Below are 72,089 nucleotides of genomic sequence, written 5' to 3'. Positions count from 1 at the left end.
CTCTTTCTGCATAAGAGAGCAAAGAATACCATGACTCTTTTCTCCTCCCCTCTCCTCTCCAAATACTAGAGTCTCTAACTTTAAAATGAGTGGTAGAGATTCAGACAGCTCTCATCTCATTAAATAAAACTATGTTGTTCTTTTTCCAGTTAAAAAAATCATCCTGCCTGATAATGATAGGGTCAGTTCCTAGGTAGGTTGATAACTCCAGGGCTCCCAAGGAGAAGAAAAGGGTCTGGGGCTCTCAAGGAGAAAAAAACTTTTTCTACATTGCTTTGTTTTAGTCAATATAACAATGTATCTTGCTCGAGGACATGTTTCTTCTTAACAAGAAGGTTTTCTGACTAATCTTGCTATCTTAAGAAGTATGTTGTGGGTGTGGGTCTGGTAAAACCTTTTTATTGCTAATTCTAATCTTGTTAATTAAGATGCATGTTGTAGGAGTGGGTCTGGTAAAAGAATATAAGCCCTTGATAAGACTAGTGAGTGGGGGCATTCTCAGCCCCCCTTCTGATGTCTATGTCAGAAGCTCTTCTTACTTTGATAAAACTCTGCTGCACAAAAGCTCTTGAATGATCAAGCCTGGTCCCTGGTCCTGAAGCTAAATCTTCTTTGGAGGTCATAAATCCGACATTCTTCAGCATAAGCTATCAATAATAGTGAATGCTTATAGAGTGCTTACTATGTTGGACTACGTTCCAAGCATTTAGTCTTTACAACAATGTTATGAGATTGGTCCTTGTATCATTTGCATTTTATTGAAGCACAGTGAGGTCAAATAAGTTGCCCATGGTAGATAGCCAGTGGGCAGTCAGGCTGATTTTCAAAACCAGTCTGTCTCCAAAGCCCTGTGCTTTTTCTACCATGCTAGACTGCTTCTCATTCATTTATCCAACAGAGCTTTATTGAATATCACCTATTATGGGCAGATCACTAGAGATATAACAATGCGTGCGAAAGACAAGGTCCCAGCTCTCCTGGACCTGTCGGGGGCAGAGACAGACAAGGAAAACTGGTAATAAACATATGAATATATAATTTAATATCAGCATGTAAAAGGTGCTCTGAAAAAAGTAGTTAAGTCTGGTTTCTTTGGTTGTGGTTGTCAGGGAAGAATTGTCTTAAGGAGGTAAAACTGAGCTAAAACTGAAGGATGATAAAGGCTCAGACACGCAAAAGGATAGAAGAGCACTCCGGATAGAAGGTGGAGACCCCCCAAATGAGAAATAGTAGGAATATTAGAGAACAGAGGACTTGTGACTAGCCCAGTAACCAAGACTGAGTATGGTATGAAGTGGGATAAGCAACGCAGGCCTGTATAGTTCAAGGTAAGGAGGTGGGTTTGTTCTAACATCCTTTGCTTTAAGCAGAGTGATAGCACATTTCGATGTACATTTGGAAATATTTTAGTTGCTATGTGTGAGAAATAAATTTTAATAAAGTCAAATGGGAACATGGAAAATAGTTATGCCTTATGACTCATTAAAATGAAAACTGTTAACTTTGTGGTTCTAGGAAATGATCAACCAATACAAGCAAGATGTCTTGCAAGCAAGTCTCCCTCAGTAGTGTAGAATATTATAAAGTCAAGGGCAAATATGGGACTGGTTTCTATTTTAACATCGTATTTTTCACTTTTATATTAATCTGATTATTTGTTAATTTACTTTTTCCTGCTGTCATATAGACATAGCCTCAGTTGATACTCAAAAGGTGCTTTGGACTTCTTCAGTCCATAAAATTCCTGAAAGTTCTACATAAATCTACGGCTGTAATCTTCCAGAAGAGATGCCTCTAAAAACTGAGATTGGCAGAGTCTTTGAGAGTTTAATTTTAAATAATCTGAATTTGATTTGAATCATTGACCAAATGTTTATGGTGCACATTTCACAAAGATACTTGGCTGGTTTTGCAGACAACATGCATATGTATTCCGCTATGTCATCTACTTTTAAGGAATTTAAAAGTTACGTCTTTGTTCAAGAAATGATTGAAAACCCATGATACGGAAAACCCTAGGGTAAGCATCAATGACTATGAAGATGAATTGCCAATAGTTTCCAATTTAAAGAATCTTACAGATGAGTACAGTGAAGTCACTCAGTCATGTCCGACTCTTTGTGACCCGATGGAGGAGCCTACCAGGCTCCTCCGTCCATGGGATTTTCCAGGCAAGAGTACTGGAGTGAGTTGCCATTTCCTTCTCCAGGGGATCTTCCTGACCCAGGGATAGAACCCAGGTCTTCCACATTGTAGGCAGATGCTTTACCATCCGAGCTACCAGGGAAGTCACAGATGAGTACAAGGAGGCATAAGAAGAGCAACATAAAGGCCTCCTCTGATAAAGAGGAAAGAAGTGACTGTTTTCCATCAATTGTCAGGAAGAATGTTGTACTCAAGGTATCCTCTTGAAACAAAGGCTGAAACTGTTACAAGTAGGCAGGTAGTTTATTTTCAGAAATAATCCCAGGGAAGAAGAGTGGCAGATATGGCAGATTGAAATGGTTAAGGAGGAAAAGCCAACTCCAGAGTACATTCTTGAATTAGTCACCACAGCAGAAAACTTGGCTAAAGTCTACCTGGACCATTTGTAGAGCCATGAAGGTTGTATTATTCCAGAACTACCTGTCTGAGGGACAAAAAAAAGATCAGAACTTAATAACAGCTATTTTCTCTCCATTGATCCATAGTTGCCCACTGGGACTTTAATTCCCTAATACTTGCCGGTTGCACATGAGTAAGTGGCCAGATTGGTTCCCATAGATATCTTGTGTCAGAGAAGCTTGGGACAGAAAGTAAAAGATAACTGTTACAGCTAAGGGAAGGTGCTATTAGGTTGTACCTGTGTGAAGCTGATTGCTAAGGAAATGGCTGCATTAAAAGGTATGCTAAGAGATTATAAGAGGATGAAAAAATTGGGCAAGATATTCTTAATACAGAAAACTTTTAACATGAGGTAAGTTTTGAGCTTCCCTTGTGGCTCAGATGGTAAAGAATCTGCTTGCAATGTAGGATGCCCAGGTTTGATCCCTCGGTTGGGAAGATCACCTGGAGAAGAGAATGGCTACCCAATCCTGTACTCTTGCCTGGAGAATTCCATGGACAGAGGAGCCTGACTGAGTCCATGGGGTCACGAAGAGTCAGACACGACTGAACAACTTAGCACTTTAACTTTTTTCAGGCTCTGAGCTAGAACTCAAAGATGTATTAGGATCTTATACAAAAAGATTAAGAAGATGTAATAAGATGGGAAAATTATTTAGAAATATATTTCACCCAGAGAAATCTGGTGAATAAACACAGATTCAGGAGAGCACAGAGTGTACCTATAAGGGGATTATGACAGATACAAGTGAATATACCTCTTGGGTTGAAGGGTAAGAGATCTTTAGTAGTTAACCCTGGAATTGACCACCACTGTCTGGTGGATGAAAATCATTGGCTTGGTTTGATCACACAGTAACCTCTGGGTTCAGGACAGCACTATAATAGTCAGGTATATTATTATGGGTAAAGAGTTGTTCCCTGTAGGAAAGTGCTGTATCCACAAACTATGTAATATTCTTCCTGTTAAGAGGCAGAGCTTACTCTCTCCCCCACTTAACTGTGGGGTGGACTTAATAACCTTCTGACAAATAGCATATGGTAAAGTGATAAAGCTGTTGATAACTAATACAGAAATGATACTGAAAGACTGAAAAACATGCATGACCAATAGAGGTTATAAAGGCCAAATTTAGTGTGAAGGTGATGGGTAAAGAAAATACAGACATGTGAGAGACTAACGGAGACTAGATTTCTGTAAGAACAGCATGAAATAAAGGTAGATAATTAATAGACTAGTGTTAACAGAATCTTACTGCACATTAAAAAACTGAGTATTAACATTTTGTTTTTTCATCGTACTGTTAGTGTATCGTCCATCTTGTTCTCCAGAACAACTCATTACATAGAGACTCAGTTCTAGATTTAGCCCAAGCAACGCATAGATAATAGGAGGTGACAACATGTGAACCTTGCTTGCTTGGTTTTCTTAATTCAAAAGAAGTTATTGAAAAGTCCAAAAGAAACCAGTAAATAACAGATTACAAATTCAAATCAACACTCTAATTCTAGAATTTCCTTATTCAGTGTAATGAAACTAATATTTTGAAATGTTTTAAGGCACCTTTTTTTTTCTTTTTCTGTAATGAATTCACGATTATCTTGCTAGTCTCTTAAAAGTAACCCTTTGAGTGTGTATGTGAAGACTAACAGTCAATACAGCAGGAATGCAAAGTGTTAACAGCTGTACTCTGTTTATGATGTTTAAAATAGTATTTTGATGAAAAACAATTATATAGATATCTAAGCTTTTTTAGACAGACACCAGTTTTCTTAATTTTTTTAGTACGCAAAGAAACAAATCTGAGAGACTCCAGCTACAGATTTCCTTTCACATGGTAGAGAAGACATTCCATCTGCCTATGATGATTAGGTCATATGTCTTAGTTCCCTAAGGTAGGTAAGATAAAGTAGTGTCAGGGTTAAAGTGCCTATCTTCTCTTCCCACTCAGCACCAAAACTTGAAGTTGAAAGTCTGAGAAACATTCATACTTGTAGGTTAGAGTTTGGAAACAGTGTGGCAAGTGGCATCATTCCGTGGGAACTGTGTCATGGAGGCCACAAACCCCTGGGAAAATTCTCTGGGTTCAGTGTGGCATAAATGTGGCTCAGAGGTGATGGCCAGAGGCAGGGAGATTGATCAACTTGAAGAGGTAAACATGTTTTTGAAGGCCTTTGCTTGTCTGAGGCTCTGGGAGTCTCTGAATCCCCTGTGAGGGGAGGCAGATGTGATCAGAGGAACAGCAGATGGTCTGTAAAATCTGCAGGTCCATGATAGAGCTATCGGAGCTATATACTTGAAGACCCAGCCCAAATGTCTGTAGCCAGTCTCCAGCAGTAGTTCCCGGTGCCTGAAAAACAGAGAGTGAAATGTGGTCACACCTTACCAGACCACAGAGTTGACCAGTCCAAGGCCCTCCGCAGGCAAGATCCTGGAGGACACAAAGGACTCCATGTGGGTCCCAGCCTGAGTGTCTTTGACAAGAGATTGTATAAGTCATGCTACCATCTCTCAAAAGGGAAGAGGTAGAAATCTGAAAGGCAATGTTTGTATTCCAAAGAGATGAATTACTTAAAGAGTGGTTTAACATGATTAACTCAGGCTAAGATTACTGGATTAGTTATATTTAGTTTTTCTTTCAGCTGCCTAGTGGAAGTAGTCTCTGAGGGAAAACAGATCAGAGAGAGAGGAAACAGGGTTGACACTTTCTTTATGCTTCTAAATGGCACTGGAAGTAAATATGTGTTTCTGTTGAATTTATCTCTTTGGGAGTGTGATTATGTATCAAATTTTTCTAATTCCAGGTAACTGCAGATAAAAATCTGTTCATCTGTTTTAGTTACATTATTTTATAATAGAATGAGAATAGGCAACATGGGCACAATATAAGTTTTGAACCTAGATCCTATTACTAGCATAATGTAGACATGACCTCGTGAGCTTTTCGACTTACTGACTGTGTTGTGATTTTCTGTCATTTAGCATGTCTATATTATAGTAACAAAGAGGCTATCTCTCTTAGTGGGAGATGTCCATAATTTTTTTCCAGTTTAAAATGTGTTATGAGTGAATAGCATTATTTACAACTTTCTGAATGCATATCCACTGAGATAATTCACTTTTATGACAACAATTTCCATGCATTGAGGCATTTTGTGTTTTCAGTTAGCTTGCATTTTCTGAGACAGATAAATCAGCCTTAATCTTTTTTTAGGTCTGTTTTTTCTTAGTTTTTGTAATAGCTATTAAAGAATTTCTTAGAAATAAATTAACTTTCCTAAGGCTATGTATGTTCAGCTAATTAAAATTTACATCAAAAGTTTATAAGGAAAACACTCAGATCATTCAAAGACGAGGTATCGGTATAGAATAACCCCTTAGCTCCTAATATGGTTTATTATGTGAGCAGGGCCATTAGAGAGACAGGAAAACAACAACAACAACAACAGGTGATTACTTCTATGAATGTCAGTTACTTGATATTAGTTCCTCTTTCTCTAACTTTTCAGTAAAATTAATCTGCTGCTGCTGCTAATCTACTTTCCTTTATTTACTAAATCTTTGAAATTCATAATGTTATTAACATTGTTTCTTCTGAAGCACGAGAACATTATATCCTTATTATTTCTCCAGCGTTCCACCAAACACAGCTCTGAATGCATTTTCCTGTTTTCAAACTCATTCATTCCCTCCTTTTAATCCTTCTCCATATCAGTGTTACTTTTAACTTCTTTTCTGTTCCTCCCATTACTCCTCTTCTCATTCATTTGCTTTATCACTAAGTTTCCCAAGTGGAGTAGTGAGTGGTAAAGAATCCACCTGCCAGCGCAGGAGATGCAACAGATGTGGGTTTGATCCCTGGGGTCAGGAAGATCCCCTGGAAGGAGGAAATGGCAACCCTCTCCAGTATTCTTGCCTGGAAAATCCCATGGACAGAGGAGTCTGGTGGGCAATAGTCCATATGGTTGTAAAGAGTCAGATGTGACTGAGCAACATACACACACAAACAACTGGAGGTGCACCACTTATTTTTGTGTGTAAGTACATTTAACACCAGAACTACCCTCTTAATAAATTTGTAACTGTATAATACACTGTTGTAACTAATGGCTTAGTGTTGTATAACAGATTTCTAGAACATAATTATCTCACAAAGCTGAAACTCCATTTTCCTCTCTCCCCAGGCAGTGACTATACCATTCTACTGGTTTCTCTGTGTTTGACCATTTTAGATGCCTCGTACAAGTTGATAAGTGAAAGAAATCAGTCACAGAAGAGCAAACACTTTTCAGTTTTTGAAAATGACCTAGTAGCCTACTTTACTATGAATGCTGAGACCCACTTTTTGTTGTTCAGTTTTTAAGTCATGTCCATATCTTTGCGACCCAGTGGACTGCAACATGCCATGCTGCCCTGTCCTTTATTATCTCCTTGAGTTTGCTCAAATTCATGTGCATTGAATCAGTGATGCCATCTAACCATTTCATCCTCTGTTGCCCCTTCTCCTCCCTCAATCTTTCTCAGCATCAGGGTCTTTTCCATTGAGTCCACTCTTTGCATCAAGTGGCCAAAGTATTGGAGCTTAAGCATCAGTCCTTCCAATGAATATTCAAGGTTGATTCCATTTAGGACTGACTAGTGTGAACTCCTTGCTGTACAAGGGACTCTCAAGCGTCTTCTCCAGCACCACAGTTCAAAAGCATCAACTCTTTGGCATTCAGTCTTCTTTATGGTCCAGCTCTCACATCTATATGTGACTATTGGAAAAACCATAGCTTTGACTAAACCGACCTTTGTTGGCAAAATGATGCCTCTGCTCTTTAATATGCTGTCTAGGTTTGTGATAGCTTTTCTTCCAAGGACTGTCTTTTAATTTTGTGGCTGCAGTCACTCTCCACAGTGATTTTGGAACCCAAGAAAATGAAATCTGTCACCACTTCCACTTTGTCCCCATCTACTTGCCATGAAATGATGGGACTGGATGAGCTGGATGGCATCACCCACTCAGTGGACATGGGGTGGGTGAACTCCAGGAGTTGGTGATGGACAGGGAGGCCTGGAGTGCTACGGTTCATGGAGTCGCAAAGAGTCAGACATGACTGAGCAACTGAAGTGAACTGAACTGAACTGAACTGAACTGATGGGACCAGATGCCATGATCTTAGGTTTTTGAATGTTGAGTTTTAAGCCAGCTTCTTCACTCTCCTATTTCACTTTCATCAAGAGGCTCTTTAATTCCTCTTCGCTTTCTGTCATTAAAGTGGTATCATCTGCATATCTGAGGTTGCTGATATTCCTCCCAGCAGTCTTGATTCTAGCTTGTGATTCATCCAGCCCAGCATTTCACATGACCTACTCTGCATGGAAGTTAAATAAGCAGGGTGACATATACAACCTTAACATACTCCTTTCCCAAGTTTGAACTAGTTCATTGTTCCATGTCTGGTTCTAACTCTTGTTTCTTGTCCTGCATACAGGTTTCTCAGGAGGCAGGTAAGGTACTCTGTTATTTCCATCTCTTTAAGAATTTTCCACAGTTTGTTGTGATCCATACAGTCAAAGGCTTTCTCATAGACAATGAAGCAGAAGTAGATGTTTTTCTAGAATTCCCTTGCTTTCTCTTTTTGATCCAACAGATGTTGGCAATTTGACCTCAGTTTCTCTGCCTTTTCTACATCCAGCTTGTACATCTGAAGTTCTCAGTTCACACACTGTTGAAGCCTAGCTTGAAGGATTTTGAGCATTATCTTGCTAGTGTGTGAAATAAGTGCAATTGTGTAGTATTTTGAATATTCTTTGGCATTGCCTTTCTTTGGGATTGGAATGAAAACTGACCAGCTGTCATGAACTTATTCAATTTCTCCTTCCCACACTTTTAAAAAATCCTGAAATTTAAGTCCCTTTTCTTCCTAAGCCTTTTCCTTAAAATGCCCTTTCCATCAGCCATATCTGTCTTTGCATATCAGCTTCTTCCACTCAGAACACTCTGACCTTCATATTCAAAAAGAAAAAAACTTGTCCTTTCAGTCTTGTAATACTCTCAAATGACCACATACATGTCTTCATTTCCCTTCACATCTAAAACCTTCACATTCAGTCTGGTATCTTTGTCACACTAATAAACCATTTTGATAATGAATTCCATAGCTTATGTTTTAAAATCCCTTTCTCCTTGATCTCTCCAAAATTAGTGGTAGATATGCTTCATTATGCTTTGCTTTAAATGCTTTTCTTTCTCTCCTGCCATTATGGGTCAAATTATGTCCCCTTAAAATTTATGTTGAACTCTAAACTTCAAGTGCCTCAAAATATGACTGTACTTGGACATAGGTACTTTAAAGATGTGATTCTGTTGAAATGAGACTTCTAGGGCTGCCATCTATGGGGTCGCACAGAGTCGGACACGACTGAAGTGACTTAGCAGTAGCAGCAGCGTGGTCCTAATATAATCTAATGTCCTTACAAGAAGATGATATGAGAACACAAAGGAACCTCAGAGATCCCTGTGCACAGAGAAAAGACTCCAAGGGACACAGTGAAAAGGTAGCCACCTGCCTTTAAATCAAGGAGAGAAGCCTCAGATGAATCCAGACCTACTGACTTCTTGATCTTGGACTTCCAGCTTCAAGAACAGTGAGAAAAAAAAACTACTGCTGTTTAAGCCACCCAGCCTAACTATTTTGCTATGGCATTTCTAAGAGTTCTGCACCCAACTTGCAATGTGGAAGTGTCTCCCCACACCACCACCAATTCTCTGACACAAGCAGGGTGTGCTACTCAACTCAATTCTGACACTCTCTACCCAGAAATCACATCATATTCACAGAGTAAAGGCTCAGTCTTATAAGATGGCTTCCCATCTCACTTCAGATGCCAAATGCAAATCCAGGTTGTTATTTCTGGTCCGGATTTCCAGGACCTCATCCTAGTGTTTGATTAATTTGTTAGAGTAGCTCAAGAACTCAGAGAAACATTTTACTTAGTAGAGCATCCGTTTATTAGGAAAGGATATCACTCACAATAAAGATCATGGCATCTGGTCCCATGACTTCATGGGAAATAGATGGGGAAACAGTGGAAACAGTGTCAGACCTTATTTTGGGGGGCTCCAAAATCACTGCAGATGGTGATTGCAGCCATGAAATTAAAAGACACTTACTCCTTGGAAGGAAAGTTTTGACCAACCTAGATAGTATATTAAAAAGCAGAGATATTACTTTGCCAACAAAGGTCCATCTAGTCAAGGCTATGGTTTTTCCAGTGGTCATGTATGGATGTGAGAGTTGGACTATGAAGAAAGCTGAGCACCAAAGAATTGATGCTTTGAACTGCGGTGTTGGAGAAGACTCTTGAGAGAGTCCCTTGGACTGCAAGAAGATCCAACCAGTTCATCCTAAAGGAGATCAGTCCTGGGTGTTCATTGGAAGGACTGATGCTGAAGCTGAACTCCAATACTTTGGCCACCTCACACGAAGAGTTGACTCATTGGAAAAGACCTTGATGCTGGGAGGGATTGGAGGCAGGAGGAGAAGGTGATGATAGAGAATGAGATGGCTGGATGATGTCACCAACTTGATGGACATGAGTTTGGGTAAACTCCAGGAGTTGGTGATGGACAGGGAGGCCTGGCGTGCTGCGATTCATGGGGGCGCGAAGAGTCAGACATGACTGAGCAACTGAACTAAACTGATAACTCACAATAGCCAGATGGGAGATATGCTTAGAGCAAGGTACAGGGAAAGGGCATGAAGCTTCAGACCCTGAGGGCACCACTGTCTGAATCCCCATGTGTTCACCAATGAGGAAGTTCTCCAAAATCTCTCCTTTTGGGGTTTTTATGGAGGATGGCTTCCCAGGTAGCACTAGCGGTAAAGAACCTGCCTGCCAATTCAGGAGACATAAGAGATGTGAGTTTGATCCCTAGGTCTGGAAGATCCTCTGGAGAAGGGAAAGGCAACCCACTCTAGTATTCTTGTCTAGAGAATCCCATGGACAGAGGAGCCTGGCAGGCTACAGTCCATAGTGTTGCAAAGAGCTGGACAAGACCGAAGTGCCTTAGCATTACGTAGAAGATATTGATTAAATCATTGACCACTGATGATTAGCAGCACCCCAACCCCCAGTCAGTCTCCAGGTCAGAGGGTGGAACAGAAATTTCCAACCCTCTAACCACTTGGTTAGTTTTTCTGGCAACCAACCCCTACCCTTAGGTTTATTCCCAAAGTCACCTCATTAATGTACCAAAAGATACTTTTATCTCTATCACCACTTAGGAAATACTAAGTTTTTGGAGTTCTGTGCCAGGAATGGGTCAAAAAATCAAATAAATATATTTCTTATTATAAATAACAATATCACATAACCCCAGCAAGCTACAAAACCCACTGAACCCTAGAAATCTCACTTCTCTCTTACCACTTTCTGTTTTTGCTGACCCTTCATCCATTTTATGCATTTGAAAGTCAGACTTGCCTTCAAATTTTATCCTAAGCCTTCTATTTCCTTTTTGTTGACCTCTTCACTAATTACTTCCTAAGGTATCTAAAGGTACCTCCGAGCAGATCACTTTAAAATCTATTTAGTTCCAACAGCTCATATTAAGCATATGTCTCTTTTTACTGTGATCAGCTGCATAGCTCCTCCTCAGTGCTATACTAGCACTTAGGTTCGGCAAAACCAAAATTAGACTTCTCTCAAAGTGTTCAAAAATTGCATACTTTTTGCATTCCTGTCTATTATACCCATGTCATATTAATGATGCTATCCTTTTCCTTCTTTTTAACCCTTGACTCTCTCCAGTCTCTATTTATTCCTCTGCATTATCAGTTCATTTCTTTCCTTTTCCATGTGGCATCACTGGAGCTTGGGTCATGGTTATTAATGGAAAACTTTGATCTCTCTAGTCGAATTCAAGTCCTTCATATTCTACTTCCAAGAAAAAGAAGCACTGATGGGGGTCACAGTTGAGAACATTAATAGACTATGGTGCTGAAGGGTAGAAGCTTTTGTAGGTTGAGTATGAAAGTGATTCAGAACTTTTGCTTTTATAAAATGTGTTCCTTTCCCTTTGTACGTGTGTGTGTGTCTCTGTGTGTGTGTGTATAAGGGTATATTCTTTCTGTGTTTATTCACTCTCTCTTTTTCCTCATATAAAAGAAGGGTGACACCACCCCCCTTGACTTTTAGAAAAGTTGCCCCCATCCATATCCAACTTCAGAAAAAAATTGGAATAAGACAGGGTCTTGAGAAAGGATGGATATGGCTTATGTCACTTAAATGCTAACTGCCTGCCTGTGTGCTTAGCTGTGTCCGACTAAGACTTTGTGACTCCTTGGACTGTATCCTGCTTTGGACAAGCCTCTCTGTCCGTGGGGCTTTCCAGGCAAGAATATTGGAGTGGGTTGCCATTTCCTTCTCCAGGGGATCTTCCCAACCCAGGGACTGAACCTGTGTATCCTGTGTCTCCTGCACTGCAGGTGGATTCTTTAATGCTAATCCTTTTAAATGCTAACTACTATACAGTAAATTCTCTACTGAATATCATGGATGTTCAATTAAGATATTGCTTTATATTTCATCCATCTGGTAATTTTTCAGTGAACAGTTCCTGGAAGCTGTCCTGTTCTAGTCATTGTTCTTTGCATATCCTCACGAAGTCTCATTGCATGTGAGTTTCATTAAGACTCAGCGGAACGCCCTCTGTAAATTCTGGCACTCAGTGTTGCTCCCTCTCCTATAGTTCTGCCCTGCAAATTCAGCTACCTTAGCTTCACTGATCTCTGCTTGAAACTTGTCAATTGAGCAGAAATGCCATCCTTACTATCGATTTCCTGACATCTTTACAATAGATTCCCTCCCCCTTTTCAGTAGTCTGAGATATGCATGCTTAGTCACTCAGCTATGTCTGACTCTCTGCAACCCTTTGGACTGTAGCCCGCCAGGCTCCTCTGTCTATGGGATTTTTCAGGCAAGAATATTAGAGTGAGTTGCCATTTTCTCCTCCAGGGGATCATCTTGACACAGGGATCAAGCCCACGTCTCCTGCACTGCAGGCACATTCTTTACTGCTGAACCATCGGGGAAGCCTCTAGAACATGCATCCAGGCTGAACATGCAAACAACTGTAGGACTCAGCATGATTTTTCCCTTCTTTAAAGGCAAACTTTCCCACTCCTGCTATCGCCTAATATCTGAAAACCGTCGTCTCATATAAGTTGTTCATACATATTTGTCTAGTTCTTTACATAAGAAGGAAAGTATTGTACCAGTTATTATATCATGACCAGAAGTGGAATTTACTCATAAAATTTTTATTCCCATTTCACAGATGAAGAACCTGAGGCAAAGATCATTAAAATAATTTGCCCTAAGTGGCTTAGTAGGTAAAGAATCTGCCTGGAATGCAGGAGACCTGGGTTTGATCCCTAGGTCAGGAAGATCCCCTGGAGAAGGAAATGGCAACCCACTCCAGTACTCTTGCCTGGAAAATTGCATGGATGGAAGAGCCAGGTAGTATACAGTCCATGGGGTTGCAAAGATTAGGACATGACTATGTGACTAACTTTCACTTTCTTACAGATACTGAATGTAGGGTCAGAATCCAGGTACTTATCTCTAATATACAAGACCTATTATCAAACCATGCTACTAATCCTCCTTTCATGGATGAAAGGACTTTTTAGATCACTTTGGAATTTATAAAATCCAAATATTAACTGCATTGGTGGTGGTAGTAATAGTTGTAGTGGTAGCAATGATAATGAAAAGAAGAAGAATGGTGATATTTATATGTAAGCAGAAATTTATAATTTGCAAAGTAATTTCATGTTCATTTCTCATTGATCCTTATAATGACTTCTCTGTCATTATCAGACTGTGCTGGGGGAAAAATGTTATAACTTTTGTTATGTTTCCAAGGGAAAGTGTGCATGTTGTCACTAACGTGACAGTTCAAAGACTGTAAGATGGGAAGGGGGTGATCTATCTATGAAAAGGGAATTTTTATATATTTTTTAAAATTACCCACTGGCAGAAGAGAAACCTCTCGTATTTCTCTGTGGGAGAAACAATCTAGATCAAAATGGTCTGGTCTAAATTTATTTGATAGCTTCTGAAATTTGGTCAATGATGTAGTGGACTTTACAGACTCATAGCATTTTATGTTTTGAAAGTTTGCTCATTGTGCTGGTCTCCTAATTGTTTTAATAATCACATTATGGAACTCAAGTGAAAGTGAAGTCACTCAGCCGTGTCTGACTCTTTGTGAACCCATGGACTGCAGCCTACCAGGCTCCTTCGTCCATGGGCTTCTCCAGGCAAAAATACTGGAGTGTGTTGCCATTTCCTTCTCCAGGGTATCTTCCCAACCCAGATATTGAACCCACGTCTCCCACATTGGAGGCAGACGCTTTAACCTCTGAGCCGCCAGGGAATGGGAAACTATCTAAGATTTTGGATGTAAGATTATGCCCACAGAATCAGAATATTGAGCTTGCCAGATACAGAAACCTGGGTTAGTACTATCTTAACAAGAGGATGTGGTTGATATGAAAATCATGGTGACATGTGCCTTAAATGAGGTATTTAAAATTTTCTAAATCATGTACATTGTATTGTCCAGATATATCCATACTTAAATGATTCTTTGGAGGTTACAGTTACTAAAGGAGAAATAGAAAAAATAAATATTAAAATATCAGTAACGCAAGAGGAAAAATAAAATATTACCATGCTGACTGAATAGAAGATGATTACTTTAAAATGCAGGTCTCTGAAGGAGGAGGTATATTAAACAATCTAATCACAAAAGAGCACAGTGATTGCTCTTGTTGTTCTGTTGTTGCTGACCTCGAGTTTATAATACCATTTAGTCCCTTAAAATCAACCTTATTTATCTGCCTCTTCCTTTTTGAATACAACACCATTTAAAACAATTTTCTTGGCCTGTAGAAAGAAGAAAAATAAAGCCTCCATTTTGCCTTCTCAGGAGAAAGTCTCATTTTGAATCAAATACTCATTCCTAAAATGTGTGAATCCTCTATGTTGCATGGCATCTTTTCATGAAAAAGCACATTATTCTAGACAGAGCAATCTTATTACTTGAAGATGTTCATGTCCTCAAAAGATTAAGTATTTCCTTCTAATGAGAAGACACAGGATAGCAGGAAGTTTGGGAGTCAAGCTACTGATGCAAATTCTGACTTCATCACTTATTACTTCCATGATCTGACCTTAGTATACTTACTTATCAAAAATTACATTAAAATCTAGGGCAGAAAATTGTAGAAGGGAGAAACCACATAATCCAAAATCAATTTTCATTCTATTCTTCACGCTACTGTAATAAAGGGCCACATTTCACTCATCAGATAAACTTGCATTTTCAGACCATAAGTTGACACATCAGCTAAACTGAGATGACCATAGGGCAAATGCTCAAGTTTTATATAGAGAGAGACTGTCTTCAGTATACCAAGGTGAGATAGGGAAAGCATTATGGTTACAGTGTGGCTACTGTTGCTTGTTTTCTTCCAAGGTGATCTACCACCTTTGGAGGGTTTATAAAACAAATGTATCTCGCAGGGTATACTGTGGGAGGGAAATCCCCTCACCAGGTCTACATCCTCCCTGCCCTCATGACAACTTGCTTCATTCACACATGGGGAGAATGGATTTGTTATCTTATTTACAGTATGCCCTCTGCTGCTGCTGCTGCTAAGTCGCTTTAGTCGTGTCCGACTCTGTGAGACCCCACAGACGGCAGCCCGCCAGACTCCGCCATCCCTGGGATTTTCCAGGCAAGAACACTGGAGTGGGTTGCCATTTCCTTGTCCAATGCGTGAAAGTGAAAAGTGAAGTGAAGATGCTCAGTCGCGTCCAACTCTCAGCGACCCCATGGAATGCAACCCACCAGGCTCCTCCATCCATGGGATTTTCCAGGGAAGAGTACTGGAGTGGGGTGCCATTGCCTTCTCCAGTATGCTCTCACCTGTCCCTAATTTAATATTTCCCCAATTTGTGACTAATATAAAATTGTCAATACATGACAAGCCAGAAGTTATTATTTGCAGTCTTAAAGGAATGTCTTAGCTCACGTGAAGTCAGGAATCCAAAGAGGCTCTTCCTAGAACTAATCCTTACACTGGTTTAAAAAGATTGAGAAAATAAATATCTAGGAAACATTCAGTTCAGTTCAGTTGCTCAGTCATGTCCGACTCTTTGCGACCCTATGAATCGCAGCATGCCAGGCCTCCCTGTCCATCACCATCTCCCGGAGTTCACTCAGACTCATGTCCATCGAGTCAGTGATGCCATCCAGCCATCTCATCCTCTGTCATCCCTTTCTCCTCCTGCCCCCAATCCCTCCCAGCATCAGTCTTTTCCAATGAGCCAACTCTTCGCATGAGGTGGCCAAAGTACTGGAGTTTCAGCTTTAGCATCATTCCTTCCAAAGAAATCCCAGGGCTGATCTCTTTCAGAATGGACTGGTTGGATCTCCTTGCAGTCCAAGGGACTCTCAAGAGTCTTCTCCAACACCACAGTTCAGAAGCATCAATTCTTTGGTGCTCAGCCTTCTTCACAGTCCAACTCTCACATCCATACATGATTACTGGAAAACCATAGCCTTGACTAGATGGACCTTAGTCGGCAAAGTAATGTCTCTGCTTTTGAATACACTATCTAGGTTGGTCATAACCTTTCTTCCAAGGGGTAAGCGTCTTTTAATTTCATGGTTGCAGCCACCATCTGCAGTGATTTGGGAGCCCCAAAAAATTAAGTCTGACACTGTTTCCCCATCTATTTCCCGTGAAGTGATGGGACCGGATGCCATGATCTTCGTTTTCTGAGTGCTGAGCTTTAAGCCAACTTTTTCACTCTCCTCTTTCACTTTCATCAAGAGGCTTTTAAGCTCCTCTTCACTTTCTGCCATAAGGGAGGTGTCATCTGCATATCTGAGGTTATTGGTATTTCTCCCAGCAATCTTGATTCCAGCTTGTGTTTCTTCCAGCCCAGCATTTCTCATGATGTACTCTGCATAGAAGTTAAATAAGCAGGGTGACAATATACAGCCTTGACGTACTCCTTTTCCTATTTGGAACCAGTCTGTTTTTCCATGTCCACTTCTAACTGTTGCTTCCTGACCTGCATACAGATTTCTCAAGAGGCAGGTTAGGTGGTCTGGTATTCCCATCTCTTTCAGAATTTTCCACAGTTTATTGTGATCCACCCAGTCAAAGGCTTTGGCATAGTCAAGAAAGCAGAAATAGATGTTTTTCTGGAACTCTCTTGCTTTTTTGATGATCCAGCGGATGTTGGCAATTTGATATCTGGTTCCTCTGCCTTTTCTAAAACCAGCTTGAACATCAGGGAGTTCATGGTTCACATATTGCTGAAGCCTGGCTTGGAGAATTTTGAGCACTACTTTACTAGCATGTGAGATGAGTGCAATTGTGCGGTAGTTTGAGCATTCTTTTGCATTGCCTTTCTTATGGATAGAGTATGACAATGTGTGTCAGGAAATAGAAAATAGAATAAGAAAATGAGACTAAATTTGTTTTAGTACTTATAGATATAATCTAGCCTTTGTACTGTTGTTTTACTTTTGCTCTTCTCAGCATTCTACAGCCTTATCCATCCTGTGTTTTCTTTTTCCTCTTCTAGGCTACACTTCATCCTTTTTCCAGGATGCTCCTGAGGTCATCTTTGTTTAAAAGCAGCAATATCCAAGTTGAGGCTTTGAATATAACCGATTGGCATGTGGTTTGGACATCACTTTGTGCACTGGAGGAAAGTGGTCAAAACTCTGCTAAACATCAGTGTGTAAAAACCTCAGTGTATAAATCTATGCAAGGTGCAACCACTGTAAATAACAAGGCAAGTCTGGCTGCCAGTTACAGAAATGCATCTTCTCATGCATTATCAAAAGCTAATACTAAAAGAACATTTGGGGAAAAAAAATACTGTTCATTTTACCTTAGATTGCTAAAAAGACCACCACAGACTGTGGTACATGGACATTTCCACTGAATGGTGCTGATTTTCCTCTATGCATTAATTTCCATTCAAATTACCTGGACTGCTTCAGTTAAAAAAAAAAAAAAAAGCAATTCATATCCTTTCTGGAACATAAAAATTATTATACTCTTGATCATATAATTTTAAAATAAAGAATATGCTGTATAAAGTGACATTCTGAAACAAAGCTGTCCTTATATGATGAATTAGTTTAATATTGCTTAAAAACATGACCCTAGATCTAACATTATTAGAAAATATAACATGTTTACTTAATACTTTGCCCAGTTTAATGGTTTAATATAATTTCTGATATTCTTATTGATATATAGATTAGCCACACATGGAAGAATGATATTCAAATATAAAGTGTGATAATAATAACTATTATTATTTTTGCACAGTGTCAAGGTAAAGAGTCAAGTAATAGTGCTTTTTTTCTGTCTAATTCAAATGATATATGATGAAGTTACTCCACTGGCACAGGGTGTTGCTGCTGCTGCTAAGCTGCTTCAGTCATGTCCGACTCTGTGCGACTCCATAGACGGCAGCTACTTTAAATGACAAACAATTTTGTTTTGTTTTCTTCTTAAGTATTTGAGAATTCAAATTCTATTTGAAACGAAATTCTGATGAAAATAACCATAATCAGATAGACGTATGTTTTGTATGTTCTCTGCATATAATTAGGTCTTCAAATTTTCTGCTTTTCTAATCTAATATCTACTTCATAAGTCTATCTGAATAAGAAGAATTATCTATTATGGAGAAATAAGTAACAAATATATACCATTTCTTTGAAAATGTAATAAATAATTGGGTGTCACTATATTGAAGAGGTATAATCAATGTTGAAGAAATTCTAACAATGCTGTTATTGTTGGAAGAAATTTAATCTACTCTTTGCTAACTGAACACACATTTATATGCTAAAACGGTTGTAGAAATAAGTCAGACATGCAAATAATAATTTAAAAATTAGTACATAAACTTTTATGCATCTCCTCATTTATAAATGAGGAAGTATAAATGAGTACTTCCTATGAAATATCAGAAGTTTTATTTACAACTAATTTAAGAGAATGATGTGACCTAAAACATAAGGTTCAAATGAAAATACCCCCAAACTTTCTTAGTTCTTCCTGCTTCCTATCAATAGACTGCTAATGAGAACACTCAATATCATAGAAATCACAAGTGGCTGTAAACATAAATGGTTCTAACCATTTTATAGAAGGAATGCAAGACTTTTGAAAAGGGAGAAGGGAAATTAAGCTTATTTATGCCTTTTTTTCCCTTTTTGTGTGAAACAGTTGAAATGTCACATAGTTGCTAAGTGGAAAATATTATACAAAGTTTTAAACTGTCATTAATTTGCTGAATCTTTTTTTTTTTTTTTTTTTGAGAAATCACTGTGTACGGTGCATTGCTCCAGGACCTACAACTGTGAATATGAAACCGTAGTTCTTATCCTCATATAGCCTGCATGACAGTGCTCGTAGCAGTCTAAACCAAACATTAGAACTCGGAGAGTACTCAGCACTAAGCAAAAAGTGATCATGGGATCCTGGAAACAAGGCATCAAGGGATAGTAGGTGACTGTCAGATGGAGCCCTAAAACCAGGAAAGCCATGAACACTGCGAAAAAAATCAATCAGTGGTTAAAAACAAATAAGATAATTTCCAATAATGATTACTTTAGATTAAAAATATTAACAGTATTAAGCGATAGCAACTGGAGCGTGGAGTTGCAAGCTATGTTAGGCCAGAGACTTCTCTGTGAGGTTACCCTTTGAGATGCAATCTGAAAAAAGAGAAGAAACCGTAAGATATGAGGATCTTAGATGACTTAGCTCATAAACACAGGCAGCAGCTCAAGTACTGATTTGGCTTGTAGGCAATGTAGGAATTCTATTTTAATGATAATGGAGAATTTTAAGCTGCAGATTGAGTGTTCTTTCAACTCTTCACTTCTACACCACTGTACCTAGAAATAAAGCAAGCACAATATGCTCAATACATATTTGCTGAACAAATAATGACTGAAAGGGCAATGTCTGAAGGAAAATAATTGGAGTACGATGACAAAACGACTCAGATTCATTATCTCCTCTAAGTGTCATGCTGTCATTATCACACGATGAAAAATAAATGAAATTTTAAAAAGAAAAATCACGACTGTCAAGTTGGTCAAAACAATTCTCTACAATCATAGTTTAATAGTTCATGGTTTCTATTTTTACATGTAAATTCTAGTGGTGGCCTTGGGATTGCTCTAGAGTATCATCCTCAAAGGATGATCCATCTAAAAACCTTCAGATTCTTGGAATGGGTGAGACTGAATATAAATGATTGCTATTAAATTTACATTTTTTTTTAGGAAATGGAAAGCACAAGGATAAGCCTGGCTTGTCATATTAATGCTCCACTAATCTCAAGAGAGCACCTCAAACAACAAAAAGCATTCAGAGCTCCCAAATCTTCTGAAACTTTCTAATCCTTGAATGCAGTGCTGTTCAAAATTGGATTTCTTTGGAATTGTTCCGTTGTATTTATGTCAAAACAGGTAATATTTTTCTGGTCCACTGACCTAAACCTTATTTCCACTTTGATGGATATAAAATAACTTCCTTTTATCTGGGAAGGATACAGCACAGAGTGCTTATGAGTTGCCCTCAGAGAAGCTTATTTTGTTCATACTGTGGAACCAATTCATCAACTCTGCAAGGTTTTGGCATGAAAATTCTCATGTAGACTCTCATCTTACCTATACTAAATGTGATTATTGAATGGAATATTAATAAATGCAATTACTTGCACTGAACAATGAAGAGTGGGGAATACGTGTGAGAAAAAGCATGTGAGCAATGATAAGGATCCATGAAGTGTTGCTTTTTTCTTTAAGGCTATTTTTTAGAGCAGTTTTAGGTTCACAGCAAAATATGTTCTTTTTTTAGAAAAGACTGTATACAAAAGATGAAAGAAGAGGGTATATAGGCAAGAAAATAACCAAAGAAGAGGCAAAATATGTAAGAATATGCCAATACTAATGGCAAATAGTTTGAGTCTCTGCTCTGTTTCAGATATTATTCTAAGTACTTTATGTGCATTATTTAATTTAACCTGCATAACACTGCTATAGTAGCTACTGTTATTTTTCTCATTTTACAGATAAGGAAGCCAAGGATAAAGAGGTTAAGCCCCTTCCTTACAGTCTACCAGTGAATAAGGGATGGGGGTGGGTGGTCAGATTTGAATGAGCACAGGTAATCTTGCTCCACAATCCTACAGGGCAACGTGAGGGGTACTGTTGGGATCCCTCTTCAAGAAAGAGTTTGCTATCTGGCTGCAAAAAATACAGTTGGCTGACAGTGCCTGAATCTGTAAACAAAGACTACATTCTTCCTGGGCTTTTTGCCGATTCCTGCGTGAAGAATGTGGCAGAGGTACTAGGTTTGGCATTTCTGCCCATTCTGAGTCTCCTATAGTGAGTTATTTTGCTCCAAAGCCCCTTGGCCAGATAGAAATTTGACAGATCACTATCTCAGTCTGAGACTGTCTCTTTTCTTTGAAGGCAGATCTGGATTGCAGCCTGAAGGCTTTTGTCCTCCTTGATAAAAATCTTACACTCCTAACTCCAGTTCAAAGTCTGCTTCCCAGAGACACAACTTACACACAATCACTCTTAACCTCAATAATAATGACCATCTGAAAACAAAATACTGTAACGTAATTAAATTAACAATTATATATATATATGTATGGAAAACATTCTGCTAAATGTTTTATATTTATATCTCGTTCTTTAAATCCTTATACAAATTTTGTGTGATACATAATTTTTTCATAATCAGTAACAAAGAAAAGCATTTAAGAAAATTGCCCAAATCAATGAGTAACACAATTAGAATTTACGTTCATGTCTCGTTGTCTACACAAAACCACACTATTTCAGCAGAATACAATGCACAGCCTTCTAAAGTTATTTTTAAAGGGATAAGAAAAAATGAAAAAAAAAATTTGGAAAACTCAGCAGTGGCCACAGGACTGGAAGAGATCAGTTTTCCAATCCCAAAGAAAGGCAATGCCAAAGAATGTTCAAATTACCGTACAACTACAGTTATTTCACATGCTAGCAAGATTATGCTCAAAATCCTTCAAGACAGGCTTTAATGTTACATGAACCTAGACCTTCTAGATGTACAAGCTGGATTTAGAAGTCAGAAGAGTCAGAGATCAAATTCCCAACATCCACTGGATCACAAAAAAAGCAAAGGAAGTCCAAAAAATCATCCACTTCTGCTTCATTGACTATGCTAAAGCCTTTGACTGTGTGGATCACAACAAACTGGAAAATTCTTAAAGAGATGGGAATACCAGATCACCTTACCTGCTTCCTGAGAAACCTGTATGCAGGACAAGAAGCAACAGCTAAAACCAGACATGGAACAACACACTGGCTCAAAATTGGGAAAGGAGTACATCAAGGCTGAATATTGTCACCTTGCTTATTTAACTTATATGCATAGTACATCCTGAAAAATCCTGAGCTAGATGACTCACAAGCTGGAATCAAGATTGCTGGAAGAAATATCAGCAACCTTAGATGATACTACTTTAATAGCAGAAATTGAAGACGAACTAAAGAGCCTCTTGATGAAGATGAAAGAGAAAAGTGAAAAAGCTGGCTTAAAACTCAGCATTCAGAAAATTAAGATCATAGCATCTAGTCCCATCACTTCACGGCAAGTAGAGGGGAAAAAGTGGAAACAGTGACAGATTTCATTTTCTTTGGTTCCAAAATCGCTGTGGATGGTGACTGCAGCCACAAAATTAAAAGACTCTTGCTCCTTGGAAGAAAAGCTGTGACAAACCTAGACAGCATATTAAAAAGCAGAGATATTACTTTGCCACCAGAGGTCCATATAATCAAATTTATGGTTTTTCCAGTAGTCTTGTATGGATGTAAAGGTTGGACCATAAAGAAGGCTGATAGCCAAAGAATTAATGCTTTCAAACTGTGGTGCTAGAAAAGACTTTGGAAAGTCCCTTGGAGTGCAAGGAGATCAAATTTGTCAATCCTAAAGTAAATCAACCCTGAATACTCATTGGAAGAATTGGTCTGAAACTGAAGGTTCAACACTTTGGTCACCTGATGCAAAGAACTAACTCATTGGAAAAGACCCTGCTGCTGGGAAAGATTGAAAGCAAGAGGAGAAGAGGGCAACAGAGGATGAGATGATTGGAGGGCATCATTGACTCAATGGACAGAGTTTGAGCAAACTCTGGACATAGTGAAGGACAGGGAAGCCTGGCATGCTCCATCCATGGGGTGGCAAAGAGTGAGACATGAGTGACCCAGTGAACAAGAAAAATAAATGTGTCTGGATACTTATCATAGAAAAATGATCAGTCCAAAATGCATTAAAAGTTAAAGTGATGGAAGAAATAAAGAAAAAATACAAGGACAGAGAGCTCACCTATCGCATGAATACATCTAAAATACGTCTACATATGGGACAGTTCTCACTGAAACAAACTGTAGACAGCACACTCTTATACAACCAAGGATGTAAGAAAGATCCACATGGAGTCAATTGTTAAGGAAATAGAAACAAGCGGGTCAGGACCTAGGAGAGGCACATAAGAAGTGGGAGATTACACAGGCCCAGAGATCCTCTAATAGAAGTGAGCAATCCAAACCACTTATTGGGGGCACCAGGCCTAGGGTTCAACACTGGGGAGACAAATCCTCTTAGCTGGTTTGAAAAACAGTGGGATGAATGACTGGGCTACAAGAAACCTAAACTCATTCTTCTCAAGTACACAGGTATATCAATCGCCAGGATAGATCACATTCCATGTCTCTAAACCTGTTTCAATAAATTTAAGAGGACAGAAATTGTAGAAAGCATTAAAAAAAAATGTTGAAATTAGAAATCAATTACAAGAAGAAAAATTGGAAAAACACAAACCATGGAGATTAAACAACATGCTATTAAAAAACAAATAGGTCAGTGAGGAATCAAAGAGGAAATTAGAACATACCTCAAGAGAAATGAAAATGAAAACACAACTTCTAAAATCTGTGGGATGTGGCAAAACAGTTCTAAGAGGGAAGTTCACAGTGATACAGAACTACCTCAAGAAACAAGAAACAAACACAAAAATCTCAGACAACCAACCTAACCCGCTATCTAAAGGAATCAGGAAGGAAAAGAACAACAGACAATGCCCAAAGTCAGCAAAAGGAAAAAGAAAATAATAAATATCAATGAGGAAATAAATAAAATACATATCAAAATTAGAAAAGATCAATATAAGCAAGAGCTGTTTTTTGAAAAGATAAACAAAATTGATAAGCCTGTAGTGAGGCGCATCAAGAAAAAGAGAACCCAAATAAATAAAATAAGAAAAGAAAGAGGAGAAATAGCAACTAATATCACAGAGATACAATATGCATGTTGATGGTAATAGTACTTGTATATTTTTGGAATACTCCTGTTAATTTGTCTTCAACGAGTTTTATTTCAATAAATTGGACAACCTAGAATAAATGGATAAGTTTTTAGAAATATACAATCTTTCAAGATGAATCTGGAAGTAATAGACAATCTAAACAAATAAATGACTTGAATTGGTAATTTTAAAACTCCCAGCAAATAAAAGTCCCGGACAAGACAAATTAACAGGAGTATTCCAAAAATATACAAGTACTATTACCATCAACATACATACACTATCATGTGTAAAATAGAAAGCTGGTGAGAAATTGCTATATAACACAAGGAGCCCACTCTGGTGCTCTGTGATGACATAGAGAAGTGAGATGTGGGGAGGTGAGGGAGGCGCAAGAAGGAGGGGATAGAAGTACAATTATAGTTTATTCTTGTTCTATGGCAGAAACCAACCCAACATTGTAAAGCAATTTTCCTCCAATTAAAAAATATTTTTTTATAATACCTATACTTCTCAAACTATTCCAAAAAATTGAAAAGAACAGAACGAACACTCACCAGTTCATCTTATGAACCTACCATTACTCTGATAGCAAAACCAGACAAAACCATGACCCCCCCCCCAAAAAAAAATTACTGCCAATATCTCTGATAAATATAGATGCACCAAAATATTAGCAAATTGAATTCAACAGTATATAAAAGGGATCATACACCATTATTGAGTAAGATCTATTCCAGGGATTCAAGGATGGTTCAGTATTCACAAATCAATCACTATACAAACAAACAGAAAGATAAACCATCAGATAAAATTCAACATTCATTTGTGATAAGACAAATTCTCATCAAAGCTGGTATAGAGAGAACATATTGCAATCCTATAAAGACAATTTATGAAAAACGCATAACTGACATCATACTCAGTGATGAAAAGCTGAAAGTTTCTCCTCTAAAATGAGGAAAAAGGCAAAAATGCCTACTCTCATTATTTCTATTTAACATTGTCTTGGCCTGGCAGTTCAGATGGTAAGGGGTCAGCCTGCAATGCAGGAGATCCAGGCTCACTCCCTGGGTTGGTAAGATCCCCTGGAGAAGGAAAAGACAACCTACTCCAGTATTCTTGCTTAGAAAATCTCTTGGGTGGACAAGCCTGCCAGCCTACAGTCCATAGATTCGCAGAATCAGACATGACTGAGCAACTTCACTTTCTTTCACTTTCTTGACAGTCAGAGCCACAGTGATCAGATAAAGAAAGGACATAAAAGCATCCAAACTGGAAGAATAAAACGGTCGCCATTTGCAGATGTCATGTTATTACATTGAGAGACCTAAAGTTTCCACCAAAACACTATTGAAATTAATAAATGAATTCAGTAAAGTTGATGGATACAAGATTAATGTGTAGAAATATATGGATTTTCTTATACATTAATACTGCAATATCAGAAAGACAAAAATAACAGCTCCAGCTAAAAATCACATAAAAAAAAATCAAGTACATAGGAATAAAATTAACCAAGGAGATGAAAGATATATACTCTGAAAACTATAAAACACTGATGAGGGAAATTGAAGATGACAAAGAGCTAGAAAGATGTCCAGTTATCATGAGATGGAATAAGTAAAATTATTAAAGTATCCATATCACCCATAACAATTTATAGACTTATTCCAATCCCTATTAAAACATCCATGACATTTCTGAAAGAACTACTAATTTTAGTAATCCTAAAATTTATATGGGAACACATAAAAACCCTGGATAGCCAAAGCAAATTTACAAAAAAAAAAAAAAAAACAAACAAACAAACAAAAAAAAGAACAAAGCTATAGGTATTATGCTCCCTGTTTTCAGGGATGTATGTATGTATGTTACAAAGCTACGTCAATCAAAACGGAATGGTTCAGTTCAGTTCAGTCGCTCAGTCATGTCCGACTCTTTGTAATCCCATGAATCGCAGCACGCCAGGCCTCCCTGTCCATCACCAACTCCCGGAGTTCACTCAGACTCACGTCCATTGAGTCCGTGATGCCATCCAGCCATCTCATCCTGGGTCGTCCCCTTCTCCTGACCCCAATCCCTCCCAGCATCAGTTTTTTCCAATGAGTCAGCTCTTCGCATGAGGTGGCCAAAGTACTGGAGTTTCAGCTTTAGCATCATTCCTTCCAAAGAAATCCCAGGGTTGATCTCCTTCAGAATGGACTGGTTGGATCTCCTTGCAGTCCAAGGGACTCTCAAGAGTCTTCTCCAACACCACAGTTAAAAAGCATCAATTCTTCGGCACTCAGCCTTCTTCACAGTCCAACTCTCACATCCATACAGGACCACAGGAAAAACCATAGCTTTGACTAGACAGACCTTAGTCGGCAAAGTAATGTCTCTGCTTTTCAATATGCTATCTAGGTTGGTCATAACTTTTCTTCCAAGGAGTAAGTGTCTGTTAATTTCATGGCTGCAGTCACCATCTGCAGTGATTCTGGAGCCCCAAAAATAAAGTCTGACACTTTCCACTGTTTCCCCATCTATTTCCCCTGAAGTGATGGGACCGGATGCCATGATCTTTGTTTTCTGAATGCTGAGCTTTACGCCAACTTTTTTGCTCTCCTCTTTCACTTTCATCAAGAGGCTTTTAGCTCCTCTTCACTTTCTGGCATAAGGGTGGTGTCATCTGCATATCTACTGGCACAAAAAACAGACACATAGATCACTGGAGCAGAATAGAGAGTTCAGATATAAACCCACACTCTTATCATCAATTTATCTTCAACAACAGAGGTAAGAATAGACAATAAAGAAAAGATAGTCTCTTCAATAAATGGTGCTGGGAAAACTAGAATGTTCAGCTCAGTCACTCAGTCATGTCTGACTCTTTATGACCCCGTGGACTGCAGCATGTGAGGCTTCCCTGTCCATTACCAACTCCCAGAGTTTACTCAAACTCATGTCCATTGAGTTGGTGATGCCATCCAACCATCTCATCCTCTGTCGTCCCCTTCTCCTCCCACTTTCAATCTTTCGCAGCATCAGGGTCTTTTCCAATGAGTCAGTTTTTCGCATGAGGTGGCCAAAGTATTGGAGTTTCAGCTTTAGCATCAGTCCTTCCAATGAATATTCAGGACTGATTTCCTTTAGGATGGACTGGTTGGATCTCCTTGCAGTCCAAGGGACTCTCAAGAGTCTTCTCCAACACCACAGTTCAAAAGCATCCGTTCTTCAGTGCTCAGCTTTCTTTACAGTCCAACTCTCACATCCATACATGACTTGAATAGATATTTTTCCAGAGAAGATAGATCGTCTATAGGCTCTAAGGATATAGACGTCTAAGGATATAGGATCGTCTAAGATGCTCAAAATTGCTTTTGCTAATCACTGGAAAAATGCAAATCAAAACCATAATAACATCACATCACACTTGTCAGAATGGGAATCAAAAAGACCACAGAAAAATGTTGACAAGAATATACAGAAAAGGAAATCCTAGTACACTGTTGGTAGGAATGAAAATTGGTGCAGTTACTATGGAAAAACTATGGAGAATCTTCAAAAAACTAAAACTGGAACTACTATATCATCCAGTAATTCTACTGCTGGATACATGGTCAAAGAACACTAATTTGAAAAGATACACACACATCAATGTTCATAGCTGCTTTATTTATAATAGCTAAGATATGGAAGCAACCTAAGTGTCCCTCAACAGATGAATGGATAAAGAAGCTCTGATGTGTGTGTAAAAACTCACACATATAATTGGATATCACTCAGCCATAAAAAAGAGTAAAATTTTACAACATGGATGGACCTGCAGGGTATTTATGCTTAGTGAAATAAGTCACACAGAGAAAGACAATATACTATACATTATCACTTTAATATGGAATCTAAAGAATTAAACAAACAAATGACTGTAAGAAAATCTAAGCAGATGTACCATAGAGAACAAACTAGTGGTTACCAGTGGAGAGAGGGAAGGTAGAAGGGCAAGGTAGCCACAGAGGATTAAGAAATACAAAATACTACATATAAAATAAATAAGCTATAATGATATCTTGTATATGTACTGAATATAGCCAATATTTAAAGTAGGAAGTCAAGAGATACCTGGAGTAACAGGCAAATTTTGTTTTGGAGTACAAAATGAAGAAGGTCAAGGGCAAACAAAGTTTTGCTGAGAGAACGCACTAGTCATAGCAAACACTCTCTTCCAACAACTCAAGAGAAGACTCCACATATGGACATCATGTGTTCAATACCAAAATCAGATTCATTATATTCTTTGCAGCCAAAGATAGAGAAGCTGTCTACAGTCAGGAAAAACAAGACCAGGAGCTGACTGTGGCTCAGATCACGAACTCCTTATTGCCAAATTCTGACTTAAATTGAAGAAAGTAGGGAAAACAAATAGACCATTCAGGTATGACCTAAAGCAAATCCTTTATGGTTATACAGTGGAAGCGACAAATAGTTTCAAGGGGTAAAGATCTGATAGACAGAGTACCTGAACAACTATAAACAGAGGTTCATGACATTGTACAGGAGGCAGTGATCAAGACCATCCCCAAGAAAAAGCAATGCAAAAGGCAAAATGGTTGGCTGAGGAGGCCTTACAAATAGCTGAGAAAAGAAGAGAAGCTAAAGCAAAGGAGCAAAGGAAAGATATACTCATTTGAATGCAAAGAGAGATAAGAAAGCCTTCCTCAGTGATCAATGCAAAGAAATAGAGGAAAACAATGGACTGAGAAAGACTAGAGATCTCTTCAAGAAAATTAGAGATGCCAAGGGAACTTTCATGCAAAGATGTTCACAATAAAGGACATAAAGTGTATGGACCTAACAGATGCACAAGATATTAAGAGGTGGCGGCAAGAATACACAGAGGTACTGTACAAAAAAAGATCTTCATGACCCAGATAACCACTATGGTGTGATCACCCACTGAGAGCCAAATATCCTGGAATGTGTAGTCATGTGGCCTTAGGAAGAATCACTACCAGCAGAGCTAGTGGAGGTGATGGAATTCCAGTTGAGCTATTTCAAATCCTAAAAGATGATGCTGTGAAATACACTCAATATGCCAGCAAATTTGGAAAACTCAGCAGTGGACACAGGACTGGAAAAGGTCCGTTTTCATTCCAATCCCAAAGAAAGGCAATTCCAAAGAATGTTCAAACTACCACACAATTGCACTCTTTTCACATGGTAGTAAAGTAATGCTCAAAATTCTCCAACCCAGGCTTCAGCAGTACGTGAACTGTGATATTCAATCTGGATTTAGAAAAGGCAGAGGAGCCAGAAATCAAATTGCCAACATGCACTGGATCATGGAAAAAGCAAGATAATTCCAGAAAAACATCTACTTCTGCTTTATTGATTACACCAAAGCCTTTGACTGTGTAGATTACAACTGTGGAAAATTCTTCAAGAAATGGGAGTATCCGACCACCTTACTTGCCTCCTGAGAAATCTGAATGCAGGTCAAGAAGCAGCAGTTAGAACTGGACATGGAACAACAGACTGGTTCCAAATTGGGAAAGGAGTGCATCACAGCTGTATATTGTCACCCTACTTACTTAACTCAAATGCAGAGCACATCATGTGAAATACTAGACTGGATGAAGTACAAGCTAGAATCCAGATTGCCTGGAGAAATATCAATAACCTCAGATTTGCAGATGACATCACCCTTATGGCAGAAAGTGAAGAGGAAATAAAAAGCCTCTTGATAAAAGTGAAGGAGAGTGAAAAGGCTGGCATAAAACTCAACATTCAAAAAATGAAGATCATGGCATCTGGTCCCATTACCTCATGGCAAATAGATGGGGAAACAATGGAAACAATGAGAGACTTTATTTTCTAGGTCTCCAAAATCACTGCAGATGGTGACTAGGCTACGAAATTAAACGACGCTTGCTCCTTGGAAGAGAAGCTATGATCAACCTAGACAGCATATTAAAAAGTGGAGATATTACTATGCTGAAAAAGGTCCATCTAATCAAAGCTATGGTTTTTCCAATAGTCATGTATGGATGTGAGAGTTGGACTATAAAGAAAGCTGAGTGCTGAAGAATTGATGCTTTTGAACTACGGTGTTGGAGAAGACTCTTGAGATTCCCTTGGACTGAAAGGACATCAAACCAGTTATTTCTAAAGGAAATCAATCCTGAATATTCATTGGTAGGACTGATGCTGAAGCTGAAACTCCAATACTTTGGCTACCTTATGTTAAGAACTAACTCATTGGAAAAGACCCTGATTCAGGGAAGATTGAAGGCAGAAGGAGAAGGGGACAACAGAAGATGAGATGGTTGGGTGGCCTCACCCACTCAATGCACATGCATCTGAGCAAGTTCCAGGAGTCAGTGATGGACAAGGAAGTCTGGCGTGCTACAGTCCATGGGTTCTCAAAGAGTCGGACAGGACTGAGCTAGTGAAGTGAACTGAGAACTTATAAAAATACTGAATCACTTCAATGTATAATAAAACTAATACAAAATTTAAGTCTACTTCAATTTAAAAAAAAGTTAAATAATAGTATTTTTAAAAAAGACAACTTCATGAACTTCATATATGCAAAGATATTTTTTTAATTGGACCCCAAGGAAGCAACTACAAAAGAAAGCTGTGATAAACCACATTAAATTTAGGAGTGTGATAAAAAAATTTATAAATAAGGGAACTTCCCCCAAGACATACATTCAGTAAAAGACTATATAAAGAACTTTTATTAATCAATAAGAAAAAGGCAGACAATCCAACAGAAAAATGGGTAAAAGACATTAATAGACAATAAAATAGGATATTAAAATTGTTAATATATATGTGAAATAGTACCCAACTTATTATGTCTCAAACAAATTATAATCAAACGTCAGTGGAAACCAACTTCATACCCATCAGAATGACTAAAATGAAGATGGCAAAAGTACCAAGTAATATCAAAAATATGGAATAAACTGAAACCCAAGACACAAATGGTGTGCGACTAAATTTGTAAAAACTCTGGAAACAGATTTGGTTGTACTATTAATACTGCTTACTGTGAAATGAAAATATCTCCTGCCTTATCAATAAACAAGAAACGCCACAGCCATCAGCAATTTCTGGGCTCCAAATGTGAATAAGGGCTCCCACCACTGTGATCCAGCAGATGCTGCCAGCCCACCCTGGTGATTGCCGAGATGCTGGGCGTGAAGTGCCAGAAGCAAGGCGGACAAGGAAAAAGGATTGGCCCCAGATAGCTGAGGTGCTCACGAGAGGAATGAATTCAGCGAGCCCAGAGGCTTGCATCTCCCATACGTAGAATGATGAATGCCTTAATCTGATACCTGGTCTTGGATATTCAGACTGTCTGCTCCCTTTGTTGCAAACTTGTATATAGCTTGACTTCTCCTGCCTCCTTGGATCAGTTTTCTCAGAGCTGCTGAGATGCTGTCTCCTGGGCTCAGAGTCCTAAATATTACCACCAAATAAAATGACTCTCTACTTTCAGGTTGTGAATATTTTGTTGTCGACAATACTAAAACTAAATATATATATAAATATATATAACCAGATCCCTGTCGGTGATGGTAAGAATAAAATTAATGCCATGAAAGTTTGCATCAAGAAAAGAAAGGGTGCAGTTGACCAGTTTTTTATGCATGTAGAGGAGAAGAGAAAAATAATGAATGCACTAAGAGAAGCTGAGAAATTTAGTTTATCAATTGTATTTTTAGCATACATCCAATAGAAATAAGTAAATATATCCCTTTATAAAAGGACTAGAATAAAAATGAAGAGGAAATCATTTAGATAGGTCTGGAAATAGATGAGAAGAAGCAATTTTATAAGGAAATTAAATGTAACCAGATCCCTGTTAGTGACGGTAAGAGTAAAATTAATGCCATGAAACTTTGCATCAGGAAAATAAAGGATGGAGTTGACCAGTTTTTTTTTTATGTATGTAGAGGAAAAGAGAAAAATAATGAATGCACTAAGAGAAGCTGATAAATTTGGAGGACAAACAAAGATGAGATCAATCTTGCAGTCAATTTTCTTATTGTTCATAACCACATGCTTTCATTTCTATCCAACTCAACACGACTTATAGTGCCTCCTAGTAGGTAGAGTATAATTCTCTATATTTAGATCTGCTCATGAATTGCTTAGGCCAAGAAAGAGGAGAGAAAGTAATAGCATTTCATTTCCCACAAGAATTTTTAGGAAGCATTGTCAGTTTCTACAGTCTCCTTTGCTTTTCCCTCTGTGAAAAGAATGGCAAACTCCTAAAAGCTGCTGCTCTGGCAGGCTTGATTAAGGAATAAAAACTAGGTAAAGAAAGGGTGACACACGTGACATATAAGCTAGGATATAAATGCTTGTTGGTGCTTATTGTGTAAGTTACTGAGGCTGGGGGCCTTCTCTTATTTTTTTCAAACCATGATAAAGTCAATACAAAAATAAACATCATTTTGGAAGTAACATCTAGAGTAATTTCAATAGGAAAACTAGACAAGTATACAATAAAACATTTCCTCAAGAAAGAACTGAGAATATAAGTTTGAAGTGTCAGGGTAGTGTGTAATTTCCTCAGTTCTGTCTCATCACAACAAAAACTTGAAGAGATGGGCCAGTGTTACAGCCATCGGACAGACCATGTCACAGCTCTCCAGCAGATCAGTGTTACAGCTCCATGTTACAGCTCAGTTTTATTTAGAAAATAAAGGAAAATACATCCTCAAGGCGTGAGGGCATGCCAACCCAAAAGACATGAAGAGGAGACAGCAAGACAGTGAGATAGAGACAGAGAGAGAGAGAGAGAGAAGAGACAGTGAGAGAGACAGAGAGAGAGTCCCTGGCCCTTTGGCTCCTCTTCATATATATATATATATATATGTATATTTTCCCCCTCCCCCTGGGCCTGCCCTATGTAAATAGAGTCCCTGGCCCTTTGGCACCTCTTTATATATATATATATATATTTTTCCCCCTCCCCCTGGGCCTGCCCTATGTAAATAGAGTCCCTGGCCCTTTGGCGCCTCTTTATATATATATATATATATATATATTTTTGTTTGTTTGTTTGTTTTCCCCTCCCCCTGGGCCTGCCCTATGTAAACTGGGCTAGCCAGGAGTGCTGTTTGTTCTACCTGAGGTCCTCATTCTGGTCCTCAGAGCTTCCTTTGTTCTATTTTTGTGGGCTTTTCCCTTCCTTGCCTTTTAGCCAGCGCCATTCTGGACTCCTTTCTCTTATTCTAACTACCTAACATTCCCCCCTCAAGAGATGGGAGGCCCGATTTTTGGGAATAGGAGTGTTGAGGTCTTTCTGGGTACTTCTTGCTGAACTTGGACAATGAGGGGCATTGGGCCTCCCCCTCTTGATAGTCTCAGGCCTCAGAGTCCTTATAGCAGTGTCCATCTAAGGGTGAGTGATATTTTCTGTGGTCGGCTGGAGTTTTATATATCCTTGTTGAACTGGCACTGCGTATTGCAGCTTGTTGACCTGGGCAGGGACAAAACGGGTTAGACAATTATTACATGGAGCAAGCATAAGCAGCATCAATACGGTGATAACAAGGACTAGTAGGGGCATTATCCAACTCCAAATTTCCATCACCAGGAGGATCAAGTCCCTCCTTGTTCAAGGATCAGAAGATCTATTTCCTGTTTTGGAGTACAACCTCTGCCAAGCTGTGTTGGCTCTTTAGTGCTATCCTGAGAAATCTTGCCCCCAGAAACTAGATTTGGGGGGTGTTCATTAGAATGGCACTCATTTGCAGTTCTGAATAGGTATCTGAGATTTCTCAGGGGCTCACAGGTATATTGAGTGTCCTCTTCTGTTTTGTTCCATGGCTTGACTCATGACTAGTGAATCCAGGAGGTATGTCCCGGTACCCTGACTTCTGTGGGGTAGAAAGTATTACAGGGTAGGGGCCCTTATATGTGGGATGGAGTTGAGCTTTTGGGGACCCATCTTTCCAGACTTTAATTAGGACTTGAATCCCTGGAGCATATAGTGGTGACTCCTTAGAATCTTTTGGGTCCTGGTTCACACCCCAGAAGTGTATATCCTATTGGAATTGCTCAATGGCCATGGTATAAGACTGGAGGGTCTGAGACTCTGGATCTAGGAAGAGGTCACTGACATAAACAAAAGGTCTCCCATATAGCATCTCATAAGGACTGAGACCAACCTGTTCCTTAGGGGCAATACGGGTGCAGAGGAGAGCTATTGGTAAAGCCTCCTTCCATCCCAGGGAGGTCTCCTGGGTTATCTTTTTTTATTGCTGACTTTAAGAATTGGTTGGCTCTTTTTACTTTTCCTGAAGACTGAGGCCTCTGGGCACAATGGAGATAATAAGTAATGCCCAATGCTTTAGAGACCCCTTGGGTGACCTTAGAAGTAAATGATGTCCCATTGTCACTCTGTAATGACCTGGGCAGACCAAATCTCAGAATGATTTCATAGAGCAGTTTTTTTACCACCTCCTCAGGCTTCCTTGGTGGATCAGAGGGTAAAGCGTCTGCCTGCAATGCAGGAGACCCAGGTTCGATCCCTGGGTCAGGAAGATGCCCTGGAGAAGGAAATGGCAACCCAATCCGATACTCTTGCCTGGAAAATCCCATGGACGGAGAAGTCTGGTAGGCTACAATCCATGGGGTCACAAAGAGTCGGACACAACTGAGCGACTTCACTTCAGCCTTCTCAGTCCGGGTGGGGAAGACTTCAACCCATCCTGTGAATGTATCTATCATGACTAATAGGTATTTATACCATTGAGAGACTGGCATCTGGGTGAAGTCCATCTGCCAGTCCTCTCCTGGGTAGGTCCCATGTCACTGGACAGGCTGGGCCAGCTGGGGTCTTCAGGCTCCTTGGGGGCTGTTTAATTGGCAAGTGAGACAAGAAGAGACCACTTGCCTTATAGTTGTTTGGAGGCCTGTTCCTCTGAAGGACCTTTCTAGCAATCTTTGGAGGGCCTTTTCCCTAAAATGAGTGGTGGCAAGTAAGGAGTTAACCAACTTCTGTTGGAGGTTCCTAGGCAGAAAAAGGAGTCCTTCCTTTTGGAACCACCCCATATGATCTTCTTGAAAGCCCTCACTCTTAGCTTATGGGTCTCACCTTCAGTATATGAAGGAGTTTCTGGCAAATTAGCCTGGGGAACTAAGGTGGCAAGGCCTATTAGTTCATTGTTCTGTAGTGCTATTCTCTTAGCTGCCTGATCAGCTCCTTGGTTCCCTTGTGTCACTTTCGTGCTCCCTTTTTGGTGTCCTTTACAGTGGGAGACTGAAACCTCAGTGGGCAGATGGACTGCCTCCAAGAGTCTAAGGATTTGATCACCATATTCGATTGGGGACCCTCAGGTGGTCAAGTGGCCTCTTTCTTTCCAAATAGCAGCATGTGCATGTAGCACCAGAAAGGCATGTGAAGTCGCTCAGTCGTGTCTGACTCTTTGCAACCCCATGGACTGTAGCCTACCAGGCTCCTCCCTCCATGGGATTCTCCAGGCAAGAGTACTGGAGCGGGTTGCCATTTCCTTCTCCAGGGGATCTTCCTGACCCAGGGATCGAACCTGGGTCTCCTGCTTTCCAGGCAGATGCTTTAACCTCTGAGCTGTCAGTGTGAAAGACTACTCTTTTCCCTTTTCCCAGCTCTAAAACTTGAGTCAGGGGTATAAGCTCAGCTAATTGGGCTGAAGTCCCTGGTGACAAAGGTTTAGCCTCTATTGTCTCAAAATTGGAGACTATTGCATATCTGGCTTTTCTTTTTCCATCCGAGACAAAGTTGCTTCCATCAGTGTACCAGATTTCCTCAGGATTGGTCAGAGTATCTTCTGACAATTCCTCTCGGGGTTTTGTCCAGTGGTCCAAGGTTTCTATGCAAGAGTGAAAGGTGAGAGAGCCCTTGGGGGTAGATAGGAGGGTAGCTGGGTTAAGACCCTCACAAGGGGATATAGTGAGGCCTGGATTTTCCATCAGCACTACTTGATATCTGAGGAGTCTTTGATCAGACATCCATAAATGGCCTCTCCCATGTAGTAGCTGTTTCATTTGGAAGCTGGTAAAAATAGTTAGTTTGCCCCCAAAAGAAAATTTTAAAACATCTTCTATCAGGACTGCAATAGCTGAAAGGTTTTGAAGGCAGGGAAAGATTTCTTCCCAATAAGGGAGGAGGACAGTCAGGGACCACTAGAAACTGGTGGGAAAATATTTGTCTATCCCATCTCATCTATAGAGGCAACAGAGTCCTGTTGCTGTAGCTGTTGTAACTTTATCCTGATGTCTGATGCATACTGGGACAGGAATTTGTCCTTTAAAATTACCTGTCCCTCATAAGAGTCTAAGTCCAGACTGGTAAACTTTTGGAGGGCCTCTTTTAGCTTTTCCAGAAAGCAGTGGGGTTGGGCTCCTGAGTTATTGCTGAGACTGGGCACAGTCCCACAAGTGATAGGCTTCCTTCTATTACCATGGGTGGACTTCCTTAGGGGGTGAGTCTTTTTGAAACTTATCCTACCCAATACTGTTGCAACCTGAGACCCAGGCATCCCTAGGTCAGGGTGCAGATCCCCAGGCAAGCTGAGGCATGACAGCCTCCTGAAGATTGAATCCTCAGGCAGGTTGAGGTATGTCAGCTTCACAAGAATTGGGTCCCTGGGCAGGTCGAGGCATGTCGACCTTCTGGGACTCCTGGACTGGCGGATTCCTTAGCAGACTGAGGTGTGACAACTTTTTGAGGACCAGATCCCTAGGCAGGTCAAGGCAGGTTGACGTCCTGGGACTACCCCCCCCCCCCCCCCCCGCCCCCCTGGACTGGCAGATATCTGAGCAGGTTGAGGCATGACAAGCGACCAGATCCCTAGGGAGCTGGAGGCAGGTCTACCTCCTGGGACCCCTGGGCTGGATTTGGGTGTCTTCAAAGTCTCTAGCATGGCCAGTGCTGGATAGGATTAAGGGGTTGTAATTTAAATTCATTGCTAGTTTTTTCACTACAGATGGGAATAGATATCATGGTGTAAAGCAATCCAAGCCTGTGCCCTGAGACTGGGAACCTGGTGGAAAGGTCACAAGCCTTATCCTCCTACTGCTCTAAGGGATTGTAAGTCACTGATTTCCTCCCCTAGTCCTCCATAAAAGCAGCTTAGGGTGTTTCCAATGGTAACCATTTCATTGTCATAGACCCACTTTAGGTAATAAAAGAAGCAATGACAAAGGAATGGGTTATCTGGCCCTGTTAGGGGCATTAAGAGTATTTTAATAATAGACGGGATGGAGAAATGTTGCCTGCAAGGGGGCAGGGTCCTGGTTGTAGGAGTTAGTAATTGGCTTAAGAACAAATTGCTAAGAGGCAACAGGCTAGATGTTACATAAAAGTGGAGTGGAGATTTGATCCCAAGGTATATTTGTAACTTTAGGAGAAGGGCGTTAAGGTTTGGGGCCCAAATGGCCTGCAGGGCTAACTCCTAAAGTGGCAAACATTAACCCTGGAAGCCCAAATGCCTCTGAAGGGATGCCAATATATGGACTTCTAGCGGGCATTGTGTGCCTGTCTCCTGCCCTAGCAGGTTCACTGAGAGATGCTGATGTTGCACGTGCTGTAGGAAACACGGAAGATGAAGGCCTGAATATCTAGAGGGATTCGGTATCATTCCCAATGGGCATTCCCCTCCCATGGGCCAGCTATTTCCTGGTCGTCCCTCCAGAAGATTGTAGAGGCAACGCTGTGGGCCCAGATGGGACTCAGAGAAAGAACATGAAGCAGGAGGGAAGGCGGCAGGGCACGGCTTTTGAGAGAATGACATAGCACAAGGGCGTAACATAAACCAATTAAAACCAAGATGACAAGCCAAATTCAACTAAACCTTGATTCCAAATCCATAAGCTAAATGACACATCCAGAGGTGGCAGGACAGTTCCAAGGAGTGGGTGGTTCCCCAATGATTGGGATGATCCTCCCACTCATTAGCATATGAATTCACCAAGCTCACAAAACCTAGCTACACCACATTTTTTGACCTCTTGCCCTCTGCAATGGCTCATACCCTGCAGAGTGTTTCTCTCCGAATCCAAACAAATCCACCTCTTACCTATCACTGTGTCTCTGAATTTTTGCAATAAGAGGAATCCCCTTCATCAGTCAGTTCAGTTCAGTCGCTCAGTCGTGTCCAACTCTTTGTGACCCCATGAATCGCAGCACGCCAGGCCTCCCTGTCCATCGCCATCTCCCGGACATCACCCAGACTCATGTCCATTGAGTCAGTGATGCCATCCAGCCATCTCATCCTCTGTCGTCCCCTTCTCCTCCTGCCCCCAATCCCTCCCAGCATCAGAGTTTTTTCCAATGAGTTAACCCTTCGCATGAGGTGGCCAAAGTATTGGAGTTTCAGCTTCAGCATCAGTCCTTCTAAAGAACACCCAGGACTGATCTCGTTTAGAATGGACTGGTTGGATCTCCTTGCAGTCCAAGGGACTCTCAAGAGTCTTCTCCAACACCACAGTTCAAAAGCATCAGTTCTTCGGTGCTCAGCTTACTTCACAGTCCAACTTTCACATCCATACATGACTACTGGAAAAACCATAGCCTTGACTAGACAGACTTTTGTTGGCAAAGTAATATCTCTGCTTTTCAATATGCTATCTAGGTTGGTCATAATTTTCCTTCCAAGGAGTAAGCGTCTTTTAATTTCATGGCTGCAGTCACCATCTGCAGTGATTTTGGAGCACAAAAAAATAAAGTCTGAAACTGTTTCCACTGTTTCGCCATCTATTTCCCATGAAGTGAAGGGACCAGATGCCATGATCTTCATTTTCTGAATGTTGAGCTTTAAGCCAACTTTTTCACTCTCCTCTTTCATTAAGAGGCTTTTGAGTTCCTCTTCACTTTCTGCCATAAGGGTGGTATTATCTGCATATCTGAAGTTATTGATATTTCTCCCGGCAATCTTGATTCCAGCTTGTGCTTCTTCCAGCCCAGCATTTCTCATGATGCACTCTGTGTATAAGTTAAATAAAATGGGCTTGATAAAGGACAGAAATGGTATGGACCTAACAGAGGCAGAAGGTATTAAGAAGAGGTGGCAAGAATAAACAGAAGAATTGTACAAAAAAGATCTTCACGACCCAGATAATCACGATGGTGTGATCACTCACCTAGAGCCAGACATCCTGGAATGTGAAGTCAAGTGGGCCTTAGGAAGCATCACTACAAACAAAGCTAGTGGAGGTGATGGAATTCCAGTGGAGCTATTTCAAATTCTGGAAGATGATGCTGTTAAAGTGCTGCACTCAATATGCCAGCAAATTTGGAAAACTCAGCAGTGGCCACAGGACTGGAAAAGGGCAGTTTTCATTCCAATTCCAAAGAAAGGCAATGCCAAAGAATGCTCAAACTACCGCACAATTGCACTAATTTCACATACTAGTAAAGTAATGTTCAAAATTCTCCAAGCCAGGCTTCAGCAATACATGAACCTTGAACTTCCTGATGTTCAAGCTGGTTTTAGAAAAGGCAGAGGAACGAGAGATCAAATTGCCAACATCCGCTGGATCATGGAAAAGCAAGAGGGTTCCAGAAAAACATCTATTTCTGCTTTATTGACTATGCCAAAGCCTTTGACTGTGTGGATCACAAGAAACTGTAGAAAATTCTGAAAGAAATGGGAATACCAGGCCACCTGACCTGCCTCTTGAGAAACCTATATGCAGGTCAGGAACCAACAGTTAGAACTGGACATGGAACAACAGACTGGTTCCATGTTGACCATGATGGCTATTCCAGTTCTTCTGAGGGATGCCTGCCTACAGATATAATGGTCATCTGAGTTAAATTCACCCATTCCAGTCCATTTTAGTTCACTGATTCCTAGAATGTCGACATTCACTCTTGCCATCTCTTGTTTGACCACTTCCAATTTGCCTTGATTCATGGACCTGACATTCCAGGTTCCTATGCAATTATCAGAGAAATGCAAATCAAAACCACAATGGGGTACCATTTCATGTCAGTCAGAATGGCTGCTATCCAAAAGTCTATAAGCAATAAATGCTTGAGAGGGTGTGGAGCAATGGGAACCCTCTTACACTGTTGGTGGGAATGCAAAGTAGTACAGCCACTATGGACAACAGTATGGAGATTCCTTAAAAACCTGGAAATAGAACTGCCATATGACCCAGCAATCCCACTACTGGGCATACACACCAAGGAAACCAGAATTGAAAGAGACACGTGTACCCCAATGTTCATCGCAGCACTGTTTATAATAGCCAGGACATGGAAACAACCTAGATGTCCATCAGCAGATGAATGGATAAGAAAGGAGTGGTACATATACACAATGGAGTATTACTCAGCCATTAAAAAGAATACATTTGAATCAGTTCTAATGAGGTGGATGAAACTGAAGCCTATTTACAGAGTGAAGTAAGCCAGAAAGAAAAACACCAATACAGTATACTAACGCATATATATGGAATTTAGAAAAATGGTAATGATAACCCTGAATGCATGACAGCAAAAGAGTCACAGATGTATAGAACAGTATTTTGGACTCTGTGGAAAAGGGAGAGGGTGGGATGATTTGGGAGAATGGCATTGAAACATGTATAATATATATGAAATGAATCACCAGTCCAGGTTTGATGCAGGATACCGGATGCTTGGAGCTGTTGCACTGGGATGACCCAGAGGGATGGTACGGGGAGGGAGGTGGGAGGCGGGTTCAGGATGGGGAACACGTGTACACCTGTGGCGGATTCATGTTGATGTATGGCAAAACCAATACAATATTGTAAAGTAATTAGCCTCCAATTAAAATAAATAAATTTATATTAAAAAATAAATAAAAACTAAGAAAAACATGTTCAATATTATGTAAATATATTTAAATTTTTCAAAGAAATGTTTTTCTAGGGAAATATAAATTAGGAAGCAGATTCAAAATGTAGAAAACCCCAAAGAGATCAATAGTGATGGCAGAAAAATAAATAAAGTCAAACCCCACAGCTACACAAAGCTAGTCCTGTACTCTTCCAGAATACACAAAAGGTGGAGTTCATTTTTATGTAGGCAGTGTAAGAAATGGAACTTGAAATGGTTCATTTACAAGACAAAGTAGCTGGCCTTGAGTGGAAATTATTAACAAATGATTTTCCACTCAGAGCTAGCTAGTTTTGTCTTGGAAAATTACTGGCAAACTAGATTTTCCTAACAGCTTACACCTGGAGAGACCCCACGTTACAGGATGTTTGGGAAGAGATAAACTAAAGGCCTTGTTTAGAAATTTGGACTTAGGATGGGAAGGGAGAAGAAAGAATACCTCATGAGACTTAGGTGACTTCCAAAAAGATTGTAACCTCATAGAACTCAGACAAAGAGGAACTGGGGAGGGATTTGTACACCAGGGAATAAAAATTTGCTGTAACTGTCCTAGGTATGCCTGCCCAGCAGACACCTGATCTTGCAAGACCATCATTAAAGCCTTGCTTCTCACTGTACCTTTTGTCTCCAAGTCCATTCTGTAAGTTTGGGCCAGTGGCCTTTATTTCCCACAGCAGTACAAGTAAAATAAAACCTAAAAAATCCTACATATTTTCACATAATAAATTTTAGGGCGAATCTACATGATACAAATTAAGAATATAGAAGAGAACAAATGTAGAAGAGAACAAATGAATAGTCATTAAATATCAAGATGAAGACTTTGTAAGTGACCTAGTCAGATGAAAATATAAAGAAAGCATTTTACTGATTTTACTCTATAGGCAAGAAAAATAATTAGCAGGATTACAATGTAAATAACCTACCAGGAAACACTTTGCAAAGGGTTTTTAGAGAAAATACTATTTTTAAAGTATCTATTCTGGTAGATTAATCAGAAAGTATGCCATTTCCTTCTCCAGGGAATCTTTTCAACCCAGGGATGGAACCCAGATCTCCCGCATTGTAGGCAGACGCTTTACCATCTGAGCTACCAGGGAAGCCCAGAACATTCAATTTAAAATGAAAAATTAGATTAAGATATAGATGGAAAATTTACAACCGAAAAATTACAAATAACCAATGAAAAGTTGTAGACGTACTCAACCTTGCTATTACTCAAAGAAATTAAAATTAAAGCTACATTAAAGTGTCATGTTTTCAAACTGGAAAAAGAACTAATATCTTTGTGGGAGAAAGCCCTAATCATGAACTGTCTCACACACTCTTGTATAAAAAGAGTATAAATTTGTAAAATTTTTCTACAGGGAAATTTCATAATATGTGTGAAAAGCCACAAGAACCTGCAAAGTATTTACCCTAGCAATCAAATTTTATGAATTTATCCTAAGACTATGACCTGAGATGGACATAAGCTTTATTTATAGGTGTGTTTTTAATATTGTTTAAAATAATGATGAAATTGGAACAAATTAAAATGTTCTTTAGTAGGAGTCTAATTAAAATGAGACAGATGATACATATTTTTAGCCACTAGTAATAAAAATGAAATATTTATTCACATGAAAAGCTATGTATTTTTAAATTTTCATGTTTCTAAAACAGAAGAATACCTTTCTGTAAATAAAACATTAAAATTTTATTTCCAGCAAAAAACAACCACTATTAACATTTGATATATAACCTCTGACTGTTGTGCAAATGTTACATAGCATTGGAAGATATATTCCCCAAAGACAGTATTGTAAGGAAAGAATTAAAGAATTAATTTGTGTATATAAAGATACAGCCTAGATGATATATTTTGACATGAATTTATAGTTGTTTGAACAATTGCATCTAAGAAGTGTTGAATCAAATCTCTGTGGCATCCTAATGGATTAAAGTCCTTGTTTTTGTCCTCCCTAACCATTTTACCACTGTCTTAGGACAAAGTACTGGAGGTGTGACAGATGATACAGAATTGTAGAGTGCAGAATGTATGGAAACAAGCAGTAGTAAGGTCTGTGTGAAAATGAAGAGTGTATGCCCCTTCTGAAAACATTCTAACTCAGTTTTTGTTCTATACACTGGGCAGGGCAAAACATTTCAATCCCCTTTTTAAGCTCATTCAATCAAAATTGGACAGTTCTATGCATTTCACAGATATTAATGTATTTCGTGCAGCCACAAAATTAAAAGACGCTTGCTCTGTGGAAGAACAGCTATGACAAACCTAGACAGTGTATTAAAAAACAGAGACATCACTTTGCTGACAAAGGTCCATCTAATCAAAGCTTTTCCAGTAGTCATGTATGGATGGGAGAGCTGGACCATAAAGAAGGCTGAAAGTGAAAGTGAAGTCGCATCTGACTCTTTGTGACCCCATGGACTGTAGGCTACCAGGCTCCTCTCTCCATGGGATTCTCCAGGCAAGAATACTGGAGTGGGTTGCCATTTCCTTCTCCAGGGGATCTTCCTGACCCAGGGATCGAACCCAGGTCTCCAGCATTCCAGGCAGATGCTTTAACCTCTGAGCCACCAGGTAAGCACCAAAGAATTGATGCTTTCAAACTGTGGTGCTGGGGAACACTCTTGAGAGTCCCTTGGACAGCAAGGAGATCAAACAGTCAATCCTAAGGGAAATCAGTCCTGAATATTCACTGGAAGGACTGATGCTGAAGCTGAAGCTCCAATACTTTGGCCACCTGATGTGAAGAGTCAACTCACTGGAAAAGACCCTGATGCTGGCAAAGATTGAGAGCAAGAGGAGAAGAGGATGACAGAGGATGAGATGGATATGGGAATCACTGACTCAGTGGACATGAGTTTGAGCAAACTCAGGGAGATAATGAAGGACAGGGAAGTCTGGCTTCCTGCAGTTCATGGGGTGGCAAAAAGCTGGACATGACTTAGTGATTGAACAACAATTCATTTAACTCTTATAGTGGGGAATCTTAGATTTCTATTTCATAGATAAGAAGCCTGAGATACAGAGAGATTACTCATTTGTCTAAAGTTGCCCAGTTAATAAGAGGTAAAGCAGAAATTGGAACCTGGGTAACCCAGTATGACTACTTTTAGCTATCACACTACCAGCACTTAACGAGGCCTTGCTTCAAGCTCAATGCAAGATGCTGTTAATGCAGGAGTAAATCAGTCCCTCAGCAAACATGTAATTTTTGGCACATGTCAAGCAGCATGGAATGTATTCTTCTTACATGGAGATGCAAGAGGTTATATCTGTAATAGGAGATGCTGATATAAACTCTGCCTCCTGGAGGTTATCATTTGTAATAACTCTTCTGACCACTTGGCCCCTCAAGCCCATGGGTGTCCTTTGGTCTCACTGGTGGCTCAGATGGTAAAGAATCTGTGTATAATTCAGGAGACCTGGGGTTTGATCCCTGGGTTGGGAAGATTCCCTGGAGAAAGAAATGGCTATCCACTTTACTATTCTTGCCTGGAGAATTCCATAGAGTCACAATGAGCTGGACACGACTGAGCAACTAACACTTTCACTTTTTTCCCTTTTGCAACCAGCACACAGACACTGTCAGATATGCCTGAATTGCAGTAATAAAGATAACTTGGGCTCTAGGAAAAGGCTGGGACCAGTAGGGGGAATGTCTCTACTTAAGTATGTTTATACTACATTTTCCAATGACCAGGTCCTAAACTCTTTAAGGTCATAGATGGTGGGGATCCAGCTTTTTTATCTTCTCTACATTTCTGCATCTAGTTTCTTCAAAAACAGAAGAGTGTTGACGAAAAAGTAGAGGCTCTGTGATCACCTGGGCCTGAGCTGGAATTTCTGCTTTAGTCAGGGAGGAGCTGAGGGATTGTGTGGAAGGTTTTTAACCTAGCTCTAGGTTTCCCCTTGTGTTAAGTGGAAATAATGAAACTACCACAAGGCAGATAGGTATTAGGAAGAAACCTACTTTTCTTCCACCTTGAAATATATTAATGAACTTAGAATCCCATGGATGCAGGAGCCTGGTGGGCTGCAGTCCATGCGGTCACAGAGTCAGACACGACTGGGCGACTCCACTTTCACTTTTCACTTTCATGCATTGGAGAAGGAAATGGCAACCCACTCCGGTGTTCTTGCCTAGAGAATTCCAGGGATGGGGGAGCCCGGTGGGCTGCCGTCTATGGGGTCGCACAGAGTAGGGCACGACTGAAGCGACTTAGCAGTAGCAGTATATATATATACATCTCAGGTTAAAAGCAAACCTAATAAAAGTTTAAGAAATAAATCTTACAAGTAGAAGGTGTAGGGGAAGTCCCTTTAGCCACAGTGTTGTGCAGTCGGGTAGAGAGACAGATTTGTAAATCCCGGAGCAAGGTTCTACCTACCTGAGGCTGCTGGTGTGCAGAGACCCCCGGGTAAGCCACCGTCACCGTGTCTGACCAGGAAGCAAAACCTTCGATCGAAGACTTCGGGAATAAGGAGGAAGGAGAATATATTAAAGTCAACGAACAGGATAGCAGTGAGATTCACTTCAAAGTGAAAATGACGACGCATCTCAAGAAACTCAATCATACCGTCAAAGACAGGGGGTTCCTATGATTTCACTCAGGTTTCTCTTTGAAGGTCAGAGAATTGCCAATAATCACACTCCAAAAGAACTGGGAACGGAGGATGATGCGATTGAAGTTTATCAGGAATAAACAGGGGGTCGTTCAACGGTTTAGATACTCTTTTTATTTTTTTTCTTTCCCCTTAATCCTTTTTTATTTTTCAAAATAGTTCTTTTGTAATGTGGTGTTCAAAACAGAATTGAAAACTGGCACCCTATCTCTTTAAAACATCTGGTAATTTGAATTCGAGTGCCCATTATTCATTACTGTTTCTTTTAATTATGCTGATTTTTTGTGACCAAACCTCAGCCCCCTTCATATCACTCTTTCCTTTTTAAAATTACATATGTGCATAGAGAGGCTGTCTTTTCCAGGACTGTGCATTTGCAGGCTTGTGATAAATAAGATCAGCTAATGCTAGTGTTTCTTACAACTTTCCAATTGGCTCTGAAGTTCTAGCATATGATTGCTTCATTCCTGGAGATGGAAGTTTTTTGGAAAACAGAACTGTGGAAAAATGACCTTTCCTTAATTTGAAGCTACTTTTAAAATCTGAGGGTCTGGACCAAAAGAAGAGGAATATCCAGTTGGAGTCACATGACAGAGGTGTTAAGAACAATGACTAACTCCAAAGATGGCTTCACTGAGGAGAAACCGTTTTATGATGAAAGAAAAATCGTGTCAGAAGATCCCAGAAAAGATATAATTTTCATTAGCGGTTAAAGTTATTCATGCAGAAGTGTATACAACAGAACGCTGCTCTTTTTGACTTTATTTGTACTTTTTGGTCTGGGATATGGGGTTTAAATGGACATTGTCTGTATTAGTGTCATTAATATAAACAAAATATTTGTAAAAATAAATCTTACAAGTATTATTTATATGCCATGGAATTAAAGCCCAAGATACATAAAAGAAAAATATTATATTAAATTCTGTCTTTTTGTCTAAAAGGGGAGGACCAGATTATGTCTTATTCTATCCCTAAGAATGAGGAAGCAGCAGTTTCTAACCTGAAACCAAATTAATAGCCTGTGGTTTCTGAGATAAATTATCCCCAAAGGGCATCAGATATCCCAGACCAGGAAACCAGGAGCACTCTTGGGTTTTAAGTGATATAAAGTCAGATCTATGCAAATATGTGGTCATTTGTGAAAAAGAAGCATCCATAAACTCCTTTCCCAGGGGCACTTGGTCCTGGAAATATAGGGCTGTTAGGAGCCTGGGGGAAACTGAGGTACCAGCTGTTTCCAGAAGCCATATCGTAACAAGCTATTCTTACCACATAAAACTTCACATTATTTCTAAGAGCAGACATACCAGTCCTGGCCTGGCCCACATCCAATTTGGGTAATTGCATTTTATCATCTTTTGGGTCTCTCTAGCACTTTCAATTAGCCATAATTTATATTCTTTCTAGTTTACAATTGAAACTGCCTTGTATTGCAGCTGTGAGGTTACACAGAGAAGGCAGCTAAATTAACAAACAGCCGGTACATTATTGCTGCTTTTCAGTTCTCTTTTGCCTTACATTTCTATGACGTGCTAAAGTTCAGGGATTATTAGTGCCATTTTATAAGAGAGACCATTCAAGCTCCAAAGTAATTTACATCCATGAGGAGTTGGAGTACAAAGTGAAAAATAAATTCCCATTTGGGTATATGCCTATACCTTAGAACTGAAAAAAGGAAATAACAAATCTTTTCTAAAAGAGAATGAATCACTTCAATACATTAATAAACAGAGGTATAATGTTCTTCTTTCCTCTGCTTCTTAAAAAAAAAAAAAGTATTTATTAAGTTTCCACTTGTACTGAGTATTATTCCAGGTGTTGAAGTCCAGAGGTAAACAGTAGATGGCTTTTCTCAGATCCTTAGAATACACCAATGCCTGGTTAGCTCATTTGATATTCACAAGAGCTTTATGAAGTGTACACTAATGTTTGTCCTATCTTACATGTGAGGAACTGAGGCAAAGTGTTAATAACTTTCCAGAGGATAGCAGTTACAATCAAAGCTTCAAACCTCAGCTATTTGATCCCAATACTTGTGCTCTCCATCACTGTAATAATCTCTTCCATGCACAGAATATTCCTGGACTTTACTATTACATATTGGAAGATGGACAATAAACAAACAAATAAGCAACAGAACTCTCTGAGTGATCAAATATGAGTGCTGTGAAGAGAATTAAAATATTCTGACTAGGTAGAGTCATGAGGTATTGCTTAAGCTAGGTGATAAAAAGGCTTTTCTATTTATATGGGGAGATCTGGAACAGAAAAGGAGCCAGGTAAGCAAATATGAAGAAAACAGTGTTGGAAATAGAAAGAAGAGCCGCTGCCAGGACCCTGGCGTGTTTGCAGAATCAGAATCAGCCCCAAATGGCTGGAGCTCATAGATTAAGTTTGGCTGGAGACAGACAGGCACAGGATTACATAGGACCTAAACAGTGTAACATATTTAGCTTTTGTTTTACTTGTGTTTTTGAAGGTTTTAAGTAGATAAATGATTAAGTATTCTATTTTAAAAGATTATTCTAAAGGGAGGATCTGTTTAAGGTGTGGGCAAGAGTGGAAGAGAAATAATTCAATGTCCCAGGTAAGAGATGATTGTTAGCTGGACTAGGGCACATTTAGAGATTAGAGGAAAAAGGGCTGGATTTAGAATATGTTTTGTTGACTTTGCTGATGGATATTGGAGGGGAGCAAGTAACAGAAAGAGAAGACTCAAAAAAAGAAAATAACAGTTTATTAGTTAAACCTAAATATTTCACTAAAGGATTTTGGTGGTTTCTTCTGAGAATTCTTAGCTGGGATAAAAAAGATGATGAAATGATATTTAAATTTTATTTCCTTAATTTTCATTAACCAAGTCAGTAGTGAAAGTCGCTCATTCATGTCCAACTCTTTGCAACCCTATGTGCTAGAGCCTGTCAGGCTCCTCCGTCCATGGAATACTTCAGGCAAGAATACTGGAGTGGGTTGCCATTCCCTTCTCCAGGGGATCTTCCCCACCCAGGGATGGAACCCAGGTCTCTTGCATTGTAGGAAGATACTTTACCATCTGAGCCACTAGATAAAATAAATAAATTTGCCTTTATTTTAAGAAATGATTTAAGGTACATATGAGCACTGTTAGCTTTGTTTGAATTATTTATCAATGTGTGTAAAATGGATTTATGATTTTACAAAATTGGATAGAAATCTGTTCATTTAAGATCACTACCTATTATCATCATGAAAAGTGATATTCAGAAGAGGGTCTTGTACATGTTATTTTGGTGTACAACATACAAAGTTAAATACAAATAAGGCAAATGAATAGGATATCAAATTATCGTGTTGAACTCACATCTTAATGGAAGACATTTTGTTTTTTTAAATGAAAGTGTGAGAGGATCTATGGTGGTTCTTAAGTTGTGTCAATTGTGTGAATTAAAAAAAAATGCCTAACATAATTTAAAGTGGATGTATTTTACAGAAAACTGTTTAAGGATTTTAGAAAAACTGAAAGCATTTTCCATAAAATGTAATGGGACCTGAGATAACATTAATACATTTGATTACTAAAACAAACTATGGAGAGATTGCATGTTTTCTTTTTTTAATATACAATGCATCCTCTTAGGTTTGAGACTGTCTGTCTACAGTCCATTTTCCAGGATAATTGCACATTAAAAAAAAAAAGTCTGATCTCAAAGGGTTTTTATTAATTTCGGGTGCCGAAGAAATTGAAGGAAGGCTACATGGGTGTACAATGGTAGAGCATTTGTAGTATTAGATATCTATAGATGATCTATGGTAAATTTCCATTTTTCTGCCATTCTTTCCTGGGTTCCAAACTTACAAGAGGAGGATTTCCGCCTGGATATCACACAGGCTTACCCAGACTGGCTAAATTGCAAATGACTTAGTTCTTGCATTTCCTAGACTGGGTGATAAATTTGTCATTCACTTGGTTCTCCAAGCTCCTATGTTGAAAGCTGCTCCTAGCAGTTTAATAACCCTACACTCAATCTTTTACTAAATCTGATTAAGTTAACCTTTCAAATACCTCTCCAGTGTCCTCCCCCACCTCCACCCTTTACTATCACTGCTATGTTATGTCTCCTTCCTCCATCTCTAGGCTGGATTATTGCAGTAGTTCGCTAGTTCCTCCCTTCTGGCTCTTCCCATTCCTTTTGCCTTTTTCCCTCTCCAACTCAGCATCTATGCTGACAGTTATCTCAAAAAGAAATTTAATTACTCTTTTAAAACATTTGCCTCTCTCCTCATGATCCTCAAATTAAATCTACACCCCTTAACGTGGTAGCATCCCTTATGAAATGGCCTTACCTGATTTTACCACTATCGTCCATCTTTCAAATTTCCTGACAGAATCTTAACCATCTCCCAAGGGTCATCTCTAGTACCAAATCTCTTTCACATTCCTGAGATTTTTCGTATCTTTATTCAGCTTGCTTGAATAGTTTCTGCTCTCTTCTCACTTGAATATATTTATCCCAAAGCTGGATTTTCATTTATTTTCTGTATGAAAATCTCTTTAAGAGTCTCAAAAATACAAGCAAAATTTATAAGGAAAAGGGCTTCTCAGCCAATGCAGGGGACATAAGAGACACGGGCTCGATCCCTGGATTGGGAAGGTTCCCTGAAGGAGGGGATGGCAACCCACTCCAGTATTCTTGCCTGGAGAATCCCATGGACAGAGGAGCCAGGCAGGCTACAGTCCATAGGGTTGCAGAGTCAGACATGACTTAAGTGACTTAGCACGCACGCATAAGGAAAAAACCCAGGTAGGGAAGCCAGCACAATCACAATTCCTCCAGATTTCTGTTTCTCGAGTTTCTTTTTGTTTTCCCCTCTCAATTCATACCTAACATTTCTCAGATTTTTGTTGGAGTAGATGCTAGTAGCACTATTAACTCTAGTTTCTCCACATCTTTGGTAACATTTTCAATTTTTTGAAGAGATTTTGTTAGGGCATTATGGCTGCAATCTGATTCAGTAAGTCTGGGTTTAAAGAAACGCATCTGTGTTTTCTTTGCTATTAGAGTTGAGAGCAAACGTGCAAGAGCATAAAATTTAGGCATAGAAACTGGAACTCTTTCTTGGCTGTTTCTACGTCACAGTCATTAATGCTTAGGGCTTGACCAAAACCTCTTTTGACTCCTGAAAAGCCTCTTTGTCCCAAATTTTGTCTAGAACATCTCGTTCCTAAGATACATCTCTTCCATTGCCATTTCTTTTCCTTTTTCACCCTGAGGGTCATTTACAATCACAGCTCCTTCACTGTTTTGTTTTGTTTCCTTTCCAGGGACCAGTTTGAACCAGGAACCCCTGGAAAGAAATGAGTCCTAAATGGATAACATTTCCCTCCATGAGTATACCAGACACTACTGTCTCCCTCTGCTTGATGGAAGATAAAGATTTCTTAGTGGGGTTTTTTGGGTGTGGTATTAAAATTTGGATATCAGAATATATGATAAATGCTGAAGATATTGCAATATTTAAATGATAGGGTGGACGGAGATAGATGACAGATTGTTTTTCAGTCTAATGGCTTAAAATATGCAGAGTACAAGCTTTTAAATTTTAGTGTAATTAATTGCTACAGTTGTATAATTGCTTGTCATCTCAGTTTTTGTCCTAATATGAATATTTTTTTTCCTTCTCTGCAATCTCTCACTTGAGGGAGAATAGAATCCAACAAGTGTACTGCAAACAATACACTAAAATTATGTGCATATGGAATCATAGCATATATAGAAAAAACCCTTTTGCAAACTATATAATGCTATCATCATTTAATCTAGACCTTTTATTTTTACTCATGAAGGAATCAAATCTGGGAGATAAGATGACTTTCTAAAGAGTACCCAAAGACCATTCTCTTAGTTACTAAGCATACTGACCCTGAGCCCATTCCCTTTTCTATCATATCCAAAAGCTTTAATACATCTTAAAGTCTTAGCAAAAATTTTCCATGTTCCTGTATTTCTTTGTTCTTCTGCAATCATCTTCTAAACCACTGGCCTTGAACTTATGTAGAGTACAGAAAAGGTCATCTGAGGTGGCACAGTGGGAATGACCCAGAACAGATCTCATCCCCTAAATCTGACTTGTGTTTGTGACTATTAGTTCTCAGGTTTTGATGGGCACTGTCATATAAAAGCTAAGCAAGAAGGAGATGAGACCCGAGATGCTAGTAATAACATAGTGCTGTCAATAAACAAAATTTTGTTTCTTTTTCATTTTTGCTAAAGAATGTCACATTCCTAGAAGAAGGGTCAGGTCCTGAAGGGGCTATTAGTGGCATCCCAACTAAGGTCCTTCCAGATATGATGACTTTCCTCTGTGGAAGTTTGGGTTGGCCTAGTACTCTTGAGTGTGCTGTCCATGGTGCTGAGGGTCCAGTGCTAAAAATAGCTGTTACAAATTCCTCTCCCTTCTGGCGAAATCATCTTACTGTGTGTTTCAGAGCTTTGCAGTTGCCTAGAGGAAGCTATGAAAGCTCTGCAACCATTTCGAAAACATAACAGCTCAAAAAGGTAGCTTTCAGAAAATCCTGTTTATGACAGCTGAAGTTGAAAAATTCATATCACCAGGAGAAACAGATTTAAATTTTTGTAACTATTTTGGTTTTCCTAAAATAATACTCCTTATAAGTTTTTAAAAATTAAAACAAGAGCTTTGATTGCTGTGTCCCTAGTTATATTTTTCTCCAAAAATTTGAAGTAGTATAATATGATATAGAGTAATTATCAACCAAAAGAATAAAAACTATCCAAAGAAAATTAAATACAGTTCACTATGAGGATACAGGAATACTATATAAGAATTAAGAGGCCAGCTTCAAGTTGGGGTCTATATAAAATGATCAAGCAGGAGCAGTCAGACAAAGAAAGATGTGAATACCTTTTATGGTATGAGTTAATATAAGTTGCATGGTGTGAATAATTCCATATTTAGAAGATGCTCTCTATCTACACTCCCTACATATTTAAAAAAAAAAAGCTCCTTATTCAGCTGCTGCACCTACTAAAGTGAACATTCATAGGGGATATACTACTGTACTTAATTACTCCAAAATGGCCTTGGATGCTTTCCTATTTTTCTGGGGAGGGGACCTTTATTGTAAATGGAGTCATTCTCTATGATGAACATAGTATCAGAATTTTAAACTGCACTTATGCCCTCTTATCTATCTCTGATATACATTGATAACATTTTTATTGACATTCAAGCCTCTTGACTTTTGTCTCTGCTAGTGGAATGTGATATTCCCCCAAAAAACCTCTGATATGTGAAATTCTGTGACTAGTTGAGAGTTGTATCTCCATCTCATGTTTTGTTTGTGATTGCTTTTCACTTCGCTTAAGGTAGGAGGTTTTCCTAATATGAATTCCTAACAGGTAGTTCTAAGATAAACCTTGGAATACTCCACTATGCTATTTTACTCATCATGCCCAATCTCTTTCTGAGTTTTGAACTGTCTGGACCCTGAAAGCAAACAAATGGGAGAAAGCAAGGCCACCAAAAGCACTAACAACCATAAATGTCACTGCAAACTAGGTACTCAAAGGCCCTCCCTAACTGTATTGCTCCTAAGTCACTTCAGTTGTGTCTGACTCTGTGCGACCCCATAGACGGCAGCCCACCAGGCTCCCCTGTCCCTGGGATTCTCCAGGCAAGAACACTGGATTGGGCTGCCATTTCCTTCTCCAATGCAGGAAAATGAAAAGTGAAAGTGAAGTCGCTCAGTCGCATCCAACTCTTGGCGACCCCATGGGCTGCAGCCTACCAGGCTCCTCCGTCCATGGGATTTTCCAGGCGAGAGTACTGGAGTGGGGTGCCATTGCCTTCTCCACCCTAACTGCATTACTTGCCAGTTACTGAAGATCTCTGTAAACACTTCTTTTTACACTTTTCTCTGCCTACTGATGCTTTGGGTATTGCTGATACTTCTTAGGAGGTGAGTCTATTTTTATAAATCTTATAACAACTGATGTTACTTTTCTCATTCTTGTTGTTTCTCACCTCACACTATCTCTGTTGATGAGCATTTCCTTATTAGAGTTACAAACATTTTACTAGGCACTAGTGCCTGGAGAATCCCAGGGACAGAGGAGCCTGGTGGGCTGCTGTCTATGGGGTCACACAGAGTCGGACACGACTGAAGCGACTTAGCAGCAGCAGCAGCAGTGACCGAGTGGAGGTGATGGAATTCCAGTTGAGCAATTTCAAATCCTGGAAGACGATGCTGTGAAAGAGCTGTACTCAATATGCCAGCAAATTTGGAAAACTCAGCAGTAGTCACAGGACTGGAAAAGGTCAGTTTTTATTCCAATCCAAAGAAAGGAAATGCCAAAGAATACACAAACTACCGCACAATTGCACTCATCTCACACTCTAGTAAAGTAATGCTCAAAATTCTCCAAGGCAGGCTTCAGCAATACATGAACCGAGAATTTCCAGATGTTCAAGCTGGTTTTAGAAAAGGCAGAGGAACCAGAGATCAAATTGCCAACATGCACTGGATCATGGAAAAAGGAAGAGAGTTCCAGGAAAACATCTATTTCTGCTTTATTGACTATGCCAAAGCTTTGACTGTGTGGATCACAATAAACTGTGGAAAATTCTGAGAGAGATGGGAATACCAGACCACCTGACCTGCCTCTTGAGAAACCTGTATGCAGGTCAGGAAGCAACAGTTAGAACTGGACATGGAACAACTGACTGGTTCCAAACAGGAAAAGGAGTACGTCAAGGCTGTATATTGTCACCCTGCTTATCTAACTTATATGCAGAGTACATCATGAGAAATCCTGGGCTGGAAGAAACACAAGCTGGAATCAAGATTTCCGGGAGAAATATCAATAACCTCAGATATGCAGATGACACCACCCTTATGGCAGAAAGGAAAGAGGAACTGAAAAGCCTCTTGATGAAAGTGGAAGAGGAGAGTAAAAATGTTGGCTTAAAGCTCAACATTCAGAAAACAAAGATCATGGCATCTGGTCCCATCACTTCATGGGAAATAGATGGCGAAACAGTGGAAACAGTGTCAGACTATTTTTGGGGGCTCCAAAATCACTGCAGATGGTGAGTGCAGCCATGAAATTAAAAGACGCTTACTCCTTGGAAGAAAAGTTATGACCAACCTAGATAGCATATTCAAAAACAGAGACATTACTCTGCCAACTAAGGTCCATCTAGTCAAGGCTATGGTCTTTCCAGTGGTCATGTATGGATGTGAAAGTTGGACTGTGAAGAAAGCTGAGCGCTGAAGAATTGATGCGTTTGAACTGTGGCATTGGAGAAGACTCTTGAGAGTCCCTTGGACTGCAAGGAGATCCAACCAGTCCATTCTAAAGGAGATTAGTCCCGGGTGTTCTTTAGAAGTACTGATGCTAAAGCTGAAACTCCAGTACTTTGGCCACCTCATGCGAAGAGTTGACTCATTGGAAAAGACTCTGATGCTGGGAGGGATTGGGGGCAGGAGGAGAAGGGGACGACAGAGGATGAGATGGCTGGATGGCATCACTGACTCGATGGACGTGAGTCTGAGTGAACTCCGGGAGTTGGTGATGGACAGGGAGGCCTGATGTGCTGCGATTCATGGGGTCACAAAGAGTCGGACATGACTGAGCGACTGAACTGAACTGAACAGAGTGACCTTCTCATTACTAAATCTTGTTTAGCTTCTTTCTTCAGGAAGCACTCACTTACTTTGGCCCTGTGACACCATACCATACTATTCTTTCCTTCCACTGCTGCACATATCCCTGAAGGTTAGTGCTTCTGTACAAGGTTTTCTCCTACATTGCCATGGTTTTGTCTACTGTCAAATATTCAATTATCCCTCAGGTACTAATGAGCTACTCCTACCATTTTCCAAAACTCTTATTCTAAATGTCCAACTACCTTTTCAACATTTCTACCCAAGTATCTTGCTTGATTCTCTAATCAACATATCCAAAATTGGACCTGTTGCCTTACCCGCAAAACACACACACACACAACCTTCTTTATTACCACCTTTATGTTTACTTTCAAAGACTAAAATAAACATCATGTTTATCCTCACCAAACTGCTGGCAGCTTTCCTTAACCCCATTTTCCCCTGATATTTCCATACAAAAACTCACTATTTCTTACCCACTCTATTCTATGGCCATTTTCCCTTCTCTTCACTTTCACTCACAAACTCAGAGGAGCCACCATCAGCTCTTACCTGAATTGCTGCAACAGCTCTGCTTTCATTGTTGCCCAGCACTACCTCCCCTCACCTATTCTTCACAAAGAAGTCATCATAGTTTTAAAGCATATTTTATTATAATGATTCTCATGTAAGTCCTGAGTGTTTTTTTTTTCTTTTTTAAGTCACCATTAGGATGAAAATCACACCTGCCAGTTTTGACCCTTGACTCTTTTCCAGCCTTCCTCCTGACTCTTCACTGCCTCCCTGTGTTTCATGTTCCAATCATGTTGACAGCTTTAAAATTTGCTGAATAGGCCATATTCTCTCTCGACTTCTGATCTTCCTCTGTTTCCCTTCCTACTCTTCTCTTTATGTAGCTGATTTAAAGTCATTTTCTCTAAGAAACCATTACTGTGGCTCTTTCATTCTCTCCACACACTCAGATGCTTTGCTCTCCTCACTTCTGGTGCATTCCCATTGTATCATTTATTCATGATTAATCCTTTCTTTTTCTTTATTTTGTCTCCAATATTTAGCTAGGTGCTTGGTACAGATAGGCAATTATCATCCATTGGAAGAACAGAAGAATACATGAAAGTACAAAGTGGTTTTTTTTTTCCCATTGAGTTAACGTATATTTTTCTTCTGTCTGTAATATAATGCTGCCCTACATGCTGAATATATACTCATGTATGTTTAGTGTCTGCAAAAAAGTGTATAGGGAAAGAATTGAAGGTAGTGTTGGGAGAAATAGGAGATGGAGAATGGTTTCCAGTCAGATGCAGTTCTTCAAAGCTTCAAGGTAGTTAAAATTGAGAAAATTCGGTAAGTAGCTTTGGATTTTTTTTAAATCATAAAAAGCTGTTTATTTTGAACTTATGGTTTTTGCCTTTCAGTGTATTGGGAATACTTATTTGAGAGGAGTGAAGGAATTAAAAAGGCCTCTGCACATTTCTTATGAATTCTTGCTAAAAAATAAAAATCAAAGAAATCTTTCATGTTTTCTTTTAATTTAGCCTCAATGGAAAATAGCTAAGGTAAAAAGGACATCTTGGGGGTTCTCCAAATACAGAATTATTTCTACCTGGGTTTAGGATCAATAGAATGACATTTTATAGAGATCACAAAATTCATGCTCCTAACTATGATGTGCTTATATAAAGATTAAAGAGAGTTTGCATTACTTGTACGCATATCTACAAGAAAGGATCTGGAGAGTTTTGGAAATAGACAAGGGTTTAGGAATTTCTTCAACAAAAAAATCTATCTATAGAATGAAAAGTTTATAAACTATCTAAATTTTTGTTTGATTTTTATTTTACACTATAATCAATACTATATATATATAATATGCATATTCAAATTTGTGTGTCCTGGTTGGCATGATAAAAACATGAATATAACAATTAGTTATTACATGGTCTTTGGTTCTATTAGTTTGTAATGTTATTTCCCTAGCTGACAATAAGAAGGCAGGATTTTTTTTCTCAAGCAGGAATCATACATATAAAAAGGCATTTTAAGAAAGATTCTTTTGTGTATGTTTGCCTGCCTACACCTCTCTCTCTGTTGTTATGTATGTGTTTATGTGTGTGTAAAATGAGATTTTAGCTCCATCTGATTGGGAGATCCTGCACAGAACTAAACAGAGTTAGCTTAGTTTAGGGATCAGTTGGTCGCATGGTTTTCCTACACGGGGCTAATGCTGTCCAGAGCTTTGCTCCTTCTCAAGTCCTATCAAATAAGCTATATTCACATGCATTTATGCATATTCAAAGCTTCACATAAAGTTTTTGGAAGATGGGGAACTTACACAGGGTTCCAGCTTTTCACCATCTTGCTTCATTGCTTTCTCTTGTTCCTCTTTAGTTTTCCCAAACCCCTATTTTTCTCTTGTGAAGGCAAGTTCTACATCACTTTTGTTTCTTGCTTTGAGCTAATGTATGTCCTCCCTTGCTTCTCAGGGTCTTCTCTCCTCCCTCCCCTATAAGACACTTATCAAAATAGTTTTCAAAACAAAAACTATTCTCTCAATAAAAGTATTGTTCTTAGCTTCTTAAAAACAGCAAAACCAAAAGAACTTTATCACATTACAATAAAATTAAAATTGTATCTTTTTAAAGAATTAATATTATCCATTAGTTTATATTTTCTGTCATTTTAAATAATATAATAAAGTTAAACATATGTGCTCAGTCATGTCCGACTCTTTGTGACCCCATGGATGGTGGCCCACCAGTCTCCTCTGTCCATGGAATTTTCCAGGCAAGAATACTGAAATGGGTTGCTATTTCCTATTCCAGGGTATCAAACCTGAGTCTTTTGAGTCTCCTGCATTGGCAGGCAGATTCTTTACTGCTGTGCCACCTGGGAAGTTCCAATCTATGTAAAGCTGTCTGTAAATTCCCTCTGTATAATAAAGTTATGCTGATTTTTAATAATAATAGTTTGTGGGGAAAACAAAGCACTAATTGTCTTTTAGTGGTAATGGAAACAATATAATTAACCAATCTAAAATTTCAAAATCTAAAATAAAGTGGTTAATTTTGCATTTAGGAGTAGGAAATTATACTTTGATATATAGTCATTAGCACTGGTTTTTTTAAAGAATGTAAGTTAGTCAATAAATGAACATTTGGATAGCTGATCAAATGTGTGTGTGAGTGGCATGCATATTGTGTGAAAATTGCAATTTCTTGAGACTAGTTATGCTGAATAATACTTCATTGACTACTTAAGTATCTACTTATGCCTAAATATCTAAATAGTTTGCCTTTTATTACTTTTAAATTGAATACTACTTTACCTTCTTAGAGTAGTAATTCAGAATTATTGTCACTATACTGCCTAAATTAGATAAGCTTGAGATGAAAACAATCTACTGAATTCAAGCTTCAGAACAACTAAAGAAAATCCAATACTTCCTCATATAAATACAATACAGTAGGTTATGGAAACAAATTAAGGGCAGAAAATTTAGTTCTAATATTTGAATTGAGCAAGTATTGATCACAAAATTTGAGCTTATTTCAATTCTACCTTATTTGAAAAAAGATTATTCATTTCTACAGGGCCTTTTTATTTTTAATGTTTTCTTGCATTTTACTACCATCTCTTTAATAGTAAAAGGTACAATTAAAGGAAAAAGTCTGATAAAATCAAAATGTTATGTTACAGTTTGGCAACTTAAAATGTTAGCTATGGGCCTTTGAAACTTCTGTCCTAGCTGTTGAGAGAACCTTTTATATGAGAGGGCTGGTAAATCATCATTTCAGTCAATAAATCTCCATGGAGGTTGTATCATTGCCCAAGTGTTGGTAAGTTCAGCTACTGCCCTTTAGGTCCTAACAAGCTATTCAGGTCTGCAAGACAGTGCTATTTTTTAGGACTTCCTAGCATGAAGCAAACGATATAAAATTACTACCATTAAATTGAATAAAAAGGTGAAGCTATTACTCCTAGTCATAAAAATAATCTTGGAACAATTTGGAGTAAGTTAAACCCTCACATTATTGCTCCTATGTGCTTTGAGCCCCAGTATGAGGCTTGTGTGGGCAGAAATCAAAGAATCTCACTCTGTGAGTCACTTAAAATGGTCAGGAAGGATGGCAGATGCTGTAAAAATGATCAGAAGTACATCCCTAAACAACGAATGAGACTATTTACATTATTCAATAAATATTTAATGACAAGCTCTTGACCCATATTACTTAATATGCTTTTTCCAATATCGCAGGCACCACTTTTTCCTTATGGAATTGTAAGCTGTATATCAAAGAACCAAAGATTATAGGCCATCTACTCATAGGCTTTTTTTCTGGATTCAAGTCATTCTGTTTTTTATGGTCCAGTGATGAAAATTAAATACTGACTTTTTTGAAATTTAAGGATGAGAGCAAAAAAATAGATAAATGAGAGCAATATCAGAATCACTTCAAATTATAATGATTCTTACCTAGATATAAAACACTTGCATACAACTTAGATCCTATGTGTTAAAACATATCTGTTTTATATTTTCTACTCATAAATTGAATCCATTTTTTTATTGGAAGACTGAAGTTACAGAGAAATATTAATGTAAAAGAAAATTCCCTTTAAATTAAATGTATTCTGTATGGAAAGGAATACACAGACACTTTTTTTTTTTTCCTCCCTCATAGCTCACAGTGATTTTGGCCTTTGGCAGGCCAAGGTCTTTTTCTCAAAACTTCTTTATGCAGTTTCATGACCTTCTAATAATTTGAGTTTTATAATGAGTTCAGTTGATTACAAGCTAACTTTCTATAACTTAGATACAAGGAAAGTAATATTTCTATCCCCTTTATTTTTCATTGGTTGCTCTGGTCTCTTTCATTAGGAACCACCCACTGATTGGTTTTTAAAAAATTAAGTGTATCTCCTATTCAGTTTAAAACCTGAACTAATCATACTATTAAACCATCCTTCAGATAAACTTTCAGGTAACTTCTCCACTTATCCTAGTAGGGGGCGGGCTTTGCATTTGTGAGGACCAGGCCCCTGACCTCAGGCCAGTCATGAGCTGGGCATTGGCTGGTATCTGCCGATTGTGAGGTAAATTCTATGTCTTTTGTCTTTATATGCACTTGCCATGCCCATTAACCTTTGTTCTACCCTCAGATCTAGAAACAGTCCTAGAGGGAGTCTTTGATGAGCCTGATCTACTTAAAGATTTGTTAACCAGAAATCTGCATGTGATGAACACTGATCTTAGTCAAAGCGGTCTCCTCTGATTGCTCCTTGTACTACCTTAAGAGATTCTAGCAAGCCTTTCACTTGTTTTTACTTCTGTAATAAAGGAAACAAAGTGTTCCTCTGGAGAAATAAGGCACAATTGTTTTTCTCTGCTGGATGGTGCAGTACCACCAAGGTTACTTCAATATGAGTGTTGCCAGATCATTGATCCTAGGCTCCTCAGAGTTTCAAGTGAATAGTTTCCTAACTATTGTGCTTCATCCTAACATAAATGCCTATTTCAAAAAAATCAGCAAGAAGAAAATCAGGATAGCATTTATAGTTATGTCCATAACATCTGCTTCTAATCTATTCCTGTTTTAAATCCCCTAGGTTCAGGAAAAAAAATAAAAGGTTTCCCTGTTTGCATTTTCTACCTGGACTTATACAGTTTAACCCATGTATCCTACATCTTGATATGCTAAGTGAAGTGAAAGTCGCTTTGCCTTGTCTGACTCTTTGTGACCCCATGGACTGTACAGTCCTTGGAATTCTCCAGGCCAGAATACTGGAGTGGGTAGCCTTTCCCTTCTCCAGGGGATCTTAACCCACATCTCCTGGATTGCAGGCAGATTCTTTATGAGCTGAGCCAAGAGAGAGGTAAAGAAATTTTACAGTCTGTCCTCATGACAATATCTCAAGTTTATTCACTTGCTTCCAAATAATGTTTTTAGATATCAGAAACTGAAACTTTTTCTTTGATTTCTTCTGTAAAAAAAGTCCTAATCTTCTCCAGGCAGGACAGAGCTGGGCAAAGAGGATGTCAGATAAAGAAAAGTTTCAAAAGTTAAATAGAAAAGCACTTAAATAACCTCAGACAATTACACTTATTACAGATATTTTTTTCTATTTATGCTTCTAAAAGTAGAGCATGAATTAAAAAATGTATTAAAATTCAAAGGAGAATAGCCTCTGTGGAATATGTTCCAGAGTCAGAAAATATATATAGATACTGATAAAGTTTAAAGCATAAAAAATTAAACACATTTCTATGGTAAAAATAATGGTCAAAAATTAATAGTATATTGGTGAAAATGTTATTATATATAAAATCATTGATACTCAGAATTCTCAAAAACTCTAACATATAAATAAGAAAAACAAAGGTATTCTATTCATAAATAACTATTTGTAAACGTAGAAATGCAAATGGCCAGCAAACATTAAAATAAATGTTCAGGAGACTTCTAGTTTCTAGTTCTGCATATAAGAAGCTTGGAAGCTTCCAGTCTATCTGAACAATAGGTAAAAAACTGAACAGACTAAAAAATCAACAGCTTTTCTTGGATCCATTAGGAAAGGGAAGATCCAGGGCACACTGCAACCTCCAAATTTAAGAGACAGACAAACCTGGGGAATCACAGTTTACCAGAGCTGAGACCACTGTGGAAAACAGAGCCAGGCAGGAAAATCTGAGCTGTAATTGACAAATTGCTTAAGGTTCAGTGAAGACCACTCTGAGAACCAAAGGAAGGAACGTCGTTCAGTCGTGTCCGACTCTTTGCGACTTCGTGGACTGTAGGCTACCAGGCTCCTCTGTCCATGGGATTTTCCAGGCAATAGTACTGGAGTGGATTGCCATTTCCTTCTCCAGCAGATCTTCCCGACCCAGGGATCGAACTCGCGTCTTCCGCATTGTAGACAGACGCTTTACCGTCTGAGCCATCAGGGAAGTAAGTAAACTCATTTTAAGTGGAACCACAACAATTCTGAGTGAGATTTCTTTTCAGGAGCCCAACCTGATTTCTGGAAGATACTGGACAAAAATCCACTCATGTTTCCAGCAGAGGCAGTGGAAAAAGAACTATTTTGAAACATACTAGCATACTCTTCGGAGAAGGCAATGGCAACCCACTCCAGTACTCTTGCCTGGAAAATCCCATGGACGGAGGAGCCTGGTGGGCTGCAATCCACGGGGTTGTGAAGAGTCGGACATGACTGAGCGACTTCACTTTCACTTTTCACTTTCATGCATTGAAGAAGGAAATGGCAACCCACTCCAGTGTTCTTGCCTGGAGAATCCCAGGGACAGGGGAGCCTGGTGGGCTGCCGTCTATGGGGTCACACAGAGTCGGACACGATTGAAGTGACTTAGCAGCAGCATACTCTTTCTTAACAAGATCTGCACTCAGAGGAAATGAGATAACTAGAGCCTAACCTGCTGGGGTCTTATCAGAATCAAATTAACCTGAGGTAGAGGTAATCTCTTCACAGATCACTGCCTTGTGGTAAAAAGGCTTGCATAACCCAATGAAGCTATGAGCCATGTCATGTAGAGCCACCCAAGAAGGATGGATCATAGCAGAGAGTTCTGACAAAACGTGATCCACTGGAGAAGGAAATGGCAAACCACCCTTGTATACTTGCCATGAGAACCTTGTGAAGTGTATAAAAGGAGAAAAAGATGTGACATTGAAAAATGAGTCCCCCAGGTCAGAAGGTGTTCAATATGCTACTGGGGAAGAACAGAGGAGAACTACTAATAGTCCCAGAAAGAATGATGTGGCTGGGCCAAAGCAGAAGTGATGCCCAGTTGTGTATGTGTCTGGTGATGAAAGTAGAATCTGATGCTGTAAAGAACAGTATTGCATAGGAGCCTGGAATATTAGGTCCATTAATCAAGGTAAAATAGACATGGCCAAGCAGGCGATGGTAACAATAAACATCAACATCTTAGCAATCAGTGAACTCAAATGGATAAGAATGGGTGAATTTAATTCAGATTGCCATTATATCTACTACTGTGGGCAAGAATCCCATAGAAGAAACAGAGTAACCCTCATAGTCAACAAAAGAGTCTGAAATGCAGTACTTGGATGCAGCCTCAAAAATGACAGAATGATCATGGTTCACTTCCAAGGTGAGCCATTCGATATCACAGTAATTCAAATCTATGTCCCTACCACTAATGCCAAAGAAGCTGAAGTTGATCAGTTCTATGACGACATAGAACTAACACCAAAAATGTTACTCTATTCATCATTGAGGATTGCAATGCCAAAGTAGGAAGTCAAGAGATACCTGGAGTAACAGACAAGTTTGGTCTTGGAGAACAAAATGAAGCAGAGCAAAGGCTAACTGAATTCTGCCAAGAGAATGCACTGGTCATAGCAATTACCCTCTTTCAATAATGCAAGAGATGACTTTACACATGGACATCACCAAGTGGTCAATACTAAAATCAAATTGATTGCATTCTTCGTAGCTAAAGATGAAGAAACTGTATAGAGTCAGCAAAAACAAGACCTGGAGCTGACTGTGGCTCAGATCATCAGCTTCTCATAGCAAAATTCAGGCTTAAACTAAAGAAAGCAGGGACAACCACTAGACCAACCAGGTACAACTTAAATCCCCTATGAATATGCAGAGGAGGTAATAAATAGATTCAAGGGATTAGATCTAATAAACAGTGTGCCTGAAGAACTATGGACAGAGGTCCACAATATTGTACAGGAGGCAGTGAATAAAAACATCCCCCCAAAAAAGAAAAGCAAGAAGGCAAAGTTATTATATGAGGCTTTACATATAGCTGAAGAGAGAAGAGAAGCCACAAGCAAGGGAGAAGGGAAAGGTATATCCAACTAAGCACAGAGTTCCAAAGAATAGCATGATAGAAAGTGAAGAGGAACTAAAGAGCCTCTTGATGAGGGTGAAAGAAAGAGCCAGCTTAAAACTAAATGTGCGTGTGTGTGTGTGTGTGTGTATATATATATATATATATATATATATATATATATATATAAACACACTAAGATCATGGCATCTGGTCCCATTACTTCATGGCAGGGGAAAGGTAGAAGTAGTGACATATTTCCTTTTCTTGGGCTCTAACTTAAAATCACTGTGGATGGTGACTGCAGCCATGAAATTGGCGATTGCTTCTTGGCAAGAAAATGGTGATAAACCTGGACAGTGTGTGGAAAAGCATAAACATTACTCTGCCAACAAAAGTCTGTATAGTCAGCCTATGGTCTTCCCAGTGGTCACGTATGGCTGTGAGAGTTAGACTGTAAAGAAGGTAGAGTGCCAAAGAATTGATGCCTTCAAACTGTGGTGCTGCAGGAAACTCCTGAAAGTCCCTTGGACAGCAAGGACATCAAAGCAATCAATCTTTGGGAAAATCAACCCTGAATACTCATTGGAAGGATTGATGCTGACGCTCCAATATTTTGGTCATCTGATATGAACAGCCAACTCATTGGAAAAACAACTCATTGGACCCTGATGCAGGGAAAGATGGAGGGAAAAAGGAGAAGACAGTGTCAGAGGATGAGATGGCTGGATGGCATCATTGATGCAATGGACAGGAACTTGGGCAAACTTCAGGAGATGGCAAGAGACAGGGAGGCCTGGTGTGCTGCAGACCACAGGGTCAAAAAGAGTTGAACATGACTGGGCGACTGAACAGCAACAAAGGTAATATCTGGGGCTTCCCAGGTAGTGCAATGGTAAAGAATCTGTCTGCTGATGCAAGAGATGCAGGTTTGATTCCTGGGTCCATCCAAAAGATCCCTTGGAAAAGGAAATGGCAACCCCTCCAGTATTGTTGCCTGGAAAATCCCATGGACAGAGGAGCCTGGTGGGCTATAGTCCGTGGGGGTCACAAAGAATCAGACTTGACTGAGCACATGCGTGTGCATGCACATGTGCACTCACACACATACACATATACAAAGCTAATACCCAGCTCCAGATAGCTCTGGCAGCCTGTTCCATCTAAGACTGGGAGGGAAGGAAAAGTCTGAGGAACACTTGTTAAGTTCACAGTCGAGAGGCACAGGCTCACTATAAGACTGAGAACTAATCATTAGACTACAGAATATTTCCCCTCTTCCTACACCTCACCACTACATTACAAAAGGCCTGTTTACAGTTCATTTTACTTAGTACATCATGCCTGTCTATGACAGAAGAATTGCAAAGCATATCAAAAGGAAAAAAAAAAAAAAAAACTTTGAGGAGGCAGAGTACACATCAGAACCAGACATAGCAGTGATGTTGGAATAATCAGATCATAATTTAAAACACCTATGTCTAAAATTCCAAAGGTACTAATGGATAAGGTAGACAGCAGGCAAGAATAAATGGCAAATTAAAACAGAGAGATGGGAATCCCAGGAAATATCCAAAAAATAATGCTAGCTAGCAATAAAAACAATTTAACAGAAATGAAAATACCTTTAATGAGTAGACCAGCCATAGCAAATGGATCCCTGAACTATAAGATATACCAATAAAATCTCCCCAAACTGAAAAACCGAGAAAAAAACAGAATATCCAAAGACTGTGGAATAACTGTAAAAAATGTAACATACACATAATGAGAATAAAAATGAAAGAGAAAAAAAAGTAAGAGAAGAATAGCTGAAACAGTAATGACTGAAAATTTTCCCAAATTAATGTCAATAGATCTAGGATGGTGAAAGAATACCAACCAGGATAAATGTCTAAAATGCTACACCTAAGCTTATCATTTCCAAACTACAGAAAATCAAAGATAAAGAAAAAAGAGGAAAACTCAGAGATTAAAAATATCTTACTGATAGAGACATAAATATAAGAATTTCAGTCAATTTCTCCTAAGAAAGTACACAAGCAAGAAGAGCATGGAGTGAAATAGTTAAAGTATTGAGAGAAAAAAAACTCTACCAATCTAGAATTTATATCTATTAAAATTATACCTCAAAAGTGAAGGAGAAATAAAGACTTTCTTAGCTCCCCACCTCCCCTGAAAAGTGAGGAAATTTGTCTGTAGATCTACCTTGCAAGAAATATCAAAGCTATTTCCTTAGAGGAAAGGAAAATAATATAGGTCAAAAACTCAGATCAACATGAAGTAAGCAAGAGCATTAAAGAAGGGATAAGTAAAGATAAAATTAAAACTTTTATTTTTCTCATTCTAATTGACCAGATAGCAGTTTGTTAAGAATAATTATAATAATAATGTTTTTCAATTTCTACATACACATACTTTAATGCATGCTTACACATAAGTGAAATAAATTATAGCAATGATAAAAGGGACTGGAGGAAGGAGTTAGGATTATTTATAAGGAACTCACACTACCTGTGAGAGGTATAGTGTTATTTGAAAGAAGACTCGGATTAGCTGTAAATGTATATTGCAAATCTGATGTAATCATTTAAAAAGTCAAAAAAAAAAAGTATAGCTGATATCCTCAGAGAGGAGAAAAGTGGAGTTTTATAAATGTTCAATTAAAACCACAAAACGTAGAAAAAAGGAGAAGACAAAATTAGGAAAAAAGACCAAAGGCCGCAAAGAGTAAAACATGTGGCAGATATTAATATAACTATAACAATAATCACTTTGAATGTCAATGACCTAAAGGTATCTATTAAAAGACAAAAATTTTAAGAATGGATTAAAAAAAAAAAACCCAAATACAGTATGCCTGCAAAAACTAATCATAAACACATAAAGATTTAAAGTAGATGTATGTAGAAAAGGATACTTTGCTAATACTAATCCCAAAAAAGTAGGGTTAGATATATTAATTTGGGACAGAGCAGACAGTAGCAGGAATAGAGGGCACTACCTAAAGATAAAAAGAATACATTTGAATCAGTTCTAATGAGGGGGATGAAACTGGAGCCTATTATACAGAGTGAAATAAGCCAGAAAGAAAAACACCAATACAGTATACTAATGCATATCTATGGAATTTAGAAAGACGGTAACAATAACCCTGTATGTGAGACAGCAAAAGAGACACAGATGTATAGAACAGTCTTTTGGACTCTGTGGGAGAGGGAGAGGGTGGGATGATTTGGGAGAATGGCATTGAAACATGTATAATATCATATATGAAACAAATCGCCAGTCCAGGTTCTATGCAGGATACAGGATGCTTGGGGCTGGTGCACTGGGATGACCCAGAGGGATGGTACGGGGAGGGATTTGAGAGGGGGGTTCAGGATGGGGAATACGTGTATACCCATGGTGGATTCATGTTGATGTATGGCAAAACCAATACAATATTGTAAAGTAATTTGCCTCCAATTAAAATAAATAAATTTTTTAAAAAGATAAAGGGGTCCATTTTTAAAGAAGATATTATAATACTTAACATGCATGCACCTGACCAAAAATAGATCAAACTATGTGAGGCAAAACTAATAGAATTACAAAGATAAACAGATGAATCCACAATTGTATGTGGAGTTTTCAACACCCATTGATCAGAAGTGGACAGATCCTGCAGGGAGCAAGTCAGGAAGGCTATCACTGAACTCACCAACACTATTAATAAACTGGCTATAACTTATATCTATAACTACTTCATTCAACATCATCAAAATATATACACTTCTCAGTCTCACATGGAATATTCACCAAGATGGACCTTGATCAAGATGCAGAATTGCCAAGCAATCCTGAGGAAAAATAACAAAACTGGAGGCATAAACCTCCCAGACTTCAAATAATACTACAAAGCTATATTAATCAAAACAGTGTGGTATTGGCACAAAAATAGACATATGGATCAATGAAACAGATAGAGAACCCCCAAATAAACCCACACACGTATGGACAATCAGGCAGGACTATACCATGGAGAAAAGATACACTTTCGGTTAGCAGTGCTGGGAAAGCTGGACAGGCTTATGTAAATCAAAGAAATTAGAGTACTCTCATGCCATATACAAAAATAAACTCAAAATAGTTTAAATACCTAAATATAAGATATGACACCATAAAACACCCAAAGAGAACATGAACAAAATATTATCAGACATAAATTGTAACAATATTATCTTTAGTCAGTCTCCCAAGGCAAAAGAAATTGAAGCAAAAATAAATGAGTCCTTATCAAGCTTAAAAGATTTTGTGAAGGAAACCATGGACAAATGAACATACAGACTGGGAGAAAATATTTATGAATGATATAACTGACAAAGGGTAACTTCCAAAATATGCAAGCAACTTATGCAACTCAATGCCAAAAAATAATAATAATAATAAAATTTAAAAATGGGCAGAAGACCTAAGTAAACATTTCTCCAAAGACAGACAGTCAAAAGGAACATGAAATGATGCTCATCATGACTAATTATTAGAGAAATGCAAATAAAATAAAATTGTAGCATCACCTCACACCAGTCAGAATGGCCATCACCATAAAGTATTCAAACAATAAACCTGGAGAGGGTGAGGAGAAAAGGGAAACCTCCAACATGTTAGTAAGAGTGTAAATTGGTGCAGCCACTATGGCAGTCCCTCAAAAAACTAAAAATAGAGCTATCATACACTCCAGCAATCCCACTCTCGGATATATATCCAGACAATATAAAAAATATAACTCAAAAAGATAGAAGAACCCCATTAGTCACTGCAGCACTATTTACAATACCCAAAACATGGAAGCTACCCAAACAGCCATCAGCAGACAACTGGTTTACAGATACGTGGTATGTAAACAGACATACAGATGCACACACTAGGGAATATAACTCAGCTACAAAAAATGAAATATTGCCATTTGGACCTAGAGAATATCATACTAAGTGAAGTAAGGCAGAGAAAGATAAATGTATGATATTACTTCTATGTGGAATCTAAAAAATAATACAAATGAATTTATTTACAAAAAAGAAACAGACTCATGGACATAAAAAACTTAGGGTTAGCAAAGGGAAAGTGGGGGAGGGATAAAGAGGAGTATAGGATTAACATAAACTCTATTATATAAAACAGATAATCAACAAGGATTTACTACATAACACAGGAAATGATGTTCAATATCCTATAATAACTATAATGTAAACTAACCTGAAATATACATATATACACATCTGAATCACTTTGCTATTTACTTGAAACTATAAGGATATAGTAAGTTAACTACACGTCAATAAAAAATAAAAAATAAATTCTGGTCTCTTTTGGAAGATAGAAGCAGAGGCAATACTTCTAAACTCTGTTTGTAAGAGCATGTGTACATGCCCAGTCACTTCAGTCATGTCCAACTCTTTGTGACCCTGTGGACTGTAGTCCACCAGGTCCACTGTCCATGGGATTCTCCAGTCAAGAGTACTGGAGTGCTTGCCATGCCCTCCTTCAGGGGATCTTCCTAACCTGGGGATCGAACCCTCGTCTACTGAGTCTCCTTCATTGCAGGCAGACTCTTTATCTACCTAGGAAGTCCTTTATAAGGTCACTGTTATGCTAATACCCAAACCAGAGAAAGACATTACCAAAACACTATAGATAAGTAACACTCCTGAGCACAGATGTAAGAATTAACAAAACATTAGGAAATCAAGTTCAACAGGTAAAAAAGAATTATACACTATAAAAAAATGAGATTTATTCCAGGTATGCAAGGTTTTGTTCAAAACTCAGAAATTAATGTAATCTATCACATCAACAGGCTTAAAAAGAAAAATCTCATGATTGTATCAATAGATGCAAAAAGCCATTGACAAAGCCCAAGACTCACTCATGTTAAAAATTCATTGGGCCTAATTAGCTGTGGCTTTTATTTTGCTGTACAATTATCATTGTATCTTATATTCTTATAGCTCCCAATATGTAGAAATAGTTTTGTAAAGTCTCTACAATATCTTCTCTCCCATAAGAATATTCTATGTTGTCAAAAGTAAGAAAAAGTTATCAGCGAAGATAGGATGGGTGAAATTATTTCTTTCTCGAAGGTTAAAAAATATGTTGAGAGTGTATGTGTGTGTTGAAGGGATGTTTGCCTTACTGTAATACTAAACCATGGAGTAGTATCTCAATAGTGTTTGTGATTTTGAGATCTGACAGCACATCAAGATGCTTAGGTGAAAAACCAAAGTAAAACAAGACAAAATACAATCAAAACACAACAAATAAAGCCCTTTGAAACACAACTGAAAATTAGTGCATTCTCTTTTTTGGTCTTTCATGTTTTTCCCCCATTTTCAGAGGCAAGTATAAGATATTTTCTTTTCATAATCTTTGTCTTGAAAGCCTTCTGTGTTTTTCAGTGGGAAAGAAAAAAACTGTGAAGTCTTGGATAAGTTGTTAAACACAAAACATACTTATTTATTTTTCACTTGCATTCAGTTACTCTTATATGCACATTGAACGTTCTGTTGGGATGTGGAGAAGTAACCTGACCTTGATCTTTCAAGGAATTATTTCAACAGCTAGATACAGAAGTCTTTAGGGAGTGAACACAGGGGTTTGATCATTTCTCTGAGATACCTGATTTGCTTTGAGATAAACACAGTGGTTGGCCAATAGTCCTCACATACACAGTAGCATGTTTTGACTGTCCCAATAAACCTGTGTTCTCTCTGATATTTGGTCTTGGAAACAGCTATGATTCAGACTGACAATATTTCGCTTCCACATGGTTACCTGGGCCTGAAATTTAAAAGTCATCTTCACCTACTACTATATATCAAGGTTCATCAGTTCTGTCTTCAGATCACTTGAGGAAGACAAACTTTACCCAGAAAAACCTTTCTGTCATTTGCTATCTCTTACTACAATTGCTCCAACAGCCTCCCAAAGTGTCCTTGTGCCTCCAGCTTTTCTCCCTCCAATCCAGCTTTAGCACTATAACCAGCATACTCTTCCTAAAATATAAATATGATTGCTTGTTTCCCTGCCTTCAAATGCTTCCAATTTCTTTTTAGATAAACTCTAAATGATTATAAAGTCTTTCATGATCTCCACCCTATGTATCTTTCTAGTTACACTCACATAGAGCTCCTTTCCTTTTATTCTATGCTCCTTCTTACTGAACATCTTGTTCACAGACCATACCATTCCACTGCTGTTTTCAACTGTGACCTTGTACTTGCCTTAACTACCACCTCCTGCCATGCTCTTAAGTCTCACTTCATTTCCGGATTCATTCCAGCTCATCTTTAAGACTAGGCTTAGATGGCATTTCCCCCAAGAAACCCCAAGAAATCTCTTGTCATGGTTAGAGGCTCTTCCTGAGCATTGGAGTATCTGCACAACTCTGCTGAAGAACTACTCATGATGAGTTATAGCTGTTTGCTATTTATAGGTTTAAAAGGCCAAAAGGTCAACCGCTCTTATGCATAGAGTATCTAGCTCTGTTCCCTGTCTTGAACAAATTAAGAAGCATGCTCTTTACTTCACATGAAGGTGAAGGATCCTAGGAGATGTTTTCCTTTCTAGTGGAAGAAAGAATGAGATATTAGGTTGGTCAAAAAGTCTGTTCCGGTTTTTCCATAATATCTAATGAAAAATCCAAATGGACTTTTTAGCCAACCCAATAAAAAGCATTTCTGCTATTGTAGGCAAGTGGAACATTTCTTAGGACCTTCCACCAGATGTCCCCTGAGTAAAAAAGACATGGAAATTCATAGAAGATCAGAGAGCAGGGTTGTTCTCACATCCTGCACCAGCTCAACAGCCAGGGTCTGTTCTGTACTTTGAACATTACACTAGAATGTAGGGGTGTGTATTTAAATACCAAGAGAATGACAATTTTTATAGTCTAGCTTATAACAGTTCTGGTTTATGCAGTGATCTTAAGTTATCTCATACACATAACCTTTCATGTAAAACCTGTTAATTAAAATTTAAGAA

The 72,089-nt window shown here is 38.8% G+C and overlaps 1 pseudogene; it reads left to right on the top strand.

Moving 5' to 3' along the window:
* Positions 1-36,728: 36,728 nt before the first annotated feature.
* Positions 36,729-45,924, top strand: LOC101112824 (small ubiquitin-related modifier 1-like; annotated as a pseudogene).
* The last annotated feature ends 26,165 nt before the right edge of the window (positions 45,925-72,089 follow it).

Source organism: Ovis aries, chromosome 8, assembly GCF_016772045.2.
Source record: "Ovis aries strain OAR_USU_Benz2616 breed Rambouillet chromosome 8, ARS-UI_Ramb_v3.0, whole genome shotgun sequence".
NCBI classification, from domain to species: Eukaryota; Metazoa; Chordata; class Mammalia; order Artiodactyla; family Bovidae; genus Ovis; species Ovis aries.
The sequence above is the reverse complement of the archived record's forward strand: the minus strand, read 5'-3'. Positions and strand labels throughout refer to the sequence as shown.